Genomic DNA, 72,089 nt, shown 5'->3' with positions numbered 1-72,089 from the left:
TAGATAGGGTAGACAGTGAAAGTCATTTTCCGAGGATGATGACGTTAGCTTGTACGAGGGGGCATAACTACAAATTGAGGGGTGATAGATTTAAGACAGACATCAAAGGCATGTTCTTTATACAGAGAGTGGTAAGGGCGTGGAATGCCCTACCTGCTAATGAAGTCAACTCAGCCACATTAGGGAGATTTAAACAATCCTTGGATAAGCACATGGATGATGATGGGATAGTGTAGGGGACGAGCTAAGAATAGTTAACAGGTTGGCGCAATATCGAAGGCCGAAGGACCTGTTCTGCGCTGTATTGTTCTATGTTCTGCATGGATAATGACAGACCTACTTCCAGCACTTATAGTATTTATTTAAATTGCATTTTGTAGCACTGACACAAAATCTCTTCCTGTTGCATTTTCTTTTAATTTTTTTTTAAATCTGCTTTTGTTTGTGGTGCTACTATCTGGCAATTTTGTGGTCTATAATGGAAAAATATTCCATCATTTTCCTCTAAGTTAATGTGGCTATGATCGCAAATTGGAAAAAAATAATTCAGTCCCAAATGGTAAGTTTTATTTGGATGGATACCAGCACAAAACCTAATTCTTTATGTCATTGCAGAGAGAATAAAAATGCTAATTTACTGAGAAGTGATAAATGAAGGATCGTGGCCTAGATTTGTCATCCGGCGTTCAATTTACATTCGTTTTCTTGTCAGTGTGTGTGTTTTCTCCACATGTTGGCTGGGGAGAAATCAAGAGAAACTAGCAGTCTGTAAGTTTTGTGATCTGCTTCAAATGCTGTTAAACATTGGGAACATTAAAAATTATCTGTGCAAAAAATATATAGGACTTAACATCATTTTCATATGACATATATGTAGTGATTTAATGGATGCTGCTGTGCATTTGGAATTACAATCATTGACACCAACAACTGAGTCAGGGACTGGATTGCTTCATGTTGTATTGTGTGTGTTTTATATTACACGTAAATAGTTGATGTCTAATAATTCATGTACCATTGAGTCCTCTGCTCCTAACCAGAAAGTCAATGACTTTGACTCCCTCAAAAACCTGCATCCTAAATCTTATGTTCATGAGAAATTTGCATTTAGTAACAAATGTAGCCATTTGCTGTAAGCTGTTTGGAGACACGCTGAGCAGCGAGCACTTGTTCAGTTGTCAATAATCCGCACCCATCTGTAATCAAACACAGTGCCAAAAATACATACCTGACACTTGAAGAGATGAACTAAATGAGAGCATGAGTGATGAGTTTTGAAATTTTGTATTCCAATGTTCTTTTTCTCTCTCTTTCTGCAGATACATGCTGTCTTTGTTAAGACCAGTCCAAGGTTGGGAACAAGGGTTGTCATTACAGTGAACTCACATCGTCCATCATGATGGGAGGTACGTTAGTGGAACATACATTTTACCTCCCTACGTTGCCTGCCCTTTCAGTCTTACACTTCCTTCAAATGATAAACATTTGTGTTCAAAATTGCAATATGTTTAAAATTGTGTCCAAGTATGCGTATTTTTACTGCTGCTCGAGGAGTGAAGTGTCAGTGATGTGTCTCATCCATCTTTCCTTCTTTATGAATTCTCATTCCTCGTCTTGTTATTCATTATTAGCATTCTGAGGAGCAAACTTTCGAAACAAGGATTTAGCTCATTTTGTAAGATACTGCAATTATTCATCAACTGGGCTGGTTAGACCATATGAAGCTCTGTCAGATTTTGCTGTTCTCTGCCAAAGCTGTTCCACAGGAGCTGAAATTACTGCAGAAAGGCTGCTGTTCCATCACCAAGTCACCCTTTATTTATAAGTGTAGAGTACAAGGGTTCTGACCAGCCAGTCTGTAGAATCAGGAAGCTTTCTGAATTTCCATCAGCCAGAGCACCCTGATTGGCCCAAGTTAACAACCCCAACCGAGGATCTCATAGTCAATGAGATCAACCTGGTGCTCATTCCAATCACTATAGGAACTGAGTCTTTCCTCTGCCACTGGGCAGCTAATGAAAGCCTCTACCCTGTCCTTTCCACCCTCAACTCCAACAAATGTGAGGAGCTCATCGACCTGCTTGTCACTGTGTTTGAGATCAAACATTATGCTACCCCTGTTGCATTCTTCCGCTTCTTCAAGCCAAACCTCCAACAAAGTAACCGCTTGCCAAAGTCCTCAACCCATGTCTTTCTCTAGTTTATCTTTCATCTCCTCTTGTGCCCTGTCTGAAATCAACTTATTTTTGACACACGCCTCATGTTCCCTTGATGCTAATTCCAAGAAGCTGCTGACCTGCTAATTTATTTTCTTGACCTCAATGGCATTCGTGGTAAATGTCTTCTCAGGAACTTGGCCCATTTTTTTGTCAAAAATACAGCCATCGACCCTCCCCTCAACACACTTGATGCCCTCTGCCCTTGAAAATTCCATCCCATCTCCAACATACATTTTCTTCTTAAAGTCTATGAAGATGCTGTCACTTCCCAAATTTGTGCCCATCTTCCATGCAATTCCATGTTTAAGTTGCTCCATTCATAGCACTCAAAATAATCTTAATTAGACTTGCAAACTGCATCTTCTGTGAGTGTGATTGCAGTACACCATCTCTCCTTGAAGGTCATTAAATATTGTGAATGAGTTATTTTGATAATTAATTTTAATTTTTAAACTAAGAGAAAATCAATGAATAGACAATTAGAACTTTATCTTTTGTAAATGCCATCTATTTAATTTTCTGTATTCTAAACTATGGTCTGAAATGAGACAAGAATACTTTCAAAAACAAAGATTTGCTGGAGAATTGCTGAATGCTTTTTAAAGCAAATAATCTGTTAAAGGTAAGAACACTATAGTCTTACCAGACCTTGGGCTGCACTCTCATTAGAGACAGAGATAACTGGTGGTGGTTTAATCTAATCTTCACTGTTGCCTTCAAGTGAGGACAGATATTGAGAAGGAGAGTCCTTTGTGGTAACCTCGGTCACTACAGTAATTGAATCCATACTGTCGGCATTACTGTGCATTGCAAAATTGCTATCCAGCCAAGTCAGCAATTTTGCAACATATGCAAGATCAGTTGGTTGTAATATCTGCTTGATGACTTGTAATGTGTTTTATTGATTTAAATAAACCCACCCATGGAGTTAATAATCCATGATGAGCAATTGAGGATTATTATGATTATTTTCATTAATATGACAGTACATTAACTGTCACATTGCTAAAGGGTTACTTAGCTCTTGATTGGCAACTTGAATTTCTACCATAAGTTTCATGGCCATTTAATTTGCAAAAACAGCAAGTTTGTAAAAATAACACTGAGGCCAAGAGTGAGATACAGTGCGAATGGTGAAGTGGCATTCATTGACCACAATTACTTGTGGTTTGCAACTCTCAACATAATTCTTAATAATCCCATGAATTTGTTGGCTAATGTGCATGTTAATGAGAATATGTGTTCTAAACACACCATTGTTTTACTTGTATTGAGTGGCCTATCCTGTGCTAAATCTATGGGACATTTCTATTTTCAATGTGTGAAGCCACATGAGTTTTTCAGGGTAAGGTTTCACATTTAGTGACAAACTGTTGATTGTTTTAGATGTAAACCGATTCAGGGTATTACAGTTTATTCCAGCTTGGTTCCTTACAGTCAACAATGAGAGGTTACTTTTCACTACATGAGGTGCTGGATGAATTCCCTCAGGTCACAACTTTAAGAGACTGTGTTTGGAGCTCACTGCGTTTTTCAGCACATCATGTTATCATTTCTAAATTGTCAATCCTAGGGAACATAATATTGTTTGTTATTTTATTACATTCCTAATCACACTAAAATAATGATGACCTTTCACAGTGATTACAGGTGTCCTTTATAGACAGATGTTCCTTCAATACTGGCACAAGCCATTAATTTATTGTTAAGATGTTCTGAATGTTTTATTATTGTTTTGTGGCCATGATTACCACAAAATGGTGGAGAGGTCCCACAATGATATGAGTCCTGGGACTACTTAATCAGCTATTGATGATTTATTTATAATTCTTGAACTTTCTGAGCATAAATGATCAGATACAGGGGTGTATGTTGTCTGAAACAGAATATTGCAGCAAAGTTACTTCTGACTACAAATGATATAACAGCAAACTGATCCCTATACGTTGATCTTTTGTTACTTTTGATGTACTCAGATACACAATCTTCTAGATTGCAAATGAATGGAAGTGTTCATCTTCTGCTCTTAATTGCATCTTAATTTCACTTTTCCCTTGACAGATCTTAGCAACATCTATGCCGACACAGACCATTCACATGAAAAGCAATGATCTTAAATTAACGGCAAAGTAAGCTGGAAGCCAGGATCCAATTTTTTTAACTGGAAATATGTCTAGCATGTCTGCAAGTGTCATTTCAACTCAATCTCTTCATTAATACCTTATTTTGAGATTCCATTTAATTAAAGGCAGTCAACATAATGAAATAACACTACCTCAAGGCAAGTTTTTGACGGGTCAAACAAAAGACATAATTAAAAAGCATTTGGACTTGGAAACAAGAGGGCTGAAAATGAAGGAGTGGGATCAAGGTGTTGCAAAGCTACCCAAATGTTCACTAATGTTGTTCTTGATGTCCTGCTGTGGGAAAAAAACCTGCAGCAGAAACAGAGATGTTGGGACTAAGGTTGTTTAAGAAGTCAGCATCCAGGGAGAAAAGAACTTACATTTATATGCACTTTACATGACCGTCAGATGTCCCAGCACGTTTCAGCCAATGAACTGAAGTGTAGTCACTGTTATGACATGGGAAGCACAGCAGCCAAGTTGCACACAATCAGCTCCCACAAAGTGACCAGATATTCCATTTCCGTGATTTAGGTTGAGGGATAAACATTAACCACGGCACCTGACATTAGCTACCTGCTCTTCAATTAAATAGTGCCAAGAAACATTTTACATTCACCCAAACAGGCAGATGGGACTTGTTTTAATGTAGCATCCAAACAAAAGGCACCTTAACATTGCAGTAGTCCCCTACACAGCACAGGAGTGTCAACTTCAAGTGGGAATTTAGTCCAGAACCTCATGTTTCAGATAAGGTTGTTAGAAACTGAGGCAAAGGTGATATACAGGAGCCCAGTACCATTTCCCTGGATGCAGTTCAGTGATGTAATCTCACCAGGTCAGGAAAGGTGAGTTGCACATTTAGCCCCATCCTGCCCTACACATCTCCAACAAATCCCTCACTCTCCCACTCTCTGTCTTCTCTTCTTTAAACCCTCTGCGTCTCACCCCCCTCCCCCCACTACCACCTTTAAGATAAAAATCCCCGCTCCTTCAAACTCACCTATCAACCAAGTACTTGGTCATATCTTTTTAATCTCTCGTTTGGTGAGCTATCCGTTTTCTTCAGGTCTCTGTTAAGTACGTTGAGACTTTTTCCCCCCAATGTTTATAAGTTCCTGCAATAGTCATACACCAGCAGATGTTAGTGCTGTGTTTTTCCATGCTTTCTCTGTTTCTCCTCAAGGCAATGGTGTACAGGACCATTGATGCCAGCTACTCTCTTTAATCCATGAGCACTGACGCTAATTTATCAAGGGAACACTGTACTTTGTGTGACTCAAGAGCTCTTTGTTTCCCTGCAGTCTCCTGCAGGGAAGAATAGTCAAAATGTTGACTGTTCCATGATGGCCAGCGAAGCTTAAAAAATGATCGCTCTCTAAATGACATACTTGCACTGGAAGAGACGAAGTACTTCTTTATCCTCTCGCTGTCAATGAAACAGTGGTTAGCAATTTAACAGAGCAGGCATTTACACCAAATAGAATTAATTTCTTAACCACTTCCAAATTATCCCCCCTCCCCCCAACGTGTACTGTAGAACTCCCTGCTGACATCCAGAATATTGTCCGAGTGGCTAATTTCACATCCGGTACTTGGACAGTGAGCATTGTTATGCAATTCAACTGTAGAGACTTCACCAGCAACCTTCTCCTATTCTGTTTCACATTTTGCCCAGCATGTACTGGATAGCAGTTGTCAACAGGAACTTTGCTGTTTTCTTCTGTGTGCTCTCCAGCTAAATTTAGCCCCTGTGCTGCCACCTAGCAGATATCAGGTAACATAGTGAAGGCCAAGCTGAAATCCTGTTGCAGACGACCCAGTGAGGCATGATGGCATTCAAAATAGCACTTTCAATCACTGGGCTGCAAGCGCTGAACCTAAAATCAAGCAACATATCTTCATTTTGGTTTTTGCTCAGTAAATGCTGAGCATGAGCAACTGTATAAATTGATGTGAATCTGTAGCCATTTTGAGGGCAAACCGTCTTTCTGCAGATTTGTGCAGTAACAGAGGAGGTCCCCAGCTCTTCTCTTTCCTACCTGATGTTGTGGAAGGTGGCAAACAGATTGAAAGAATGCAGAGTGGATTAGCAGCTTCTCAGGTTATGCCGTTAATGTTACCTCCTGTAAAATAAAACTTGAGACTTTTCAATATTGGAACTAAATTTGAAGGCAAATTCAAAGGCATTAAGTGAATAAACCATTATCATTTCTATTCTAAAATATCAAAATAATCAATTGGAATGCTAACTTGTAAATGTACGAAGCCATGATGAATTATGTCTGCACGGATCATATTGACTGAAGAGTAACAGGACATTACTGTTGGGTTATTGCAACATAAATTCTCATCACAAGGCCCTGCTGCAGCTGTTTGGACCCTACTACTTGCAATTGGTCAATGTGAACTATTCCAGTTGCTTAATGAGGTGTTCAAGTGATCAGCGACAGAAGCTTAGGTCTCCCTTGCCCTCTAGTGATCAATGCTGCAAACAGCAATGCTTTCACAACATCCACATTCTGCAGCTACACTAACAGCAAACTGGATTTACATAGCGCCTTTGATTTAGTAAAGGGCTCCAAGGTGCTTCACACAGACAAACTGGGAGACACCAGGATATGTGATAGGCTTGGTCAAAAGCTAAGCTTAAAGGCAGGGGAAGTAAATTAAAGATCTTAAAGTGAATTAGAAAGTTATCTCAAAAAAAATTCCAGGACTACAGGATGAAGGTAGGAAAGTGGGTCTTGCTGAAATATTCCTACAGAGAATCAGAATGGGCATGGCAGGCTGAACAGCCTCTTTTGAGCTATAACCATTTTTAAAAAGACAGGTGAAGAGATTAGGAAGGGATTATGAAAACTGAGGGCTCAGGCAGCTTAAGGCACATCCATCGAGGCTGGAACTTTAGATTTGAGTAAATTAGATTTAGGTTAAAAATTGGATGTGTAAAAGGTGAAAATTGTAAGAACATAGAGCATGGAACAGTACAGGACAGGAACAGGTCCTTCAGCCCACGACTGACACCAAATTAACCTAATCCTTAAACTAAGAACAAACAAGCAGTTCTCAGCACACACAAACTAATAAAACTTGGATTTTGATTTTTATTTGTGGCTGCTGCAAGTCTTACTCAGGATCTCCCCAGTTGTAGGCCATATTTTTGGTGTAAGTTAGTGCCCTCACTAACTCTCCATCCCCACCCACTTGCGCCCCTCATGGTGAGTTTGGTAGCTGCAGGTACTTACTTGGACCGGAGGGTGACAGGTGGTGACCCAGCTGCCTCCCCTTTCTGCTGCCAATTACATCCCACTTCATTCACTCAGCTCTGGGTGCGGATTCGGTCTAGGATTTCTTGAGACAGGCACTTTGTTCAAAATCATTCAGTGACTGCATGTGGGATCTAGCATTTTGAAAGGAGTTTGCCTGAGAGCTACCCCCACCTGGCTAACCTCTTCACTTCACTTGGGTCTGAGGCTGGTGCAAACCTGGGCCTCTGGGGATGCAGTACCAGAAGCAGCCACAGCCTTTGCAGTGGCACTGCTGAGCAATGAATGGCTGCCAGCTTCTGAGTGATCGACAGCCCTTAACAGGCAGTGTATCTCTCTCCATTATGGCCACCGCATTCCCTCCCCCCTGCATTATTTTTGTAAGGTGTATGTCACACTACAGTGGACATTAATGGACTTTCCCAAAAGGAGGCAACATCGAGCATTCCCATCACCTCCATCTATAGCACCACCTTTTATATTTCATAACACCAGCTTGAATTTTCCCTTGGCAAACAAAGGTGTATTTATCCAGACTAATTAATAATTTGGAGCTCGCAAAGAAAATTTGCTGCTATCAGTTAGTGTTGCCTCTGATAGTTAAAGATCAGCAGAATACTGAAGTTATCAACATGTACCACATTGATATGGTCTCTTCATTTGATGCTTTGCAATAAAATCTAATGCCACAACATGGCATACCCCCAAAAAACAGGTATTAGTTCCATTCTCAGATCACAAAATAACATCATAGTATATGTAAAAACCAAAACAACTGCGGATGCTATAAATTACAAACAAAAACAGAAAGTGTTCTGTAGAAAGGTCACTCTACCCCAAAACATTAACTCTGATCTCTCTCCACAGATGCTGCGAGACCTGCTGGGGTTCAGCAATTTTTGGACCATATTATCTGTGTTAGATGCTACACAGGATCTATAAATAAGAAAACCAATCGAGGAATCTCTACATATCAAGTTCTTTTTTTTGTCATTTAATCAGTATGGGTGGCACGGTGGCTCAGTGGTTAGCACTGCTGCCTCACAGCGCCAGGGACCTGGGTTCAATTCCCGCGTCGGGCAACTGTCTGTGTGGAGTTTGCACGTTCCCCCTGTGGATTTCCTCCAGGTGCTCCGGTTTCCTCCCATAATCCAAAGATGTGCAGGTTAGGTGAATTGGCCATGCTAAATTGCCCGCAGTGTTAGGTGTAGGGGAATGGGTCTGGGTGGGTTGCTCTTCGGAGAGTCGGTGTGGACTTGTTGGGCCAAAGGGCCTGCTTCCACACTGTAGGGAATCTAATCTAATCGTCCCAACCTGTAGACTTCCTTCCATACCCGACCCTTTTCCTTTATCTATGCTTAAATCTCCTTCATGTTTTTTATGAAAGGTCACTGACCTGAAATATTCGTTTTATTCTTTATCCACAGACACTGCCTGAACTGCTGAGTGCCTGATAGTATTTTCTGCTTTTGATGCAGAATCATTCTACCTTGATCCTGCCTTAAACACCATAATTAATGTTGAATATACATACCATGTTGTACCCTTCTGAGTTTCAGTGCATAGTTATTCCTGAGTTCTGAAGATTTGGTGCATAGTATTTCTCATGATTATTAAGACCAACTGTCTCCAACTCTGTGTCATTGATGACTTCAACTTGACTTAGCACATTGCTGTTGAAATCCTCCTCCAGGACATAGTTACCTATAAACTTGACCATTCCAATGTACTTCTGGCAGCCTACCCACACCATCCTGTGTAAATATCAGGATATACAAACTTTGCTGCACGTATGCTAATTTGTACCAAGCCTCATTCAATTATCATTCCTAAACTCGTTGATCTAAGTTGGTTCCTGGTTAACCAAAGCCTTGAATTTAAAATTCTTATGCATGCTTTCAAATCACCCCATTGCCTGGCACCTCCTGAGCTTTGTAAACTCTTCCATCTTACAACTCCCTGATATCTCTGTGACCCTAGTTCTGGAGCAGACTCGATTTCAATTACTCCACCATTTTTAGCCGTGCCTTTGGAATTACTTCTGTATTCTTCTCTTTTTTTCATCAACTTTTGTCCTAAGGATGCCACTTAAAAATTTATTCCTTTCACCATACTTTTTGCCATCTGCCTTCATATCTCTTTATGTGGTTTGGTGTGACATTTTGATAGCTAATGCTTTTGTGACGTCCCTTGGAATGTTTTCCTCCATTAACAGCACTATATAAATAAAAGGTGTTGTTGAAAGATTGGTCTAACTTGAACCCCAAACTGGTTTGTGCTCACAAAGTGCATGTGTGTATTGAGCTATAATAAACTTCTTGCACTTGTGTCCTTCCATTTTTCTAATTTAACTTGCTTCCTGATCACTCTAATCATCTGGTCATTGGGATCCTCTTTCAGTGTGGTATCATGGGGCTCTGTGATTCCAGCTATTCAAATATAAGCCATACAGCTAATCCTTGTGAACATTAATGTGTAAAATTTTAGTAGTTGGTTTTCTCTACTTGGTGCAGAGATGCCTCACTTTTGATGAGAATAACAGACCCACGCAAACTCACAAAAGCACATACCTTATTCCATCCAGTCAATTTGAAGAATTGTTTTGACAGAAGATATGAGTAATTCTTATGAAGACATCCACACGTCTGACATTGTAATGTTTTTGTATTCCCAACTGAGCACTTTTAGAACTTCACAACCCACCAAGGTATCTGTGCACTTTTAATTCTGTCCTCTTGATCATCCCCAATTTTAATCGCTTCACAATCAGTGGTTGTTATATTATGACATAGATCCTGATATGGTGGTTTGTGCCTTTAAGACAGATAAGATTGTAACATGTGACATTCCAGTACAGGGAAATACTAGACCGTATCATATTGGCAGTGGTATTTGACCCAATAAACCACATCAATGATTGTTCCTTCAGTTTCTTAGGCCCAAATCAATGGAATTCCCTTCCTACACCTCTTCATCTCTCTAGTATTCCTCCTTTAAGAACTCTCCATGAAAGCTTTCTCTTTGTCCAAGCCTTTTGTCATCTGACCTAAGATCTCCATACCCCATTTGGTTTCAATTGTTTTTAACAATTGAACTTGTGAAGCACTTTGGGACATTTAATTAAGTTAAATATGCAAACTTGGTTTTGGAATATCATCCACCTTCTTCTAACCCCTCAATTCCATGCATTCCAGTTCAATAATAGGAGATAGTAAACAGGACTTTTTAAAGTGACTATTGTTTGTTAATAAACTCATATTAGCAGCTCTTTAAGAGCAATGATGCATTTGTCTGCTACATTTCAAGGCAGTTTCTATCGGATAAGAGTAAAGCCGCTTCACATTCCAAAACGAGAGATTACGAACATGACTGGTGTAAAATACATTCAGCCATTTGCTTGCAGAATAACTGAGACTCGATCTATACTACTAAACTAAAAGCTTTAACATTTTTATTTTACACTCACACCACTAAAATGTCTATTAGGTTCCAGGCATGAGTAAGGCCATACCTAACTTTGTGGGATTTCTGCCTGTAAATTGTTTACTTTATGCAGATTATAAACAGCTTTTGATGAAAACCACTGCCAGATTAAGAAGAAATCACTTAAGTGAAATGTTGGCTCAGACCAAACGTACTACATCTTGAGCTTAGTATTTTCTCGAGTCTGCCAACAATGAAGATTTTACTAACAGGATAAATTCTTGATCCAGCTTGGTGCAGAATTCAGCTTGGGATCTTAGTGCAGTGCAGTGGAGTGATATATTAATATGGAAAGATGTGTCAAGGATTAGTAGGATTCAGATTCTTGCTGATGAACGAATCTTTACATTTCCAGAGTCATACTGTCTGGAAAGAAGCATTTCCTCTTCAGGTTCAAACAGCTGGTTACTGTAACACTGACTGAGGTTTAAAAGTCATTTGTTGGTCTTCACCAGGGAATCCTTTGAAAATTTAAAATATTGGCACGTAAATAACATCATCTGAATAAATGTGTAATCAGAGATGTATTGTTGGAACTTGGCATCAAACCTATTTGGATAAAAAGTATTCCACCAATTAAAAAAAAAGCAAAATAGATACATCAAGGCTACTACAAGTGTGTTACTCAATGGAAGTGTCACAGATCGCCACAAATGACTGAGTCGAATCAGTGTAAGACCCTCTATAGGTAATGTCACCATCATGCCACTCTCCCATTACAGAGAGACAACTAATGGTGGTTTAACCTGGGAGTCACCACATGAAGGATCTCACTGGTAGTGCCCTTCACACCACCAGCCAAGTGATGTCTTGGTGCCTGTTGGAAAATTCTGGTGATGAGGCATTCTACCAAATGACTTTGACACTCTGCTCAGCGAACCGCATGACAGGATCCACCCTCTCCTTTTCCCGCAGGGGTCTTAAGGATGCTACGTGCTGACCGCTTCCTGATGGACCTGTGGTCAAAGTTGCTTTACTTTGCAAATGTTTCCACAAAGCACAGTGACGTGGAACAGTCCAACCACTAGGGATGTTCCACAGCAACAAGACCAGTTCCATCCTTTGCAACAATGGAGGTAGGAAGAACTTCAGTACATAGTGAAACTTGGTGTTCATGTATCGAAGGTCTACGCACTGCTTGATGCAGCCGCAGCAAAGGTGGCAAACAGGATAAGGGTGGCGTTGGGTATGTTCTCCCCTTCTTATCCAGAGTTTTGTAATGCAATCCTTGCAGGCATGGTCCATCTTAGACCTCCAGATGAAATGGAAGGTAACTCGGGTGACTGCAATGTTGCAGTTTCACGGAATGGTCCAGACCTGCACCACGTACAAAAACAGAGAGAATGCCTCACCCTGATGACCAGGTCTTTTCCCTCCATGGAGAGGGAGAGGTAAAAGGTGCTCTTTGGTCTACCTGACACATGTTGATCTTCTAGAACAAGGTGTTGATCTCGACCGAATGTTGCAGACTGGCACATTCCAAGGTCTAGGACTATCTGCTGAGGGACGCACTAAAGCCCGGGGCAGCTGCCGCCATGGCACAATCTGAGGTCTTTCTGCTGAAGGTAAATGGGGGTCCATTCAGTTTTCAGATCCTCGTGGTACATATGTCTGGTTAAAGGAAGTGATGCGTTTGGTTTTTTTGGATAGAGTCAATCTCGAATGCTTGTTTGTTTCTTTGATATGCCACTGTACAGAACCAAACTATGTTTGTGACAATGTATTTATACACAGTTTTTTTTATGAATATATTTTTGAAATAAAAAAATATCCTGAGGGTCACCACACCTCAGGCGAGGGGAGAGGTTGAGGTGGATCCTTCATGATAACCTTCGCTGGTACAGGAATTGAACACACACTGTTGGCATCATTCACACTGCACATCTGCCATCCAGCCAACTGAGCTGACCAACCTCCAAAAGGAGCCCTCTATAGCACATTGGCAATTGTGCCATCTTTCAATTTATCGGTGAAATTTTGCTCGTGCATATTTATGATGCAGACCCAAACTAGCCATAGTTTGACAATTCCATCCTCAGTGTAATGACGCAGCCATTGAGAGTTAAGTTAAAAATCACACAACACCAGGGTATAGTCCAACAAGTTTATTTGGAAGCACTAGCTTTTGGGGCACTGCTCCTTCATCAAGTGGTTGTGGAGAATAAGACCATAAGACACAGAATTTATACCAAAAGATTGCTATAAATTTGCTATAAATTCTGTGTCTTGTGGTCTTATTCTTCACAACCACCTGATAAAGCAGCAGCGCTCCGAAAGCTAGTGCTTCTAAATAAACCTGTTGGTCTATAGCCTGGTGTTGTGTGATTTTTAACTTTGTCCACTCCAGTCTAACACCAGCTCCACCACATCATCGACGATTAAGGGAGCATAGATGATGAGCTCAAAGTTACCAAACGTTTATGAGAAAGCAAAATGTATCAGATTAGCAGCTGAGGCGCACTTCCCTGAACCTATCCATCTCTGTCCCAAAAATATTTAATAACTCCACCTCCAACACCTTATGAGGCAGAGAGCTCCAAAGCAGCACCCTTGGAGTTAGAAGGCAAGCTGATGCAAAAATGAAATGGAATTGTATGCTACAAAAGGGAACTAATCACACCTGACAAGGTTTGTAATGTTTCTGCACCTATACAATTTAGACATAGGACAAGCTATTCTCCCCGCATACACTGAAATGAAATCTGGTATCATTGCATTTGGAATCACATAGATCTTCGGTTGAAATTGTGTAATTTTTTTGATCATGTGTTTGGCACTTTCCACATGACACTTGCTGCTAGTGAAAGATCTGTTTGAAATGGAACAATACCACTTTACACCTTATGTTGTCATGACCAGATGAGGAGGGGTGGATCAGCTCCCCCCTTATCAAGTTTCCTGTTTGGCTGCAACAATGATTTACATTCTATTTGGCACAAGGTTACAATCGCTCTCCAATTAAAATTAGTTAATTCATTTTTATTTTAAATTAGAAGCTGTCTTTGTATGACAGAGATGAGGGGAATATTTTACTCTCAACTTTGGAACTCCACGCTTCAAAAGGCAATGGATCTGGGATCATTACGTATTTTAAATGTGGAAAGGAGACAGATTCTAGCTGGACAATGTAATCACGGGAACGTAGAAGTAAGAGCACAAACAGAGCAGCCACAATTCAATTGAATGGTGGAGCAGTTTTGTACAGCTCAATGACATACCTCTGCTCCTAATGTATTTGCATGAATATCCGTAAGACGTAGAGTTAAAAGAAATGAGATGAGAGTGTGTTCATGCTCGCCCCAGGAAGGGCTGACTGCCTTCTTTATCTTTGGGTCAAATGTTAATTTCAGCTCAGCTGTCTCTCACTTAATCCATACTGAAACTTGACCACTTCGGATCAGGTGATGTTGTAGCTATTTTAGGCCAGTGCTTTTGATGTCTTTTTAAAAGTCATTTCTGTCCATGACAGTCCTAATTATTTAATTAGATGAAGGCTTTTGAAAAACAATCCTCCAGATTTCATAACAACAAATGAGCTGAGATTGCAGGAGATTTCAATGGCACTTCAGCACTGACAAAAGTGAAGAATTTTGCTCTTCTTATTTTTGGGATTGCCCTCTTAGTTTAATGGACTTAGCTTGATTTGGTTGGCCTCTCTCAGTCAGAAGGCTGGGAGTCCAAGACTCAGTGTGGACTTCAGAACAAATGCTAAACTGATAACTTTGATTTCAGCTTGTCTACGTGGAGTTTGCTCATTGTCCCTGTGTCTGCATGGGTTTCCTCTGGGTGCTCTGGTTTCCTCCCACAGTCCAAAGATGTGCAAGTTAGGTGGATTGGCCATTCTACCTTAACTTGTAGAGTTCAGGGATGTGTAGGCTAAGTGGATTAACAAATGGCAAATCAGGGGTTATAGGGTGGGGGTGGGGAGTGGGCCTGGGTGGGATGCTCTTTGGAGGGTTGATTCTGACACAATGGGCCAAATGACCACTATCTGCGCTGTAGGGATTCAATGATTCTTTAACTTCAGTGCAGTGTAGAAGTTCTGCATTAACTCTTGAGTCAACTATAGCCCCACAAGTAATATAAAACATGCTGGAGATTAGATTATTTAAAGTGTGGAAACAGGCCATTTGGTCCAACAAGTCCACACCAACCTTCTGAAAAGTAACCCACCCAGACTCATTTCTCTCTGACTAATACACCTAACACTATGGGCAAATTAGCATGGCCAATTCACCTAATCTGCACATCTTTGGAGTGTGGGAGGAAACCGGAGCAGCTGCAGGAAACCCATGCAGACAAATCTGAAACAAAAACTGAAAGCACTGGAGAAACTCATCAGGTCTGGCAGCATGTGTAGAGAGAAAAACAGAGTTAACATTTTGCGTCCAATAGCCCTTTGCCAGTTCTAAAGAAGAGTCATTTGACTTGAAATGTTGTTTCTCTACAAATCATCACTCTTGCTGGTTTCAATCTGAATGGTGCTTTTGAAAGTAGAATTTCTTCAGAGAACTGGAAATGTACGATTGTACTGGTCACTGGAACATTACACTAAGTAAAAAGTGGGCAAAAGTATCACAGAAACAGTCTGACGGCTATTGGAATATTTGCAAACAGAAGCTTTTAATGTTTTATCTAACTGTTTGGTAGCTATCATTTGGAAGTGTACTATGTTCAATAACATATTTGCATATGTCTAACATGAGCAAGCTCAACGTGTTCCAGAGTTGTAAACAAAGCTTCATTAATCTTGCCCAACAGTTCCATCTGTCCCAGTCCTCTCTGCAATAGCGGAGAAACCATACCTCACTCCAGGAAGACACAATTCAGATCCATTTGAGTGTACTGCAACAGGATCCAATATTTATTCAAGCTATGAAGATTTGCTCTAAAACTATTTATTGCAGTTTGTGGTGATGTTCCCATTGCAATCTTCCACAATTGCAAATTGTTCTTCAGTTGCAGATGGTTCCCAGTTGTGTTTCTGTGAGACACAACCACACCTGACAGACCTCTGGCCCCAAATTACCTGCCCCTTCTGGATACAGTACTCCATAGATAAAGGCAATTCCCAGGTTGTCAACGAGTTCCATTCTAGAGTCCATTCACAAGTCGATTTGTACGCGAGCCAGAACATAACGGAGGACAGCGAAAGCAGTCATTTGTAATGTTGCAGGAAATGTTCGGGTCTTTAAAATTACACCCCTTTATGGGATTGAGTTCATATGTATGAGCTTTCATAAGTCGGACATTCATAAAATGGGGACCCCCATGTATGTGAACTTAGAATTTAACTAGACCTAGGAAAGCGAGTTTGAATGATTGGAGGCTGAGAGTTTCAAACTTGTGAATAAAGTTCATACCTTGTCCATATGGCATTAATTCTTAAATAGGCTGCCTCAGACAAAGCAGTACATGGCTGATGAACTCAGCTTGTCTGTGCAGTTGATACGCTTTTGTTAAACTCTTTGTCTCTTACAGTTCCTCATCTGCAAGCTCAGACTTGTGAGCAGGTTGCCTCAGGCTACAGTCCAGATTGGTAGATATCAGTGTTACACCGCAAGAGAAGCCACTTGCCATAATTGCTATTAAACGTTACATTGTTTTTAAGAGTTAATTGGTTGCACATTCTGTGCATGTGAGCTTGTTTTGATTAAAATAGATGCATGTTGTCATTTGGAAATAAGCCATTTTTATTTCTGAGAATGTATTAAGCCCACTTCAATTCTACCTTATTAAAACCTGACCACTGAGCTTTCTATTGCTTCCTCACAGGGCTGACAAGGTGTCTTTGGATCCATTTTTCATATCCAACTAAATAATTGAGAAGGCATCCTTTTCATCATCTTTTCTCATACTACCATATTGTTTTAAAAAAAAGTCTGGATTTTTTGAAATTTTGACGAAGGGTTTCCCCGTGAGTTTCATAGCTCTGGATCGTGTTGACTTTTTTTCACACAGTTGCCTGCTCTTGCCCTCATTAATGATGCAGCTGGCCTCTACAGTACCTGGATCCTGGACTCGTACAGAAGGTGTGGCAGAGGTGCTGACCCCCTGCAAGAACTTTGTGTGTGTTCACACTGCTGGTGCCATATTCAAACCTCAGTGTCACAGCACTTCAGATGCTGCAAGTCAGGAACTGCCCCTGCATAGTGTGCTGTTTGTCTGTCATCACCAAGGACATGCTGCAGGAAGGCAGGATAGGCCCTCATTTTGCTGACAGGGCCCTATAGTCAATACTCAACTCTAGCCTGAGAAAATCTGCTCGGCTACATAGGCTGGGACTTTCTTTACTGGAGCGTAGGAGGTTGAGAGGCCACCTGACAGAAGTTTATAAAATAATGGGAGGTACAGATAGAGTTGACGGTGGTTGTCTTTTCCCTGAGATGGGGAATTTCAAGACTAGGGGTCACATTTTTAAGGTGAGAGGAGAGAGACTTGAAAACGAAATGAGGGGCAAATGTTTTACACTGAGGATGGTTTGTGTGTGGAATGAACTTCCTGAGGAAGTGGTGGGTGCAGGTACAATTGCAACATTTAGAAGACATTTGGATGGACTGTCATGAATATAAACAGGACTGTCATGAATAGGAAAGGTTTGGAGTGATATAGGCCAGGAACAGGCAGGTAGGACTATGTTCAGAATGGACTGGTTGGACTGAAGGGTCTGTTTCTATATGACTCAATGATTCTAAGTCTGGACTTGCAGAAGAGGAATGATAGAGACAAAGAGCATCACAAAGGCTTATCAACTGCGCTGTCAGTGGGGTGCTGATGGATGGGACAGTGGAAAGATTGCTCCCAATCTACAGCCTGTGATGAGAGATTTCACTGTATAACAGTCAGATTTCATACTCTGACTGAACCCTTACAAGCCTTTACAGCTTGCAATGCTCCTGCCCTGAAACACTGACTGTTGCCTTCCCTTTAACAAGTGAGACACTTGATGCTGCGATCACCTTTAGTTACTGCACATACAATCATATAAATAAGTAAACAATTGTTCAGCAACAGATGCATTCAAGGAGTGCTGCAATGACCAGGTCCTGTGGACTGATCAGTGGCGGGTTGCCATGTAACCAACAGAAAGTTAAACAATGAAAGGAAGCCCTTTCCGGGGCAGCTCTGAAGCATTGACTTCCATTATCAGTTCTGAAACTTGATGCAGAAATGGCAAATACAGATTCGACTTTTAAGTTTGTGTTTGTATGGATTTGCTTATCTGACATGACATGACAGCAGTTGATACTGTAATAACTCAGGAAGCCCATTTGAAAGGGATGTCACTTATCATTGAACACCAAAACAGAGCTATTACCCGTGGCTTCTGTAGGCTAGTCCCAGCCCAGGATGGACAGTGCTGCAAACCCATCCCTGAGACTGCTTTATCACGTTGCTTACTTTTGTCAAATACCTCAAGTGCAAAATCACAGAAATGTTGCACTGCAGGAAACCATTTATCCCATTGTGTTTGCACAAGCTTTGGGAATGTGTATTTCACTTGGTGCCATTTCTCCAGTATTCTCCCTATTATAGATATTTTTAATCAATTTTTTCAGACAAATAAAAACACACTTCTGGAGCTGTAGTGATTGTAACCAAGTCAACCAGGTAGACCTCATAGAATACAAATTCCCTGATTGGGCTGCTAACCTGGTCCAATCAGGGAGCCTTGGCTGACAGATACAAACAGAACTGTCAGGTGTTCCATTCACTCTGAGAGATAGCTCTGAGGAAGCTGGATCAGTGTAAGTAGACAGTGACTTAGTGACAGGATTCCGGCTGCTATGGAGTTATTTCAGGAGCAAGCGGGGCTTGAACCTGGGCATTCTGGCTCAGAGGTAGAGGCACTACCACGCTACCAAAAGAGCTTATTGGGATCTGCTTTATAAAGGGCTCAGGTAATGAGTTCCAGCTCCCAGGGCCATTGCCTGTTACCATGTGAATTCCTATTTAATGAGTTCCATTGGGAGGTTAATTAATGATTTCCTGTAAACCTTAAAGGGGTTATCACAGATACCAAGTACTGTTTTTAATTGTCTTGCTTGCATGGAGCCATAATTTGTAATGTTTATTCTTGCAAAAAGAATCATCTGCCAAAGAATTATAATTTGTTTCCAGTTGAGTGGCATTACACAATCAAGCGATGCCTGATTAATGCAACTGCCCCTAGGACTGCCTCACATATAAGGAGTTATAGCCCATCCCCGAAAAGAGAAAGAATCATGTATTCTGCATGCCATAATTTTCTCTTATTATTGTGCACTTAAATTGGTGAAAGGATGGCAAAGTTTTAATTTTGTGTCCTTTTGACTGACTTGTAGGTTCTGCCTGAAATGAACAATGATTCCCCATTTCCACAATTGACCTTTAGCTCTCCCACTGCCCTTTCCGTTTAGACCTTTCATTAAACTTTTCACATTCCTCATTTACCCTAAGTACATAGCCCTTGTTGGCCATACACTCTCCACTTGTTGAGACCAAATAGATGTGATTTGTGAAAAAATCCTTTCTGGAGTAGTTGATAATGGTGTAGTTGGATATAGGGCTGGAGAAGCAAACAGTGAGCTGCCACCACCAGGCATCTGCTGTGATCCTCATGCTGGTAATTGGTGCTGTCTAGTTCTTGGGGAAGGCAGGGAGAATAGGGACTGCATAGAAATGAGGTGATGTTACCTAATAATGAGATGCAATTGCATGTAAATCCAAGATGGCAATGGCATAGTAGGCAGTATCCAGGCTCCTGTGCCCGGGCTTGTCCTCTTTATCTTTTCTTTTCCTCTTTTTCCCTTCTTCTTTTCTTAGTTTTCTTTTAGTTTTTGCTTAAACTTATCTTCTGCAGAGAGTTATTTGGTAGTAAGGCGGCTTGAAGGGGGTCCAGAGTGGAACTGCCTTCAGAGGCAGTGTGGCCAAAGAATCGGTTGCCCTTTGAAGCTTGGAGCGGCACTCTGGGATTGGCATAGAGTGGGCTGCAGAAGCTCAGAGTGGCACTCTATGGGTGGTATGGCATGCGCTGGAGAAGCTCAGAGTAGCACTCTATGGGTGGTATGGCATGGGCTGGTGAAGCCTGAAGCAGCTCTCTGGAGATGGCATGGTGGGGGCTGAGAAGCTCAGAGCAGCACCCTGGGGCTGGCATGGCATGGACTGAAGACCACAGCAGCACCCTGGGGCTATGGTTTGGGCTGGTGAAGACCAGAGCGGGATTGTTGCAATGGAGAAGGAAAGGTTGGACTCTCTTTAAGTTATCTTTCTTTTAGCTTTTATTTTATTTTAAGTTAATTAGAATGGTGCCAATTCATGGCAACTGGATAAAACTTTTCACTGTATTTTATATTGAATACCCGTGATAATAAATGATTCAATCAATCAATAAATAAGGAAGTCCCTGCTCATTAGCTAACTTCAGAACTCACCATTTAAACCCAAGGATGGGACGTTGACTCAGTGGTCAGCACTGCTCCCTCGCAGTGCCAGAGACATGGGTTCAATTCCACTCTCGGGCGACTGCATGTGGAGTCTGCATGTTCTCTCTGTGTCTGCGGGGGTTTCCACTGGGTGCTCCAGTTTCCTCCACAGTCCAAAGGTTAGGGTGGATTGGCAATGCTACATTAGTGTGCAGACTAGGTGGCTAGCCATGGGAAAAACAGGGTTATGGGGTTGGTGGTTGGGTCTGGGTGGGATGCTTTCTGGAGGATCGGTGTGAACTGGAGGGGCCGAATGGCCTGCTTCCACGCTGTAGGGATTCTATGACAAATCCGGAAAAAGTTTTGCAATATTGGCAAATCTAATGTTTTATTCTCCCACATTTCTCACCATTGTCCATGCCGCTCAAAACAGTGGAAATTTCCACCCACACATGATGTAAGCGAGCTACATCTGCGGTGGTTGTGCTCTTGCTGTTGTTTAACATAATTCCTTAACATAGTTGATTTGTAAACTTCGGTCTGTTCCCTCTCCGGTGCATATGCGCACAATTGTTCCAATATTCTGTGCATGGCAATCAGCATCAGAACACCAATAGTAGCGCTGAATTCCATTTCCTGATGTTGCAGCCCCTGCACAGCTTAGAAGAAATTTAGAGGGAATGCTGGCCATGTCTAACTGTTTATCATTATTTAAAGAAAGCTGATGCTCAGTGGACTCCAGATTATAGTAAAAATAGCTGACCACGTATCTAATGGCTCACTATCCCAAATGTTTTGTGTTTTGGTTCAGAGAGAATGAGAAGGTGTATTGGGCACGTGGATCAATGTTAATTGTAACAAATGATGATTCATGTCTAGAGTCGCCATTTGGAAATGTAGTCCCTTGGCTGGATGTGAAGCTGGCTTTCCGATCTATGGAACAGGGTAGCTCATTTCAGCTCTGCAAAATACATGTACCCAATTAATCCCCTTACTAATGAGAGCATTTCTTTGTTGGAGAGGCTATTGCAAATGGATTCATTTGATTTGCACCTTGAACAATCCAATTAGTAGGTGCAGTTATTCATATAATAGCAGAACAATTCATGTTATCTGTTCCTCATTATTTTTATTTCAGATCCCTCATTAAGGTTCGTAAAAGACCAGTTGATTGGAATTAAAAGCAATGTTTGATTTTGCTACAGAATGGCTTTGTCTTGTTTCTCATAGTCATGTTTATCCTTAGCTCTGTACAACCAGATGCATGAGAATGGTAAGAAGATACACAATAAAAACTGCTAATATATTATTTAAAATTTGTGAGCCTTCATTAAAATCATTTTGTATGTTCATATGAATAATAAAAGCTACTCCTCACTTCTAAGAAGCGATATTAAATGATGTAGCACTAAATTTAAGATTGCTGAAACTAGGTTGAATTTGGCCTAAGGACATGTTTATTCTTCTGGAAACACTGGTGATGCAATGGTTAAATACAAATTGTGGGGTTTAAAGCTTACTTTGTAAAAGATGAAAATTTCATAAACGTTAAAGTGACTAATATTTTAGCATGTATTCTGACCAGGATCAAGTAACTGATTAAAATCTCCTGCAAAACCAAATGTTCCCTTCGCCAAGATACACTGGAACTACCTGTTACACTTTGATGTGGTTTCTTATCTCCATCATTGAAGGAGGGCCAAGATAATAGTTTTCCCCTGATGTGCTAGTCTCTTTGTAAATAATATATCTCAGAAATGAATGGGTAGATTTCAATGCAACATGGCACAAAGGGTATGGTCCGTAAAGAGCTGATTAGGTGTTGGCAAACATCCAGATCCTGGATTTTTAAAATAAAGAATCTGTTAACATTTGGGGACAGGACAGATTGATTTTCTTATAATGTTGTTGATTAGAATTAAGGTTGTCCCAACAAGTGCAGTAGGAATTTACCACGGCTGGCAAAATATGAGCACAGCGTTCAGAACTTATTTTTGGATCTAAAGTTTGGAGCCGGAAACTTCCTCAGTGATACAGAAATTCTAAGCAAAAATAGTATTTTTTTCAACCTTTTAGATGCAGAACATCAACCAGGCAGAGAAACGCTTCAAGGAAGAGCTGTTTAATTGGAATAACATTATTGAGATTATACACTATGGTGGAGTTGCGCACTCTACTGTATGTCCTCTTCACTCATTTATAAATTATTAGACATTTCTCACTCAGTTTGTTTTAATGACATTTTAAACTTGTACTTTAATTTAGACAGACAAGTGTCACATCAATAACTTCAAATTAGTGAGCCAACTAAAGCTAATTTAATAAAGAAACCTATTAAATTTTCAGTGACTTGACCTGTTTTGCAGTGGATTTGAACAATGTGGTTCAATGCCATCCCCTAACTTCAGCATAGTTTATTGATGGTACACCTAAGGTATTGAGTAACAAGTTAGTTCTTAAGCTGTGAAAGCCTGATGAATATGTTCCTGAGGCTTCAACAATAAAAGATTTTTGTTTCTTTCCTATGTATACAAGGCAACCTTAATCAATGAATGATTACACAACTTGACCACTTAAAGCACAAAAAAAAACCCCTTCCACAATAAGATCGATGAACAAGAAAGGAACAAACTGTCCTCTCTTATAATGTGAAGTACATTGTTAAAAGCACAATGAAATCCTTCAAATGGACAACCATGTTAGAATCTGGTGTTCAGCCAAACCTGAGATGCAACGGCACTGGTCCCCTACTTGAGTTAAAAATGAAATTTGTTCTGACGTTCCTTAAAAAATAAGAAAGGTGCTTTGATGTTATATATGTGGATGTGTGAGCTGAAAAGTGTACCTTATAGAATGTTTAAACATTTATTCTTTTATGGGATTTAATTGCCTATCCCTAACAGCCATGGAGAAGCTAGTGATAAGCTGCCTCTTTGATCTACCGCAGGTGGAATAGGTACATCCACAATGCTGTGAGGAGCGATTTTCAGGATTTTGACACCCCTACTGAGACACAAATTAGAGTGTGAGAACTTGGGAGTGGAGTCTTCTCATCCCCTGAATGACATGGACATTGGCAAGAAAGTTGGGAGAATAAGGTGAGATCGGGAGGAAGGAAATTTTCCATGCCGAGACAAAACCATCAGATTCTCCAACTTAGAATGAAACAGTGAGGTGAGAATCTCACTATTGAGCAGCCTATGAGCATCCATTTGCAATCATTGTCATCTCATTATTCATTAATCTCATCTCATTTAAATGCAGTTCTCAGCGAGGGTCAAGGAGAATCCAAAGAAATTCTACCAACATATTAACAGCAAAAGAGTAACTAGGGAGAGAATAGAACCCCTTAATGATCAACATGGCCATCAATGTGCGGAACCGCAGGAGATAGCTGAGATCCTAAATGAATATTTCGTATTAGTATTTACCAAGCAAAAAGACACGGAAACTAGAGAACTCTGGAAATAAATAAAGACGTCTTGAAAAGAGTTCACATTACAGAAGAGGAGGTGCTGAACATCCTGAAAAACAGAAAGGTAGATAAATCCCCAGGACCTGATCAAGTGTAACCCATGACACTGTGGAAAGTTAAGAAAGAAATTGCATGGCGCCTAGCAGAGATATTTGCTTCATTAACAACTATGGGTGAGGTGCCAGAACACTGCAGGGTGGCTAATGTTGTGCTGTAATTTAAGAAAAGCTGCAGGGATCAGTGCTGGGTCCATTGTTGTTTATCATTTATATAAATGATTTGGATGTGAATATTGGAGGCACGGTTAATAAGTTTGCACATGCCACCAAAATTGATGGTATAGCAGAGAGTGTAGAAGGTTATCTAAGAGCACAGAGGGATGTTGATCAACTGGGCCACTAGGCTGAGGAATGGCAGATGGAGTTTAATTCCGATAAATGTGACGTGTTGCATTTTGTTAAGACAAAAGGGCAGGACTTAAACAGTCAATGGTAGGACCCCGGGGTACCGTAGGTGCATGGCAGATTACCTCGCGATGCACGTACATAATTCCTTGAAAGTGGTGTCACAGGTAGACATGGTGGTTAAGAAGGCACTCTTATCTTCATCAGTACAGGAGTTGGGATGTCATGTTATGGCTGCACTAGACAAGCCACATTTGGAGTACTGAGTACAATTCTGGTCACGCTGCTACAAGAAGGATGTTATTAACCTGAAAAGGATGCAGAAAAGATTCACAAGCATGTTACTGAGACTTGAAGGTTTGCGTTATAAGCAGAGGCTGGAAAGGCTGGGACTTTTATATGGAGTGGAGGAGGTTGAGAGCTGACCTTATACAGGTTAATAAAATCATGATGGGCATGGATAGAGTGAATAGCCAACGTCTTTTCTCCAGGGTAAATGAGTCCAAAACCAGAGGGTATAAGTTTAAGGTAAGAGAGGCAAGATTTAAAAGGGACTGGAAGGACAACTTTTTCACAGGGAGGTGGGAGTACCAATGAGCTGCCAGAGGAAGTGGAAGTGGCAGATACATTACAATATTTAAAAGACATTTCAACAGCTACATGAATAGGAAAGGGTTAGGGGGATATAGGCTAAACACAGGCAAATGGGATTAGTTGAGTGTGGAAAAATTGGTCGGCATGGATGAGTTGGACCGAAGGGTCTGTTTCCATGCTACGACTCCATGACTCTATCTACAAAGTGCGGCCCCAATATCCCCTTAATGGTCAAGCCCCAACAGATATCGCGAACCGTGCAGGGCAGCTCAGGACTGACTGTGCTTGACCAGGTGTAAAACAGCATTTAGGCAGAAGTGGCTATGACAGATGCTGGAGATTAGAGTCAAGATTAGAGTGGTGCTGAAAAAGCACAGTAGGTCAGGCAGCATCTGAGGAGCAGGAAAACTGACATTGCAGGCAAAAGCCCTTCATCGGGAACAACATTTTACAAATGGGCTCTGCCATTAGGAAACCTGGGATATCCTGGCAATAGTTAGTTTCTATCCATGGTGAGCAGGGGAATCAGGCTTGCATCATACAAGTAGGGTACCATAGGTGCATGGAACATAACCAATGATACATCTTCCGGATGAAAGCGCAACAGAACTTGCTAGGCCTTGTGGAGAGAAATCCTCCAATGAAACTTGACAGAATTGACACTTAGCTGGGTTCCAACAAGAATCAGCCTGAGGTGTTTTTAAGCTGACACAATACAACAGTCCCAATCATTAACTTTAAAAGATCAATTTTTCTCATCCAGTTCTTAACGATGTTGTTAAATACAAGTCCTGGCAGAAACAAAACCATGGATACATGTTGGAGTGAAAATTCTCTGTACGGTCAGCATCTTGAATCAAGTCAAAGGTCACTTAGATGGGTATACAAATAGGAAGGGTTTAGAGGGATATGATCCAAATGCTGGCAAATGGGAGAAGGTCAGATTAAGATGTCTGGTCTGCACGGAGGAGTCTGGCCGAAGGGTGTGCTTCCGTGCTGTATGACTCTATGACTTGACACAAGTTGCTGACTATACAGAGAGTTGTCACTCAAATATGCTGACTGCTACTCCCTTCACTAAGAGTGGCTTCAAGCTTGATTGCTACTTCTAATACAAAAGGATTTTAGTTCTACACTCTAAGGAGAAACAATCATATCTGCTCACAATCTTTAACCTTAACTATTTCCCAACAGTTGCACAACACCATGAACAAAGAACAATCCCTCCCAGACCTTATGAGGTGGAGGAACTGGTGTTGGACTGGGGTGAACAAAGTTAAAAATCACACAACACCAGGGTATAGTCCAACAGGTTCATGTGAAAGCACTAGCTTTTGGAGCACTGCTCCTTCATCAGGTAGCTGTGGAACAGGCCCATAAGAAACTGAATATATAGTAAAAGACTCCAGTTTCATGCAACTTAAACAATATATTGAACAAACCTCGATTGCTGATAAGTCTTTCATCTTTTAGAATGGGTTGCAGCTTTCGGCTCATTAATATGTAAATCCCAGAACTTCTTTTAAGTCACATTCTCGTTATAACTTAAGGCTGAGATGTCACTTTCTTTTACAAAACCTTAAGTTATCTCGAGGATGTGACTTAAAATAAATTCTGGGGTTTATATATTAATGAACCGAAACCTGTAACCCATTCTAAAAGATGAAAGGCTTAACAGCAATTGAGGTTTGTTCAATGTATCATTTCAGTTGCAGGACACTGTAATCTTTTGCTATAAATTCTGTGTTTGCTTCACAACCATCTTGTGAAGGAGCAGCGCTCCGAAAGCAAGTACTTCCAAATAAACCTGTTGATCTATAACCTGATGTTGGATGATTTTTAACTTTTACCAGATCTTACACAGTGCTATTTCCTTATAAGAATTTTCTGTCCCTGCCCTCATTTTAACTTAAAACCTAACCCTTTGCTGAAGCTTTTGGGCACTTGATCTAAGATTGCCTTGTTGTCAGATTTTGCTTTGAGATGTTTTCCCCATATTAAATGTGCTACATCATTGCAAGTTGTTGTTGTAGCTTCATTTCTAACAGTTGCAGTGTTAATATTGACAGGAAAATTTACAGCTTCCTTTCCTCAGGGCGACTGCTGGCAGAGTAGTAAATGGCAGAAATGCTCAGTGGCATTTACTTTAAAAATGTTTGCCCACTTTCATTGTAAATTAGTAAAGAACTCACATAACAAACCCAAGTTCCCAAACAAGTGTTTTTCTGGAATATTTTGGAGGAAGGTGAATAACTGTATTTGTAGCCCTCAGCTTACAGACGAGTCCATATTCATATGTTGTGACTACCCAGCTCATTCAAGATTAATATTTAGACAGTGTCGTAAAAAAATCTATTTTTCATGCTCGCTGCAAAACCACCCTGGGATATTGTCATTCAGCAAATTCAAAACCCACCTGAAGATCTGTATTTAGCAAATTCTACACTAAAATTCACTTCCTCTAACCTCCTTACCCACTTTCTCAGGCATTGTTTAGGTGTTTTTCTTAATTCCAACATGTAATCTTCAACTTTCATGGACTTATCATAGGATCCCTACAGTGTGGAAGCAGGCCATTCAGCCCATGCCACCGTTCCAAAGAGTATCTCATCTAGACCCACCCTATCCCAATAACCCTGCATTTCCCATCACTAATCCACCTATCCTGCACACTGTGTGCAATTTAGTATGGCCAATCCAGCTAACCTGCACAAATTTGGACTGTGGGAGGAAACCAGAACACCCAGAGGAAACCCACACAGACCCAGGGAGAACAGGCAAACTTCACACTGACAGCTGCGCAAGGGTGGAATCGAACCCAGGTCCCTGGTGTTGCGAGGCAGCAGTGCTAACCACTGAGGCATCATGCCACCCCTTGAAGTCTGTCACCTTTTTTCAATCTATTTGAGATGAACTTTTACTTTTAAAGACACTGTTTACCTGATGTTCCAAAGAAGAATCATGGGGCTTGAAACATTGACTCTCTTTTTCTCTCCCTGTACATGTTGTGAGAGCTGCTGAGGTTCTCTAGCACCTGTTTTATTAGATAGTACTTGGCTTGAAGGTAGGAGACAGATGGTGGTGATGGACTGGAGCGCTGTGACCAGTTGTTTTTTGGACTAGAGCCATGCGACTAGCAGTGTGCCACAAGGATCAGTGCTGGATCCATTGCTTTTTGTCATTTATGTAAATGATTTAGATGTGAATACTAGGGGAATGGTTAGTAAGTTTACAAATGACACCAAAATTGGTGGTGCAGTGGACAGTGAAGAAGGTTATCTGAGAGTACAATGAGACCTTGATCAGATGAGCCAAGGAGTGGCAGATGGCATTTAATTTAGATAAATGTGAGGCGCTGCATTTTGGAAAGGCAAATCAGGGCAGACTTATACACTTAATGGTAAGGTCCAGGGGAGTGTTGCCGAACAAAGTGACCTTGGCGTGCAGGTTCATATTTCCTTGAAGGTGGAGTCACAGGTAGACAGGGTAGTGAAGAAAGCATTTGGTATACTTGACCTTTATTGGTCAGTGCATTGAGTACAGTATTTGGAATGTCATGTTGTAGCTGTTCAGTACATTGGTTAGGCCACTTTTAAAACACTGCTTTTGATTCTGGTCTTCCTGCTTTAGGAAAGATGTTGTTAAAATTGAAAGGGTGCAGAAAAGATTCATAACGATGTTGCTGGGGTTGGAGGGTTTGACCAATATGGAGAAGCTGTCTTCCATGAAGCTTTGGAGGCTGAGGGGTGACCTTCCAAAGGTTTATAAAATCATCAGGGCATGGATAGGGTGAGTCCTGTCCCAAGGTCTTGTTCCCAGGGAAGGGGAGTACACGACTCGAGGGCATAGGTTTAAGATGAGAGGGGAAAGACATAAAAGGGACTTAAGGGACAATTCTTTCACACGGAGGGTGGTTTGTGTATGGAATGAGCTGCCAGAGGAAGTGGTGGAGGCTGGCACAATTACAACATTTAAAAGGCATTTGGATAGGATGTGGTTAGAGAGATATGGGCCAAATACTAGCAAATGGGACTAGATTAACTTAGGATATCTGGTCAGCATGGAAGAGTTGGACTGAAGGGTCTGTTTCTGTTCTGTGCAACTCTATGACTCCATATTTTCTGTTGGGATGTTGAACTTTTGACATTATAAAATGAATTTGAATTTTTATTTTATATTTACTGGAGTTACAGATTTGTTTTTTCAACAAAGGAATAGTATTTGAGATTTGTTCTATTCAATGTTTGCAGCTTCTTTTAAGAACAAATGTGATAAAGTGAAATTAGGGAGTGAGGGATTCCCCTGTTATACAGTATTATGGTCGGTTCCTGCTTTTCTCTGTTGGTGTGATTCTTATTCCCAGGTGACGGTAATACTGGACAAGTCAAATCTCAGAGTCAAACCTAGCTTTTTTTTTTGACTATTTCATTACTGTAGTAGTCAGTGACTGAATATCTTCACAAGAAATTACCATAGTTCCTTCAATAAACTCTTTTTACTCACAATGCTCTTTACAGAAAATCCATCCCAATGAAGTATCTCTCCTTCATTCTAAAATTTCTTAGTCAACTCCCAAGTTTGCAAACTGTGTTCCTTTGAGTAAATTTCTGCACATTCACCAGATGTGATTCTGTCTGACCCTGAGACACACTTATAGATACTTACTTAGCAAGACAGTCAAAGGTTTTCAAGAGGTAGAACAGGAGAGTTGAGGCCACAACCAGGTCAACCACAATCCTGTCATCAGGCCCAAGGGAAAATGGCCGACTCCTGTTACAGATTTGACTGCTGTCTGGAGAGAAATTCTGTGTGGAAGTCATTCCTTGCTCTATGACTAATTGTTGTGTCTCCAATTTTCAGTGTCCTATCTTTAGCAGTCAGGCCTTCAGCTGTCTAATGTCTAAGCTCTGGAGTTCCCTCCTGAAGTGTCTCTGTATCCTTCTTCTTTTAAGATGCCCCCTTAAAAAAACCTCAGCTTTTGATCATCTGTCCAATCACTTTCTGCATCTTGGTATCTGAAATGAATAGGATTCCTGTGCTATTTTGCTATTTTAAATGCAACTGATCAAATAACCTTCTTGGTAGAATTATTTTATGCAGAAGAGACAATTTGGCTCAATGGTCATGGTTGTTATGCTCTATTTCAGCTCCCTCTCACATTTCTTCATCTGTCCATAGAGATGCTAAGGAAGTGATTGCTGGGCCCCTTGCTGAGATATCTGTATCATCGATAGCCACAGGTGAGGTGCTGGAAGACCTGAGGATGGCTGATGTGGTGCCAGTATTTAAGAAAGGCTATGAGGAAAAGCCAAGGAACTACAGACTGGTGATCACTGGTGGGTAAGTTGTTGGAGAGGATTCTGAGGGACTTTTTTCACTGGAGGATAGGAGGTTGACAGGTAATGTTAGAGAGGTTTGTAAAGTAACAGGTTTCGATAAGGTGAATCTGACAGATGTCTTTTCCCTCGGGTGGGGAATTTTAAAACAAGGGCAATTTTTTTTAAGGTGATAGGAGAAAGATTTTAAAAAGACAGGGGGGTAATTTTTTTTACATAGAGAATTATTTGGAATGGACTTCCAGAAGAAATGGTGAATGCAGGTACAGTTACAACGTTTAAAAGACATTTGGATAAATACATGAACAATAAATGTTTAGAGGGATATGGATCAAGCACAGGCAGGTGGGCCTAGTTTAGTTTGGGATTTCAGTCAGCACAGACTGGTTGGACCGAATGGTTTGTTTCCATGGTTTATAAATTTATGACAGGATTTACTTGCCTTTGGCTCAAAGGTTGAAGACAGAGGGTGGTGGACGGTTGGTTTTCAGACTGGAGGCCTGTGACCAGTGGAGTGCCACAAGGATCGATGCTGGGTCTTCTACTTTTGTCATTTACATAAATGATTTGGATGCGAGCATAAGAGGTACAGTTAGTAAGTTTGCAGATGAAACCAAATTTGGATAAATACATGAATAATAAATGTTTAGAGGGATATGGATCAAGCACAGGCAGGTGGGCCTAGTTTAGTTTGGGATTTCAGTCAGCACAGACTGGTTGGACCAAATGGTCTGTTTCCATGGTTTATAAATTTACCAATTCTGGTCTCCTTCCTATCGGAAAGATGTTGTGAAACTTGAAAGGGCTCAGAAAAGACTTTTAAGGATGTCGCCAGGGTTGGAGGATTTGAACTATTGGGACAGGTTGAATAGGCCAGGGCTGCTTTCCCTGGTGCGTCAGAGGCTGAGGGGTGACCTTATAGAGGTTTACAAAATTATGAGGAGCATGGGTTAGGATAAATAGACAAAGTCTTTTCCCTGGGGTCTGGGAGTCCAGAACTAGAGGGCATATTTTAGGGTGAGAGGTGAAAGATATAAAAGAGAGCTAAGGGGCAATTTTTTCACACAGAGAGTGGTACGTGTATGGAATGGGCTGCCAGAGGAAGTGGTGGAGGCTGGTACAATTGCAACATTTAAGAGGCATTTGGATGGGTATATGAATAGGAAGGGTTTGGAGGGATATGGGCCGGGTGCTGGCAGGTGGGACTGAACTGGGTTGGGATATCTGGTCGGCCTGGACGGGTTGGACCTAAGGGTCTGTTTCCATGCTGTACATCTCTATGACTCTATGACTTTGCTGGGAGGGAAATTGTTGAAATCTACTTCAAAGGAGGTGTTGGGTACAATTCCAACATTTAAAAGGCATCTGAATGGATACATGAGTAGGAATGGGTTAGCTGAAGACTAATCCAGATAGCTGAAGACTATCTCCCGTGTTCTGAAGCCATTCCAGGGAACAACAAAGGGATCATCTTAAAGTCTTCAGCTGTCTGGATTCTGGCCAGCCAGTGCAGGCCAGTGTCGGAGCTTTCCTGCTGGGCCAGTCTGAACTCTCTACAGTCTCTCAAGGTTAACAACATCCTTCCTATAGAGGAATAAACAGAATTGCACACAGTATTCTAAAAGTGGCCTCAATGATGTTCTGTACAGCATCAACAGAATGTCCCTACTCCGATACTCATTGTTCTGACCAATGAAGACAAGTGCCTTCTTCACCATCCTGTCTACCTGCGACGACTCCACTTCCAAGGAACTAGCGTTTTTTCAGTGGGTCTATTGTTTGATCCAGAGACTGCACCCTGAAACTCTCCTTGAAATGTGGTGCCATTGACCTTATTGACTGAGAGGAGCATGATCCCAAATATTCAGAATCGTGACAACTTCTGCATCGAGCTGCTTTGAGTCTCACCATTTTAATAACGAGGAACAGCAGGAACGAAAAGGAAAGAAATCCTGTTTTCTGAATATCACTGCCTTGGGAGACACCCTGTCCCATGTACCCAGAGATGGGGAATCTGTCTGCTGTCATATCTAAAGACTCAAGGCAAAATCTCGTGAACCGAAGTCAAAGGACAGCTGACAAGACTGAGACTTTCACAACTTCTTCTTATAATAGCCCTGAGACATTCTTGTACCTCATTATAGCTGGATCAAAAGTAATTTTGTGAAACTTTTATTACAAACTGACTCATTGTCACTAAAACTGCCTGTTCCATCCATTAGTTTCACTGCTCAGAAGAGTTACTTCCAAACAAGCTCTGCAAATGTTCAATTGCCAGGAAAAAGAAATAGTTATCAGAGTATTTTCCATTTTAGTCCTGAGGTTTATTGAAAGTAACGTTTTAATAGAAAATTGTTTGGACAACATCAAGGGAATGAGAGAGAACAAAATCAGAGAAAACATTGTGAAAGATTAATGCATTTTTCCACAGGATGATGAGTTAAGGAAAGTGAAGAACATCATATCCAACGGCAAAAGGCTCTGTTTAAAAAATAAATCCTCTACCTTAAAGAACTCTAAAGCCTTCTGACCTTGCCTGCCACTGTAGGAGGAAATAAGCCTCAACCTGTAGTTTGGAAGGTATGAATTTATACCAAGTGAGCTGAGGACCTGGCCAACAGAAGATTTAAAAGTTTTGATTTTGATTTTAGAGACACACCAAAACAATAAGGCTTCAAGCATCACTGCACTCATAGAAATCACATTTATGAACTACATGTTTGCATTTTTTTTCCATCTATATCTACCTTCCCCTAATTAGTGTTTCAGCTAGAAAATGCATTTGAAGTTCCGTTATAAACAATGCTTCAAACTGCAGCCTTCATAATTTTCCAACCCTTCTTGTTTCTCAGTGTCCGCCATTCATAGATTAATTTACCACCAATGCTCTGATTCCAGACTTGATAAATCTGCGACATGTTCAGCATTAAGTTCAAAGCATTTCAAAGCTTAGCATTGCAGAAGTAGATGAACTGAATCAATGCCCTCTGACAAGTCCAACAGTGCTTGCTCAGCACATTTCCATTGGTTTATACTCTATTTGATTTGTTCGGAACATGCAATATAGTGGGATTTAACCCATCTGGACTTCCCTGCTCTATTCCCCTGTCATTACCTTTCCACTACATGATATGTCACCAGAGACAAAAAAACTGCAGATGCTAGAATCCAAAATAGACAGGCAGGAGGCTGGAAGAACACAGCAAGCCAGGCAGCATCAGGAGGTGGAGAAGTTGATGTTTCCGGTGTAACCCTTCCTCAGGGCTGGGGATGGGTAACACCCGAAACACCGACTTCTCCACCTCCTGACGCTGCCTGGCTTGCTGCATTCCAAACATTGTGCAGAGCTCCACTTTGGTCTCATTGAAAAAAGGTGCTTTCTACCGCCAACACTTCCACGGGGCTCTGCCATCACTGACTGTCTACTGCTTGGCATTTTGTACACGTTTGGTAAAGTTTCCTTCTCCTGAGATTGACTTCCTCCTCTCACAGACTCAGACCCCTGACAGCCCTATCAGCTAACACCAGGTTAACAACTCAGAGCAGAAATCAAACTTTGGACTCTTCCTGCTTTCTTCAACTCTGCTCCACACTTCAGTCTCCAGTGATGCTGTTCACATTAGTATTTCACAAAATGCATGTTTCCACATGCTATAAAATATCCATGTAAAACTACTACGTGCAACAATGGCAGCATGTAATTTTACTGAAATTACCAATCTTCACTCACTTTATCTAATAACTTCTGAAGGATAATCCAGAATCCTTTACATTCGAAAAAAAATTATCCAAGACAGTTTTATGGGACATTGTTTATATAATTTGCTCTTTAGCCACAAATGTGAAACAAAATAAAAGTTGCACTTGATATATTGGTGAGGTGACATCATTACAAATTGAGAAAAACCTTCGGGAAAGGATTACTGCTGTAACCTTATCCCAAAGTGTCGGAGTTCTGGCTCCACTATTAATAACTGATCCACTCCAGTGGAGTGGAGGCTACGAAACGATCAGCCAGGATCTTGTTGAATGGCAGAGCAGGCTCTAAGGGCCAAACGGCCTACTCTGCTCCTGGTTTTTATGTTCCTTTGAGATGTTGCAGTGAGGTCAATGGGCTCATAAATTTTAAATCCAAGGCTTCACAACACCCTGTTACCCGAGCACTGTAAACAAGGCTTCTTTGCAACACTAACTGGGTGAAAATTCACTGTAATGACTTCAGTTATGTGTGGTATGCCTCTCCACCTTCTGATGAGTAGAGCAAGGCGCTCAAACTCCACTTCAACTGACCAGAAAGTGCCCAAGGAAATTCAGGTGAGGGTAGGGCAGGACTGAAGACAATGTTATTGTGTCTCTGCCAGGTTAGCAGTTAATTTTCCATTTACCATTCCACCCTGACGTATTCTTCATTTAACTACATTTATTTATGGCTTTTGTGTGAAATGGGATAATGTTAGTCACTTTCCTCAAAGTGTAAATGGCGTAGAAAGTATGCCATTTCAGTAATATCTGATTCCTTTTTTAAAGAAAATATTAATGATCCCAGTTCTTTATATTTGAGCTCTGCAAAGTCTCCAGACGTCTGGCAGCCTTTAACGTGTGACATTTTTGTTGTGTTGGCAGACTTATTTCCAGGGTTAAAAAAAACCTTTTGCGGTGTCGCTCAGCAGCAGTCCTGATGCACCAATAACAAAAAGAAATGTACTCAAGAGTCAATCTTCAACCACATGGCAATTGTAGTTTACAAAGCACAACACTCTACTAATGATAGCACATTTTACATCAACAGCCATCTTTGTATCATCTAAAACAAGTCGTGTTTCAAGAAAAAAATGCTGCATTTATATAGCACCTTCTTTGACCTTTGGATGCTCCAAAGTGAGCTTCATCCAATGGTGTACTTTTCGATTATAGTCGCAAGCTGAAATAGATGGGAACCACTTCACTATTCTGCGCCCACAATAATTTACATTCACACTGCTTCTCCCTTTTAATTTGGTACTCGGTGTGGATATTAATTAGAAATGAGCCGACATTTTGTTCAACACAAAGTGCTCTCCTGCTCATTCGTGACTGCTGACCTCAAAATGTTCTGGCGTTTCACTAAAATAAGGATGGGCAAGTGCCTCATGGGTGGATACCCTTTGATCCGGATTGAAGTGAAGGCATTTCTGAAAGATAAGAGAATTGATATGTCCCATGTGCGAAAGTAAAGCAAAAAAAATGGTGAAAATCAGCAGAACAGTGACAAAGGCTAAACATTAAAAAACACTTTTCTCCTGTAAGTGATGTAGAAAATATTTCAGTAACAGAAGCAATGCAACTTTACAGAAACAAAACACAGCAGATACTGGTGATCGGAAATAAAAACAGGAAGTGTTGGGCAAACACAGCATGTCTGGCACCACCTGTGGAGAAACACATTTCAAATCTAAAATGATTTTCCAGAGTGTCAAAGTTCGAAAGGAAACAAATATCAAGCCTGAAATGGGAACTCTGCTTCTCTCTCCACAGAGGCTGACGGTCCTGAGTTTATTCAGCACTTCTTGTTTTCATTTCAATAAAACATAATACTGTTTGGAATCAGTGGAGCTGAATGATAGGGAAGGTTTACCAATTGTCTGTAATGACTGCAAAGGAAATTACTCTTGAATAGTAACCACTGTTGCAGAGACAATCACAGTCACTAATTTCTGCGCAGCAAACACACACAAACTGAGATAAATGATAAGCTAATTTGTTCTGGTGCTGGTGAGTGGGGGCTAAGTATTGGTCAGGACACCAGCCTTGCTTCAATTAGTGCCTTGGGACCGAAAGGCAAGTTTAGCAAAGACACCCTCCCTCACTAGCTGGTGTGGGAACTGAACTCATGCTACACATAAGAACCAGGAGCAGGAGTAGGCCGTCTGGCCCTTCGAACATGCTCCGCCATGGACTGATCTTTCATGGACTCACCTCCACTTACTCACCCTCTCACCATCACCCTTAATTCCTTTACTATTCAAAACATTATCTTGCTTAGCTTTAAAAACAGTCAACGAGGTAGCATCAACTACTTCATTGGACAGTAGTGAAGTACAGATCCACAACCCTTTGGGTGAAGACGTTCCTCCTCAATTCAGTCTAAATCTGCACTCTCTAATTTTGAGGCTGTGCCCTCTTGTTCTAGTTTCACCTGCCAGTGGAAACAACCTCCCTGCTTCTATCTTATTTATTCCCTTCATAACTTTATATGCTTTTATAAGATTCCCCTCATTCTTCTAAATTCCAATGAATATAATCTCAGTCTACTCAGCCTCCCCTCATAAGGCAACACTCTCAATTCCAGAGTCAACCTAATGAACCTCCTCTGCATCCCCCTCTGGTGTCAATATGTTCTTTCTCAATTAAGGAGACTAAAACTACACGCAGTACTCCAGGTGTGGCCGCACCAGCACCCTGTACAGCTGCAAAATAATCTCCCTGCTTTTAAACTCAATCTCTTTAGCAATGAAGGACAAAATTCCATTTGCCTTTCTCATTATCTGTCGCACCTACAGACCAACCTTCTGTGATTCATGTACAAGGACACCCAAGTCCCCCTGCACAGCAGCATGCTGCAATTTTTACCGTTAAAATAAGAGTCCTTTTTACTGTTATTCCTATAGAAATGGATGACTTCACATTTACTCACATCGTATTCCATCTGCCAGACCATTGTCCACTCACGTAAACTATCTATATCCCTCTGCAAACTTTCAGAGTCTCCTGCGCACTTTGCTCTACCACTCAGTGTCATCAGCAAACTTTGACACACTACACGTGGTCCCCAACTCCAAATCATCTATGTAAATTGTGAATGATTGCGGTTCCAATACTGATCCCTGAGGCACACCACTAGTCACTGACTGCCAACCAGAATAGCACTCATTTATCCCCACTCTTTGATTGCTGTTAGTTAAACAATCCTCTATCCATACTAATACAACGCTGTGCATCTTTAACTTACGCAGCAACCTTTTGTGCAGCACCTTTTCGAAGGCCTTTTGGAAATCCAGATAAACCACATCTGCTGGGTCCCCATTGTTCACCACATATAGGCATGATTCTACATTACAGACCATTGACCAGTCTACTGAGCACAAAGACCCCCCCACAACCTCCACCCCCCCTCCCCCCAGTGACCTATAATGACAACTTATGATGCTGCCTCACCTTTCGGGTCTCAACCTGCACAGGTCACCTCGAAAAAAAGCAGGCCACAAAGTTAGCTTATATCCTTATGGTTTAACCCAACCAGAATTCTGTGTTTTTCCCCTCCATAAGATACTTTACAATCAATCTGTAGAGAGAGATGTTATTGGAAATTCAACCCAAGTCCTCCGGGTTCAGAGGCAGAGAAACTACCACTGCACCATAAGAGACCAAGGAAATTTGGGGCTTTTTGCTTTGCAGACATATGAAACAACTGGGTTTGAAATAACTTGACCTCTGATTACACTCCTTTGTGTGATTAAAATTTAAATTTCTTCCTGGCATTTGCAACATTCCTAAGCACTTTTTGTTGCTTCAGAACAACTTTTGGGAACATAATTATGATATAACTATGAAATTATACATTCATTATATTTGCCTCCAACGCGATGCATTCACCAAAGTTTGAGAGCTAAAATGTCGGCAAAAGGATCAGCAGAGGTACTAAACATTTGACTTCTGGCAGAAAATTCTGGAATCGCGGTGGGTGCTGAGGAGTTGATGAGTTGCTTCCCTTTCGGATTTGTTTTGCCTGGCTTCCTGGGTAGCTATACTTGGGAGCCAGAGGGAAATCTGCCCCAATTGTGTTTTGAAGTACTGGATTCGCATTTTCTAACATTTTTTGGGGGGGTAATTTAGTTTTAATGGCTTTTGCTTAGGGAGTTAAAATGAAAACTAAAATGTTACAGTGCATTGTTCCCTCTGCACAAGAGCTCTGTTCAGACTGTAGCTCAGAACGGCCCTCCAGTGGTTAAACTGGATACTGCAATATCCCACCACCCTGACAAAAGCCTGGTGACTCGACCATTTTATGCTGTTTTATTCTGGACTAGTACTGCCTCAAAAAAAAAATCTTCTTCCTCTTCTCCACCACAATTTGACCCTATTATACTCTGGAATTCAGACAGATGCTGAGAGAAGCTGAACATTAATCTCCTAAACATTATGTTGTCTCTACTTCCGTTAAAATCTCTTCAATAAGCTGAATACAGGAAAGGTTGGGGGGGGAAGGCGGGGAGGGGTGTGGCAAGAGAATGTTCAAAGTGTGACTGATCTGAAAATTGCTATGTGACATATATAACGCAAAAACATTTCATAGCACTCCAAAGAGAGGGGAGGAGAAAGTGAAATAGATCGAAGAAATGGAGACAGTTCAGGAGTTAAATAATCAACAGAACAGAGAAAGTCAATAAAAAAGGTTTCACATGAAAATAAATGTATTGGTCATACTGGAGCCCTATTATCAATTACACAAGGCAATCACCACGTGCATCACTGTGAGGATCACTGTGTGTATGTGAGTGAATGTTTATATGTGTGTAAATGAATATTTAAGTGTGAATGTGTACGTGAGTATGCATATGTGTGCATATGAATGTGTGAGTATGTATGCACGTAAGTGTGTATGACTGTGTGTCTGTGCATATGTGATTATGCGTGCATGAGTGTGTCTGACTTTGTGTGCGTATATGATTGAGGAGGGGTCAGTGAATAGAAATGAGGCATACACAGTAAAACTAGAAAGAAATTTACATCCAACTATTTGTTGAAGCCCAGCTGCTCTCCTACATTATGCCCCCAATAAAGTTAAGGTCATCCAAAACTCTGTTGCTCATTTCCAAATTCCCCTATTCGCCCTGTGCTCAGTGGACTAGACCAGGACCCAATCAAGCAACATCTCAGTTTTAAAATTCTCCTCCTTATTTTGAAACTCCCCTGTGACATCATTCTTATCTCTGATATCTGTTACAAGTTCACACCCCTCAGAAATATCTGCACTCATACAGTCATAGAGTCATAGAGATGTACAGCATGGAAACAGACCCTTCGGTCCAACCCGTCCATGCCGACCAGATATCCCAACCCAATCTAGTCCCACCTGCCAGCTCCCAACGCATATCCCTCCAAACCCTTCCTATTCATATACCCATCCAAATGCCTCTTAAATGTTGTAATTGTACCAGCCTCCACCCTCTGACAGCTCATTCTATACCCATACCACCCGCTGTGTGAAAAGGTTGCCCCGTAGGTCTCTTTTATATCTTTCCCCTCTCACCCTAAATCTATGCCCTCTAGTTCCGGACTCCCCAACCCCAGGGAAAAAACTTTACCTATTTACCCTATCCATGCCCCTCATAATTTTGTAAATCTCTATAAGGTCACCCCTCAGCCTCTGACTGTGCCATCAGTTGTCTAGGTCTCAGCTTCTAGAATTTCCATCTCTGGATACTCATTTATAGTTAGCTCTTTGACTAAGCCTTTAGTCACCTGAGCTAAGATCTCCACAAGACTTAGCCTTTATTTTTTATATCATTGTTTTATATCATTCCTGCAGAACACCTATTTTATCTGGAAGGGTCAAATGACCTACTCCTGGTCTGATGTCAATGTCTAATAGGCAGCCAGGTAAGTACAGTTACTGTTGTTCAAACAGAACACAAAGATATCAGATAGGCAAACTCACAAGTAGTAAGTCTTTCCCCAATGAGTCAATCTGAGGCAGTAAATCTTCAATTGGCTTTCGAGGCTTGGCCGTAAAGGAGCTGTAGGGCAATGGAGCATCTGTAGGCCACTCCTCTTCATCAGGAAGACCGAGGGTACTGTAAAGATAAGGTTATTCCAAATGCAGTAGCTCATTAAACACTGAAGACATTTTAATGTGGTTAGTGAACGATCACTTTCAACTCAAATAATCCTGCATAGTTTTCCCTGTGAGCTCACCATCTGATTCTATTTTGACTGCTTTGATTGCCTCTCATGCAGTGTATTTCACACCTTAATTCCTGCTGCATGAATATAGTTTTCTTGGTGTCCATTTTGCCTCTTATGTCAATTGATTTGTACCCATGCTCCTTTGTCCTGATGCTTTCACAAGTTGGAACAGGTTCTCCCTACCTACTTTGTTCAGATCTCTCATGATGTGGAAGAGCCAGTGCTGGACGGGGGTGGAAAAAGTTAAAAATCACACAACACCAGGTTATAGTCCAACAGGATTATCTGGAAGCACTAGCTTTCGGACCATACGACACAGAATTTATAGCAAAAGATTACAGTGTCATGCAGCAGAAACTTCAGAGTGAACAAACAATTTGGACGATAGCCTGGCATTGTGTGATTTTTAAATCAGACTTCTCACGCTCTTCAATATCTCTATTATATCTTCTCTGAACATCGTTCTCCAAGGAAAGCAGTCCAAACTTTATTTAAATTACATCTTTACTGTCAGTTGATATAAGCATCAGTGGATTCACCTGTTTCATATTTGGTCTCAACGGAATTTCTTGTCATTTGTGGTGCAGGGTTACTATTTGGGGACTGGAGTGGTTAAAGTACCCATTCCTGGCTCAGGCTTTTCTTATATTTGCTTATGGAATGAGTACCACCAATAAGGGGACTATTGATTTTGCATTTCTAATTGCCCCAGAGAAGGTGGTGGTTGATGGGATGTGGTTGCTGTTGATTAGCACTTATTATCCATCTCTAATTGCCCTTGAGAAGGAGGTAGTGAACTGCCTTCTTGTATCACTGCAGCCCTTGAGGTGGGCAGTTACTCACCGGATTTTGACTCAGCAACAAGTGAAGGCATGGCAATATGTTTCCAAGTCAGGTTTGGAGGGATCATGGGGGTGGTGGCGTTCCAGTATATCTGCTGCCCTTGCCCTTCTAGGTGACAGAGGTCATGGCTTTGGCAAATGCTGTCGAAGGGGCTGTGGAGAGTTACTGCTGTAGATGTGTGTTGGTTAACTTTTCACGTAATAGATGAGGCCATACACCAAGTTGCTTCATTCTAAACTGGGTCAAGTTCCAGACAGTTGGGGAGTGTTCCACTAAACCGCTGACAGAGGTATAGTTAGTAAGTTTGCAAATGAAACCAAAATTGGAGGTGTAGTGGACAGCGAAGGTAGTGGACAGCGAAGGTTACCTCAGATTGCAACAGGATTTTGACCAGATGGGGCAATGAGCTGAGAAGTGGCAGATGGAGTTTAATTCAGATAAATGCGAGGCGCTGCATTTGGGAAAGTAAATCTTAGCAGGACTTATACACTTAATGGTAAGGTCGTTGGGAGTGTTGCTGAACAAAGAGACCTTGGAGTGCAGTTCATAGTTCCTTGAAAGTAGAGTCGCAGGTAGATAAGATAGTGAAGAAGGCGTTTGGTATGCTTTCCTTTATTGGTCAGAGTATTGAGTACAGGAGTTGGGAGGTTATGTTGCGGCTGTGCAGGACATTGGTTAGGCCACTGTTGGAATATTGCGTGCAATTCTGGTCTCCTTCCTATCGGAAAGATGTTGTGAAACTTGAAAGGGCTCAGAAAAGATTTTTAAGGATGTCGCCAGGGTTGGAGGATTTGAACTATTGGGAGAGGTTGAATAGGCCAGGGCGGCTTTCCCTGGAGCATTGGAGGCTGAGGGGTGACCTTATAGAGGTTTATAAAGTCATGCGCGGCACGGCCAGGATAAACAGACAAAGTCTTTTCCCTGGGGTGGGTGAGTCTGGAACTAGCATCATTTTAGGGTGAGAGGGGAAAGATATAAAAGAGACCTAAGGGGTAACTTTTTCACACAGAGGGTGGTACATTTATGGAATGAGCTGCTAAAGGAAGTGGTGGAGGCTGGTACAATTGCAACATTTAAAAGGCATTGGATGGGTGTATGAAGAGTTTAGAGGGATATGGATCGGGTTCTGGCAGGTGGGACTAGCCTGGGTTGGGCTGAAGGGTCTGTTTACGTGCTGTACATCTCTAAGACTCTATAACTGACTTTAGGAAACCAAGAGATGTGTAGTTTAACACAGAACTCTCAGCCTCTGAGCTCCTCACGAGGACACTGCATTTACGTAGCTGGTAGTTGAGATTCTAGTATGTAAACATACAATTTAGAAAGGTTGTAAGAAGAAACTGTGAGTCTGACCTCAGTTGTTAGTAAATTGTTGGAGGTGATTATAAAAGATAGGATGTATGGATGTTTATAGAGGCAAAAATTGATTAGGCATAGTTTTAAGTGAGGAAAATCATATCTCACAAACTTGTTTGATTTCTTTGAGGAAGTTACCAAAAAGATTGATGATGGTACCGCAGTAGAGATTGTTTATTTGAATTTTAGTAAAGCCTTTGACAATGATCTGCATGTTAGTCTAATTAGTAAAGTTAGGTCACATGGGATTCAGTGTGAACTTGCCAACTGATTATAAAATTGGCTTAACGGAAAGAGACAGAGGGTGGTGGTGAGGGTTGCTTTTCAGACTGGAGGCCTGTGACCAGCGGTGTTCCATGGGGACTGGTTCTGGGTCCTCTTTTGTTTGTCATTTATATAAATGATTTGGATGGGAATATAGAAGACATGGTTAGTAAGTTTGTGGATGACACCAAATTTGCTGGATATGGAAGAATTAAGTAAGAAAGAAAGGCTGGAATAGGCTGGGACTTTTTTCACTGGACCATAGGAGATTGAGAGGTGATCTGATAGAAGGTTATAAAATAATGCAAGGTACAGATAGAGCTGACTGTAATTGCTTTTTCCCTAAAATGGGGGATTTCAAGACTAGGGGGCACATTTTTAAGGTGAGAGGAGAGAAATTTTAAAAAGACATGAGGGGTAAGAGTTTTACACAGAGAGTGGTTCACGTGTGGAATGAACTTCCTGAAGAAGTGGTGGATGTGAGTACAAGACATTTGGATAGGTACATGAACAGGAAAGGTTTGGAAGGATATGGGCCAAGTACAAGCAGGAGGGACTAGTTTAGTTTGGGATTGTAGTTGGCATGGACTGATTGGGCTGAAGGGTGTTTCTGTGCTGTATGACTCTATGACTGACTTAAGTTTTATCTCAAATTCCACATTCACTCCAGTGCCCAGTGACCCTTGATTTCCTCATCTAACAAGAGTCTGTTTACCTGCACCCTAAAAATATTTTATAAGATGACCTATTAATTCCAGACACCATTCTAGTAAACCTCCTTTGAACTGCCTCCAAGTTCTGTATGAGAGTTGAAACATTAATTCTGTCTCTCTCTTCACGGATGCTGACGGGCCTGCTGTGTTTCTTCAGCATTCTGTGTTTGATCCTTATTTTTCTGTTCAATTCCTCTTGTAATAAAGGAGGGAATTCCATTAACCTTCTTAATCACTTGCTGGACCTGCACACTAACTTTTTGTGATATGCATCAGAACACAAGGATTCCCCTGTACCTTGGAATCTGTTGAAGTAATGTTCTGCTTTTATTCTTCTAGTCAAAGTGAACTTTTTAACATTTTGCCACATTACATTCCTTCTGCCAGATGTTTGCCCACTCACTTTATCTATCATCGGTCTGCGACCTGTGCCCTCCATAGAAGGTACTTTCCTACCAACCTTTGTGTCATCTGCTAATTTAGCCTTCACTCCCCTTGTCTAAGTAGCTGAAATACATTGCAACATGCTGATGCCCCAGCACCAACCCTAAAAGACCTACTTCTGCATGCTCTCTGTTTTCTGCCAGCCAGCCAATCTTCTATCCTTGCTAATCTATTATCCCTGCACTATGAGCTTGTACTGTGTGCAATAACTGTTTATGTGACACCTTGTTAAATGCGTTCTGGAAATCCAAGTACAGTATGCGTACAGGCTCCCCTTTAACCACAGCACATGCTACTCCTTCAAAGAACATAATACATTAGTTAAACGTGATTTCCCTTGACGAAACTATGCCAACTCTTCCTGATCACCTCCAGATTTTCTACATTGCAGGCATAACCTCCTTAATGATCAATTCTAAAACCTTCCACACAACAGACATCTTGATAACTGGCTTATAGTTACATTTGATACTTTCAGGTCTGACAGAACCTTTCCAGAACCTAGCAAATCTTGAAAAATTAACAACACATCATGCCTCATTAGCCATTTCTTTCAAAGCACAGGATGAAGCCTGGTATCTGTCAGCCCCCAGCCCCATCAGTTTACTCATTATTGCTTTCCTGGTGACTGCAATTTTTATCAAGCTCCTTTCTCCCCTTCATCCTCATTATTAATAGCTATTACTCTGAAGTGGAGGTAGAAGCAAATGCCTATTCATTTCATCCACCATTTCCTTATTTTCTACTCTCATCTCCCCATCTCTCTCTCTCTCTAGAGGACCTACACTCACATTACTTTCCTTTTTATTTACCTGTAGAAGCACTTTATTTTCGGTTTTTATGCTCCTAACCAGCTTCTACTGATACTCCAATTTTTTTCCTCATTCACCTTTTAGTCATTCTCTGCCGTTCTTTATATTCTGATCAATCTTCTGACCTGCTGTTTGTGCAATTATATGTACGGCAGCATATCACATGTAAAAGGTTAAATCTCATTAACAGCAATAGATAGTGCTCTTGGGATAACAAGGGTAGACTGTAGGGGGTCAGAAATATGGAGAGGGTCTGACAGCATTTCAGTAAAGATAAGTTAAATTCTAGGCTTAGAATCTTTGTCAGACTATAAAAATGAAATCCTTTATCAAACAAGACTGACTGACTGTAATGCAATGACAGAGTAAGAGCACAAGAAGAAGCCATTCTGTTTAAGCTGGATCTTTCAAAGAGGCCCCCAATTAAGTCTCCATCCCTAGCCTTCTCCTCCAGCTTCGTAAATTAGTTATGAGGGTTCGTGTTGGTTAACTGCAACCAATGCTCTCAAAATGTATAAACCACTGAACTGGCAGGGACATGTTAGAACTGCACAGGCAATTTATTATCAGCACTCTTCAAGTTTGAGCCCTGGGTTCTAACAAAATACATCACTCTCCATCTGTGGATCAGTGTGATACTTACTCAAATATTTTTTGCAGTTGATTAATATCTGAAATCCCACAAAGAAAGGGTCTAAAATAAAAAAAAGTCAAATAATGAGATCCTTTAACTGTTAGATGTGCAACATTTCTTATTTCTACTTCAATCCCTGAAGATATTAAAGTACGTATTTCTTTGAATCTCAACATCATCGAATTCCTGAACAGTGGTCAAGTTTTCACTGCTCTGCGTGATGTCATGTCACTCAGTGCACTCCATGTAATGTAATTTCCTCTAGCTATGCTTTAACTTTCAGAGTCACTCACCCTTTTTACCCTTTCGACAGTTAATCTTTTGTTTAAGTATTGAATGCACTTAATTGTATAGATTTCAATTCTATTCGTTGACATTGTGTTAACCTCATGTTAAGAGCAGGTGCTACATTTTTCTGTGAAGCGATGGTCAGAAATTCACATTCTTTAAATTGGTTACTTTGCTTCTTTGGATTAAGTTGCCCGTGGCTCCTGCCAAGATTAAAATAGTGCAGCCTCTTCGCAACAGCAGGGTGAGCTCCAATCTTAGCTTGACATTAATTAATAATTTATCACTCAAATTTTATTTTCACAAAATCCTTCCAATCAAAGCTATTGAAGTTTTGGCCTGCAGTACATTTTCTCCTTTGTAATGTTTCCTACAGCATGAGGTTACATGGGATTATGATGGAGTATAGAATGGCGTTACATTGTGGCACAAACTAGGTTATATGGTAGACAGCCAGGTTCCGTGGTGTTTGTGGTGTTTTAAATAATGGGATTATGGTACAGTAGAGACAAGAGTTAACTGGCTTTATTGTATGACAATATAATCAGTTTACACAGCGTCACATGAATCTAGATACAATAGAGAACAAGGCTACATGAGATTATATTATTCAAAACAGCAGAATGTTAACCAACGTTAGGTATGACAAACATGGGTTATACAGGGTGACAAGACAAAAGAGATAGAGCAGTGAGGGGGGCACTTACAATAAAGACTGGGATTATGCTAAACCCAGAAAATGGGTCCAATCTCTCATAATGAGATTACAATGGATCATAATATGACAGAAAATGGGATTACAGCTGGTTACAGTATGCCAGACAATGGGACACAATACAGCAAAGGATAAAACTATAAAATGTATGGTCGCCATAGTCCTACCAGATCACAGGTGTGCCCTCTCATTAGAGAGCCACTGCTGGTGGGCTAACCTGGGGGTCTTCAGGCCTCAGGCGGGGGGAGGGGTTTGAGAAACACAGTACTCCATAGTAACCTCAGGTGGTGCTGGAATTGAACCTGCACACCGTTCAGCACAAACCAGCACACCCATGATGAAAATATGATATGGTGGAGAAGGAGGTTATATTTAAGGAAGAAAATAAACTGCTATCTTTACATGGATTAGAATGTTATAAGAATCAATAACTCCCCAAGTTAATTTTAATGGCATCAAAGTCTTAAAAGGCAATATTCATGGGCATGAATCTTTGAATAAATTGATAACTGATACTTTACCTGAGTTGAAGCATTTCAGCAAATATGCAGCCAACACTCCAAATGTCAACAGCTGCTGTGTATCTTGAATTTAAAAGCACTTCCGGTGCTCGGTACCACAGAGTAACAACCTGAACAAGAGAGAGATTAGTTCAAACGACTCATCTTCAAAACAGATTTTAGGGTGGGGAGGAATGGGGTGCTGGCAGAGGGAGAACACGCACTTATCGATAATATATTCTCATTCCTACTTTTCAGAAATGGAGGGAACTGCTTTGAAGACAAGAGAGGGCTCCACATATATTATAATGAAAATTATAAAATGCAAATTTAATCTATATGGATTAAATCAAATAGTTTCACATCTGATAAGAGAAGTAGTGTGTTTCTTTAGAGAAGGTGCTAATTTTAAGAACACACAAATGCAGCAGTAAAGCCTCAAATGTGGTTTTAAAGTCAGGAAGAATTTTTTTTGTTGGCTGTATTCTGTTTTTGCATTAAACTTTAATAAACAGAGGAAATGTATTTTCTGGTTATTTTTACCTTTCCCATCATTGTTAAGTCCATTACATCCTTTCACTACATCCCTAAAGACCCATTTAAGTCTATGAACTCAGCATGACATGAATCCCTGCTGTACGCCAGCTTATTGTGAATCTGTTATACACCTCTGTGTGTACTGTGCAAAAACATATGGCAGGAAGTATCAGGAAGTAAAATCTCCTGGACTTAATGCAGAATGCTGATTTATTCTAATAGAAGCACATTATTTTGGACATTTTGGAAATTTCTTCTCATCAACTGACATCTACAAGTCCTGAAGTGACGAGTACTGGGTAGAACAGGTAAAATACACAAACGTTCCAGTGTCTGGTTTACCCTTTCATGACCTCCTATTTCACCAGTTATCTATAATGTATTGAATCTCTGATATTGCTATGCATTTACCTTGTTAAGAAAGGGTGAATTATCAAAAGGAGCACTTCTGCAACAGTCCTTCACTAGCCTAGTCTAGAGTGCAACTCTAGAGACAGCTTCCCATTCCCCAAGCCACACACACTCTTCACCTGGAATTTTTTTACAAATTCATAAATGGAAAGTGGGCCAGCATTTACTGCCCATCTCTTGTTGCCCATGACAAGGTGATAGTGACCACTGCAGTCCATGTACTGTAGGTAGATCCTCAATGCCCTTAGGGAGGGAGTTCCACGATTTTTACCCAGCAAGCGAAGGGACAGTGATATATTTCCACGTCAGGACATGGGTGGCTTGGAGGAGAACATGGTGTTCCAGTGTATCTGCTGCCCATGTCCTTTTACAGGGAAGTGATCATGGGTTTGGGATGTGCTAAGGAGCCCTGGTGAATTTCTGTATTGCACCTTGTAGATGGTATACACAGCTGCTATTAAACATTGGTAGTACAGAGATGAATTTTGTGGTGGTGTCAATCAAGCAGGGCTGCTTTGTCCTGGATGGTGTCAAGTTTCTTGAGTGTTTTTGGAGCTGCACTCATCCAGGCAAGTGGGGAGTATTCCATCACATTTGTGCCTTGTAGACAGTGGACAGTCTCTGGGAATTCTGGAGATGAGTTATTCATGCAGTATTCCTAGCCACTGACCTGCTCTTGTAACAACTGGATATTGACCTGTGGGTTCTTCTCCCCATCTCACCCATCGATTTCAAATGACTCTAGTTCTACTCAGGCTCCTTGATGCCACTGTCAGAAGGAGCCTGCTATCAAAAGCTGTCACTCTCATCTCATCTCTAATACCCACCTCTTTTATCCATGCTTGAACCTGGGCTGTAATGAGGTCAGGAGCTGAGTGGCCCTGGCAGAATCCTAACTGAGCGTCTGTGAGCAGGTTATTGCTGAGCAAGTTCTGCTTCAGAGCTTTGTTGATGACACCTTCTGTTTACTGAAGATGGACTAATGGAGCGATAATTGGATGGGTTGGATTTGCTCTGCTTTTTGAGTGCATGGTGTATCTGGGCAAGTTCTAACTGTACTGGAACAGCTGGCAAGGAGAGTGGCAAGTTCTGGAGCACACGCCCTCAGTACTATTGCCGCAATGTCATCAGCCTTTGCTGTATCCAGTGTCTCCGGCCATTTCTTGATTTCATGTGAAGTGAAATGAATTGGCTATCGGGCCCTTCCATGTTTAACAGGGGAGACCTGCTAACAATGGGAGACTGAGACGGGGTTATTCTGTGATTAAGTAGTTCTAGTCAGTTTGGTTCTCACTATGATGGCCTGCATTAAATCCAGCCACAGTGTGACCCATTTCATGGATTAAAGATTGACACCAATCTTGAATCGTTTTTCTTGAAAAGCCACTGTTTACATGAAATCATTACCGCCTCAATACACCAAGGCACCACAAAATTGTCCAGAGGAACAGGGGTCAGAATATTTCAGACAGAACTCACCACAGGAGTCAGTGCCATGTTGAAGCTGTACACTCGAGCCAGACCAAAGTCTGCTAACTTCACCTGGCCACTGTTTGAAACCAGGACATTCTGTGGCTTCAAATCTCGATGTACCACACGGTTTGCATGGAGGAAATCTAGGCCTCTACACAGTTGCAGCATTATATTCTAAATGCAGAATGATAAAACTGTTAAAAGTAGTGTGTTCGAAAGAAATTTGCAATGTAGTTCCATGATACATACAGGAGTATAAAAGTATAAATGCTTGTTTATGGCTGCAGTTGAGAAATACTGGTAATTATGCATGGTCTGGATGACCAATCCTAAGGAGCCCTGTTCATCTGTGGAGATGAATGTATGGTTTACTGACCCATTTTGACCTCAGAAGGTGGTCTGGATATTCTCATATCTTGTAGCCTAGCAGAAAGGAATCCCAGACTGGCATCTCTCTCACTGGCTATCTATTTTTCCTGACTGGCACCGTTATGATTTCAACTGATATATTACCGGACATTCTAATCTGACTTGACTGATTTTTAAAAATTTTATAAGGTGCTCTTTCACTTAAACCCAAGCACTCAGTGTGACTGATCAGGTTTTAACATTAAAATAAAAGTTTATTACACAAAAGAAAAGCTAAAATAATCAATGAAAGATCAAGTTATTTACATATAACAGAATTTGAAAGACTTTGAAACATGCAGTGAAATACAATACCATCTAACCCAACGCACCCGTCACTTTACAGAATTTAAGCACCAAAACTTTGTCGAACAAAACTGACTTTGCTTTAAATGTTTCTTTCAATTCCTAGTCTTGAGAGTTCAATAGCCACTTCCTATTCACACAACCAAATTTAGACTTTCTCAGTCTCAAATAACCCCTTCAGGATTCTAACCAAACACTTCTGGTCTGGAACTTTGAAACTAAAATCCTTACACTGAGATAAACGATTTTCTACCTGTTCTAAATTATCATCTTTCCTTAGAAAGAACTTTGTTTATAGGTCAAACCCCAACCAGGTCAGCTGTGAACTAAAAACAAAGGCTTTCTAAGTGATGTGTTTTTTTTCTCCTCAGCAACAAAAAAGGCAATTCCTGATCCTTCTGACTGAAACCAAGCTAATACTCTTCAATGTTTATTCAATCCACTGTCTCAATGCAAACGAATCCCCATTATCATCTAAGTACTCTTTCTCTCAGACTGGTTTTAAAAAAATCCAAAAACACTGACAAGTTAAAAGCCCTCATACACAGACAAAAATCCACATGCTCACTGTTCAAAATCCAAACTCGAAAATAAATGATATTGATGTGTATATAAGTGTATATAGACCTTTTATCTTACACATACTTGTCATCAACATCAGTTATGGAAAAGCGTGACTTTTATCATAGTGGGAGAATTTATCATCCTAACAGTGTTAGGATGAATGCATTAGAATGTTCAGAGAACAGAATCACCTCAGACCTGGATATCTCTACAGGTGTTCTTCATACTAGTGTCTTAAACTCAATCAGAGAGTCATAGAGTCACACAGCATGGAAACAGACCAGTCCATGCCGATCAAGTTTCCAAAACTAAACTAATCCCAGTTACCTGTGTTTGATCTGTATCCATCTAAACCTTTCCTCTTCATGTATCTGTTCATATGCCTTCTCAATGATGTAGCTGTACCTGCATCCACTACTTCCTCTGACAGTCCATTCCATATGTGAACCAACCTCTGAGTTACAATGTTGCCTCTCAGGTCCCCTTTAAATCTTTCCCCTCTAGCCTTAAAGATGTGCCTCCTAGTTTTGAAGTCCTCTAACCCAGGGATAAGACATTTGCTAGTTAATTTATCTATGCCCTTCCTAATTTTATAAACCTCTATGAGGTCACCCTCAACCTCCTATGCTCCAGTGAAAGAAATTCCCAGCCTATCCAGCATCTCCTTGTAACTCAAACCCTCCAGTCCTGGTAACATCCTTGGAAATCATTTCTGCACCCTCGCTAGTTTAATAATACCCTTTTGAAAGCAAATCTTCACCAACGTCCAGTACAACCTCAACAGTCACCCCCAATTCCTATAACCAATAGGCTGAGCAATGAAGGCAAGCGTGCTAAATGCCTTATTAAACTCCCTGTCTACCTGTGACACAACTTCCAAAGAACTGTATATCTGAACTCCAAGATTTCTCTGGTTGACAACACTATTCAGCGTCCTCCCATTAACAATGTAAGTCTTGTCCTGGTTTGTTTTACCTAAATGCAATACCTCACATTTATCCAAAATAAAGTCCATCTGCCAATCTTCACACCATTGGCCTTAATGATCATGGTCCCTTTGTAATTTTAGATAACCTTGTTCACCGTCCACTATACCACCAATTTTGATGTCACTCACAAGCTTACCATGCCTCCTAAATTCTCATCCAAATCATTTATATAAAGAACAAACAAAAGTAGAGCTAGCACTGATCCCGGCTGTACATCGCTGGTCACAGGCCTCCAGTCCAACAAACAACCCTCTGTCTCCTCATGTCAAGCCAATTTTGTATCCAACTAGCAAGATCGCCCTGAATCCCATGTGACGTAACTTTACTACTTAGTCTATCACGCGGAACCTTGTCAAAGGCTTTACTAAAGTCCATGAAGACAAAATCTATCACTCTGCCCTCATCAATCATGCTGGTTACATCCTCAAAAACCTCAATCAAGTTTGTGAGACTGAATTCCCAAGCAGAAAGCCATGCTGACTATCCTTAATCAGTTCTTATGTTTCCAAATGCACGCAATTCCTATCTCATCAGAATCCTATCCAACAACTTACCCATCATTGATGTCAGACTCAGAGGCCCAAGTTCCCAGGCTTCTCCTACAGCCTTTCTTAAACAAAGGCACATTAGCCACTCTGCAGTCATCCTTCGCTGTAAATAATAAAATATCTCTGCTAGGGGTCCCGCAACTTCTTCCCTAGCTTCCTGTAATATCCTGGGATACACTGGATTAGGTCCTGGAGATTGATCCATCTTTATGTTTTGTAAGACTTCCAGCATTTCCTCTTCCGTAATGCTGACTGTTTTCAAGACATGAATATTTATTTTCCTGAGTTCCCTAGCATCCATTTCCTTCTCCACAATAAAAACTGACACAAAATATTCATTTAGCATCTACCCCATCTCCTGTGGTTCACACACTGATCGTTAAGGAGCCCTATTCTCTCCCTAGATGCTCTTAATGCACTTGTAGCTGTGTTAGCAATGATGTTCTCTCCATCATCAGTTTTTAAGTGGGGATGTTTGCTGATGATTGCATGCTAGGAGAAAGTGAGGACTGCAGATGCTGGAGATCAGAGCTTAAAAATGTGTTGCTGAAAAAGCGCAGCAGGTCAGGCAGCATCAAAGGAACAGGAGAATCGACATTTCAGGCATAAGCCCTTCTTCAGGAATGAGGAGGGTGTGCCAAGCAAGCTAAGATAAAAGGTAGGGAGGAGGGACTTGGGGGAGGGGCGTTGGGAATATGATAGGTGGAAGGAGGTTAAGGTGAGGGTGATAGGCCGGAGTGGGGATGGGGGCGGAGAGGTCGGGAAGAAGATTGCAGGTCAGGAAGGAGGTGCTGAGTCTGAGGGTTGGGACTGAGAAAAGTCGGTGGGAGGGGAAATGAGAAAGCTGGAGAAATCTGCATTCATCCCTTGTGGTTGGAGGGTTCCTAGGCGGAAGATGAGGCGCTCTTCCTCTAGGCATCGTGTTACCATGGTCTGGCGATGGAGGAGGCCAAGGACCTGCATGTCCTTGGCGGAGTGGGAGGGGGAGTTAAAGTGTTCAGCCACGGGGCGGTTGGGTGTCCCAGAGGTGTTCTCTGAAACGTTCCACAAGTAGGCCGCCTGTCTCCCCAATGTATAGGAGGCCACATCGGGTGCAGCAGATGCAGTAAATGATGTGTGTGGAGGTGCAGTTGAATTTGCAAAGGATATGGAAGGATCCATTGGGGCCTTGGAGGGAGGTGAGGGGGGAGGTGTGGGCGCAAGTCTTGCACTTCTTGCGGTTGCAGGGGAAGGTGCTGGGAGTGGAGGTTGGGTTTGGTGAGGACCAGTGGGGTTTTGCCCTGGTGGCGATTGGAGGGGTGGGGTTCAACGGCAGAGGAGCAGGAAGTGGAGGAGATGCGGTGGAATAATTACATGCTGTTCAGCACCATTCAGAACTCCTCAGAAACTGAAGCAGTCCTTCTTACTCTGTGGCAAGACAACATTCAGGCTTGGCTTGATAACTAGCAATCTTTGGACAAAAGTGGTTGCCAAGTTATGAGAAGTGCTCAGTTGAGTCTGGAGTCTCTCTTTCAACATATGTGGGAGGTGGAATATTTGACTGACCAGGTCTGGGTTTGGCAACATTTAAGGAGTGTCTAAAAGCATTTAGAGTGCCTAAAAACTTTTGTCAAATCAACTACAATGGACCGGACTCGAGGCGGTTGAAAAGCATTTACCCCAATTAAGTTCTGGGGTTGTCTCAAGTCTCAAAAGACTAGCATTTCACAGAAAGAAAATAAAACACTACAAAGATACTGTGAAGCTTTCCCTGAAGTGAGCCAGCATTGACATTACTGACTAGGAGAGACGAGTTATCTATCGCTCATAATGGGGACAACCTGCCCAACAGGCTGAATCCTATCTGAGTCCAAACGTTTTAATGATGAGAAAAAACTGTGGATGCCGGACATCTGAAACAAAAGCAGAAAGTGCTGCAAATCTCAGCAGGGTCTGGCAGCATCACTGGAGAGAAATCAGAGTTAACGTTTCAGGTCCAGTGACTGTTCTTCAGAACACTTCAGTTCATTGGACTCGAAATTTTATTTCTGCTTTCTCTCCACAGATGCTGCCAGACCTGCTGAGATTTTCCAGCAATTTCTGTTTTGATTTAAAGATGAGGCAGAAGAGGGGCAGAAAAGGCAGGAAACAGAAGCAAATCCTGCCTTCCAGATCCCACTACCTTGTGATATGTCCACTCCAAATGTCCAATGATCTTCAGGTTGAGAAACTGCCTGTTCAGCCACACGAAAACTCAAAGATGAAACATGTAAGTAGACATCATCCTCGAAGCTAGGGACAGTTGACGATATATGGCAGGCAACATTTGGATCAATCAAGTATCAGGCAATGATCACTTCTAGCGAGAGAATCAAATTATCTTCCTTTGACATTCAGTGGCATTTCCATTGCCGAAATCTGCAACTTGGAGATTACCATTGACCAGAAACTGAACTCAATCAGCCATATGAATCTGTGGCTTAAGTCCAGGTCAGGGGCTAGAACTTCTGCAGCAAGTAACTCAACCCCTGACTCTCCAGTACCTACCCACTAACCTGCAAGACACAAGTCAGGAGTGTTGTGATGGAATATTCTCCAATTGCCTGAATGGATACAGCCCCAACAGTACTCAAGAAGCTCGACACCATCCAGGACAAAGCAACCCAGTTGTCTTCACCCCATCCTCCACTACAACATTCATTTCCACCTCCAGCAATAAAACTCTCATGATCCATATGAAGCTGTGATTGTTTCATCCTAGTAGAGCAAACTCCGTTTTAACCGGCACCTTATGAACTGGCATTCTCAATATAGCGGCAAAAATTATATACCTGAAATACCAGAATTATTATTGTGATCTCCACAATGTAGTCAGCTGAGGTGCAACTGAGATGGTTCTCTGCTGGTAAGTTTTACTTAAGGCAAAGTTACATTATTATACAGCAGTGATGTGTAAACCCTGGCATTACATTTCTATTATTTACTGGGTGTTTTTATATTGATTATGTGAATCTCTAGATCGTAGTGGTGCTGGAAAAGCACAACAGGTCAGGCAGCATACGAGGAGCAGGAAAATCGACATTTCGGACAAAAGCCCTTCAGGAATGACATTCTGACCTGCTGTGCTTTTCCAGCACCACTACAATCTAGACTCTGATTTCCAGCACCTGCAGTCCTCACTTTTGCCTATGTGAATCTCTAGTCCAACCAGAATATCTGATCAACTGGTATACTCCTGATCCTGTAGGTCCAGTTACTAAAAGGTTTGCTGTTCCTTTTCATTACAGATCTCAGACACTAGCCTAGAATGTTGAGTGTCTGCTAACTGGGGATATCCAAGCGATTCTGGACTGCTCTCCACCATCAAAGACAGACTCAGAGAGTCCAACATCATGGAGTTTTGGGCCTCAGCTCTTGAGACTTTGGGTCAGACAAGATGCGGTGAACTGCCTATTGGGTTTGGCTGAGGCATTAAAGGGTGCCGCAGGATTCTCACACGGCCATTTCTCCGGCACTCCGTGTTCTGACACACAGATTTCTATGAGATGCCCTGTTGTTCTTCTAAACACCAGTGAATATAGTCCTAATTGGTCCAGTCTCCTTTTATATGTCTGTCCTGCCATCCCAGGAATCAGTCTGGTACATCTTTGTTATACTCCACAGCCTGAACAGCCTTCCCCAAAACCGCACACTATACTCTATATAAGCGCATCCTTGAGATCCAGGAGAATCGGATTAGCTATATGGGCAGCAATCTATGAGAATCCTTGCTACTGTCTCGAGAGGATATTTTCAGAATAATCCAAGCACCTGAAGTGGCTGCTCAACATCCTGCTAGGTCTTCTCAACAAACTGACAGGTGTAAGACCAAAAGACATCGGGCCAGAAGTCTTTCAGCCCATCAAGCCTGCTCCACCATTCAATGGGATCATACTTGATCTGACATTCCTCAAGTCCACTTCCTGCCATTTCCCCCCGCCCAACCCTTGATTCCCTCAACTGATTAGAAACCTGTCTATCCCAGCCTCAAATATACTTAAGGACCCAGCCTAGACAGCCCTCTACAGTGAGGAATTCCGTAGATTCACCAGCTTCTGAGAGAAGAAATTCCTCCTCATCCCTATCTTAAAGACAGAGGAACCTTGATAATCTGAATGACACGGGCGGGGAGTTTGTTTGGATAATCGAATGTTCAGATAATCAAATTCCGGATAACACAGTTTAGCCAAGCATCGGGACCTTGCGATCTTGTTCGGATAATCCGAAATTTGGATAATCGAATGTCGGATAATCGAGGTTCCTCTGCACATGGACTCAACCAACACAAGAAAAAGCATTATAAGCTCGATCAATAGTGAGATAGGCCACTTCACTCAATCTACAATATCCAGTCTGTGAACAAGTGGTACAAATGCATTGAGATCAGCATCACTAAGCTGTTCATTCACAGGCAACTATGAGTCACAATCACCGGATATGAAGAGGTAGCTCATTCCGTGGGGGCTTTGCGGATTCTGAAGGGAAGCCTTTGTAGCCACACGCACTCTGACTTAACCAGGCATTCTGAGAAAACTTGCCATTTTGGACGAGAAGCGTGTCCTCCTCTTTGCTCAAATGCAAACATTCCACATTTGATGAGCTCTCCAGAACAAGCGTCAGGCACTTGTCAAATAGTTCCTTGAGTTCTACAATCGCTGGAAGGAGTCAAATCTTTGAATGCTGAGGACTCCTGTCATCTGCACTTCCACAGATAAGTTTTGGCAGAATCTGGGCTGAGGCTTCAAGCCAGCTTAGTGTGAGTCATGAGTTGGCTGATGGCACTCTGCAAAATATCCATGTGCATATACACACACACACACACTCACACACACACAGTCAGCTCTTTAGACCGACATCTCCTGACAGATATGTCAGTTGAGGCCTGCCCTTGGAACAGGCTGCCTGCAAATAGGCTATATCCTTCTACCCTGTTAATAGACAACAAAATGCTGTGGGTACTGGAAGTCTGAAATAAAACAACAGAGAATGCAGGTCTGGCAAGATCAATGGAAAGTGAAACAGCTAACCTTTTATGTTTGATATGATTATTAAAGTCATATGGTCATAGAGTTGTACAGCATGGAAACAGACCCTTCGGTCCAACCCGTCCATGCCGACCAGATATCCTAAATTAACTTCGTCCATTTATCAGCACCCGGCCCATATCCGTCTAAATCCTTCCTATTCATATACCCATCCAGATGCCTTTTGAATGTTATAATTGTACCAGCCCCCACCACTTCCTTCTGGCAGCTCATTCCATACACACGCACTACCCTCTGTGTGAAAAGAGGGTTAGGTTCCTTTTATATCTTTCCTCTCTCACCTTAAACCTGTGCCCTCCAGTTTTGGACTCCCCCACCCAAGGAAAAGACCTTGGCAATTTACCCTATCCCTGCCCCTCATGATTTTATAAACCTCTGAAAGATCACCCCTCAGCCTCTGACACTCCAGGAAAAACAGATCCAGCCTGTTCAGCCTTTCCCCATAGCTCAAACCCTCCAACTCTGGCAACATCCTTGTAAATTTTTTCTGAGCCCTTTCAAATTTCACAGCATCATTCCTATTGCAGGAACCAGAATTGAACGCAGTATTCTAAAAATGGTCTAAGCAGAGTCCTGTACAGGCACAACATGACAGTCCAACTCCTATCCTCAATGCACTGACAAATAAAGGCAATTTTACCAAACGCCTTCTTCACTACACTGTCTATCTGTGACTCCACATTCAAGGAACTATGACCCTGCATCCCAAGATCTCCTTGCTTGGCTTACCATTCACTGTTTAGGTCCTGCCCTGCTTTGCCTTAGCAAAATATAACATCTCACATTTAGCGAAATCAAACTCCATCTGCCACCTCTCAGCTCACTTGCCCAATCTGATCAAGGTCCCGTTGTACTCTGAGATAACTTTCTTCACTGTCCGCCACACCTCCAATTTTGGTGTCATCTGCAAACCTATTAACTATTCCTCTTATATTTACATCCAAATCATTTATATAATGGTAAGGAGCAGCAAACCCAGCACCAATCCCTGTGGAACAATGCTGGTCACAGGCCTCCAGTCCAAAGTAAAACCTCCTCCACCACCCTCTTTCTTCTGTGTTCAGGCCAATTTAGTATCCAAATAGCTAGCTCTCTCTGGATTTCATGTGAACTAACCTTCCAAATCAGTCTACTAGTCTTCTTCTGAATGACTAATTTACTCGATGTTCAGTCAGTCCCCGGTATTTGTTCAGCAGAACATGAGGATACCTACACCCCTCCCTGAACAAATGTAAACAGGAGAGAAAATGATTGTTGGGATCTAGGTGTGTGGCCAACTTTGCAGACAGAGAGCAGTTCAGCGGGATGGACATGCACAAGGTCAAAGACACTCGGATGTGTTGCATTTGTGTACATAACTCAAAATTCCACAATCTTTCAAGTCATGTCGATAAATTAATTTACTCATTCCTCCTCTGTCAGTAGTTGGCCTGGTCACACAGTTAACAATCAAACATTGAACAAAATTCCACATTCATCTGACTGACACATGCAGAAAGATCTGGTGTCTCACAAACTGGGGTAGGAATGAGTTTGAAGGTTTGAAGTAACCAACGCTTTCGATCATTTTTCACTAACTTCCAACCAATCAGAGCGCTGGGACAAGCAAGCTCTCATGATTTATATGACAGCTGGCCTACCTTTACTTCTTTATGAGGAAGGCCTGGCTTGTGAACCTTTGTCAGAAACATGGATAAATCTTGCTCAACGAGTTCGAACACAAGTGTCAACTTCATCACCTCATCTGTCCGCGAACTAAGCTCCACGTTAAACAACCTGAATATGACAGGGAACAATTTTCATTTCCACAATGCTGAATTTTGTTTGGTAGCACTCTAACAAAGCACCTTGCGATGGTCTAACATCTTAAAGGTGCAATTAAGGACACACTGTAAGGTTTCAATAAGTTATTCTGAGAAACTGCTATAGTCACTATGGAAAATAGACCATTAATGTTATATAAGTACCTAATTTTGGCCATTATTTGTCCACTGATACATGGCTGAATCGCTTATAATGAGACATAACCCAAAGCTGATTGGTATAGAATTCAAGGTAAAATAGAACAGGCAATTTGGCCTAAAGGTTTATGCTGTCGGTTTACAGTCTACACAAGCTTCCTCCAAATTTTATTCTTCTAACCTTATCAACAAGCCCTTTCATCCCTTCCTTCCTTATATGCTTATTTGGTTTCTGCTTAAAGTTCGGTTCAGAGCTTGCGATCACAAGACTTTTGATGAACTGCTAAAGTCAGCATCATGCAGACTGAATTGTAACTGTCGTAACAAACATTTGCTGAGCACACATTGTCCAAATCAAGGAGTACAGCATCAGTCAAGTTTCATACAATGGACTGAGCTGTACTGATTTTGTTTGACTGATGCCTGTTAAATCTAAACCAGTGCTGCTAAAGATAAACAGGAGCTATTCTCAATCTTTAAAATGCACATATGCATATGTGTGACTTTTTTTTCGGATCAGATACCTGAAAAACTTCTGACCATGGACACTTCTTCATAAATTGCAGATCACTGGTGAGAGAAGCAGATCATGTCTCAGAAAAAATCAGAAACTCCATTTCTGTATAGACAGCTAGACTACTTCTCTTGCAACTACACTGAATTTACGACAGCAGAGTAAATGCCTTATGGAAGTTTATAAAATGATGAGGGACATAGATAGAGTTAATGGTAGTTGTCTTTTCCCCAGGATGGGGATTTCAAGACTAAGGGGTAGGTTTTTAAGGTGAGAGGAGAAAGATTTTAAAAAGACATGAGGGGCATTTTTCTTTTACACAGAGGGTGGTTCACTTGTCTACTTGAACAGGAAAGGTTTGGAGGGATATGGGCCAGGAGCAGGCAGGTGGGACTAGTTTTGTTTGGGATTATATTTGGAATGACCTGGTTGGACTCAAGGTCCTGTATCCATTCTGTATGACTCTGTCTTTCCCTGAGAGGCCATGAAAGATGCAGTTTTATATATCTGGTTTGCAACTCTACACAAACTATGTTCACAATAAATGGAACAGTCTGCCCGAATATATACAATGTTTTCTGATGATGTAATCCTCTGGTCTAATTAAAAGTGATATAAGCTGCACGTACAGAATAATTAGCTGTACTCCACAGAACAGCTCAAGGCCAAGTGCATGAGCTTCATCAGAGAATAGTTTGTCTACCTGGCAGTGAGTAGCTACAGCAGAACAGGCATTGTAAGGAAAATGTGCTGGTAGTTAGATAATTATTGTGCAGAAATCTAGCTGTATCCACAGCTTCTGGTAAAGTTCTAATGCTTGCTATTCCATCGGGAGAACAAAGATACTGAAGAACTATTCCCTTAGGACATTGCTGCACTAGCTGTAGCAATGGCCTGGAGATAAAGAGTGGTTCAGACCATGATTAGTTCCTATCCCATGCAGCACATTAAACCAGGGAGCAAGTCTCGTTACCCTTGCTTGGTTGAACCTAGTGTAAAAGATTAATAAAAATGGAAGAGATGTAGTTTAAAAATATTAGTGACTTTTCAGCAAAACGAATAGGTTTCTATATATCAAAGCACTGTGGATGCTGGAAATACTTGAAATGACCCTCTTCAAAACTCTAAAGAAGAAGGGTCACTTGACTTAAAACATTAACTGTTTTCTCTCCACAGATGCTGCCAGACCTGCTGAATTTCTGCAGCAATTTCTCTTTTTGTAATAGGATTCTATACTGAGGCATGAAGCTCATCTTTCAATGAAAAAAAAACTGGGTTTGCAAATCTGGAACGCATTCTAGATAATGAAATTATATGCATATCTGGAACATGTTTACTGCTAAATCACTGTATCTTTTGAAAATAGTCCTCATTCATTCTTTCTCTGATACCATTATTTGAAGTATCAACAATGTCATACTCATCCTTCTTGAAAAGCTCAGTTGTCCCACCCCCTGCAAAATTATGTGCAGGAAACAAGGCGATCTGTCCAATGCCCTCTTCTTCCTCAATGGTAAAATACTTGAGGCTTTAGTCATCATACTGTTGACTAAGAGCCTGATTAGCCAATTTTAGCGAACATAAATGAGTATGCAGTTTAAGGAGATGGGGAAGGAATCCACAGAAATCTGAATGGTTTTCAATGCATGAGTAACCTCACCTGACAACATTTGGATGGTCAAAAACTTCTAACTGTTTTAACCAGGCCACCTCCCGAATTACTATGAAAGGGATACCTTCCTTCGTTCTTGGAATCTCAATCCTTTTCAGTGCCACAAACCTCCCATTGTTTTCCAGGTCTCTTGCTTTGTACACTTTTCCGTAAGCTCCTTCTCCAATCTCAGCCAGCAGCTCATATCGCACACAATGACTGCTTTCCATTCTTATCAGTCCAAAGGCTGAACAGCGCCACCTGGAGTAAACAAACCTTATTATCAGCAATATCCTGAACAATGTACTCCCTTCAAATCACAGAACAGTACATCACAGGAACAGGTCTTTCAGCCCACCATGACTGTGCCAACATGGTGCCATTCTAAACCAATAGCATTTGCCTGCATTTTGTCTGTATCCTCCTATTCTCTCCCTGTTCATGTGTCTATCCAACTGTCTCTAAAGTGTATCCATGTGCCTCTTAAATGTTGGTATCAGTCTCTAAAAAAGTCATGTGAGCACTGAAATATTCACTGAAATCAGATTATCTAGGATAACTGTTTCATATAAACACCATCCTAAGTTCATTTGTCTGTGATAGCTGTGTCTGTCTTCTGTCTTATCAATCTCAGAATGGGGTACATTGGGAGAGGCTGCAGGGAGTTTTTTTACCTCAAGAAAATAAAGAATTTTATGAAAATAAAAGGAGCCATCAGCCAATCTATGCATTATCAATGTGTAGAGGTTTTAAAAAAGCATAATCCCTAAATATAAAGGATCAACTGATAGCAAACTTCCAAGAGTGGGAGTTACTACAAAATTAATTCCCGAAAATGAATATCTTAATATTAATTCAGTGAGAGATGTCTGTCCTTTGAAGTTTTTTCTCTCTTCTACTACCCCGCTCTTGCTATTGAACTCTCTTAGTCTAAGGCGCTGAAATTAGGTACAGAGCTAAAGATGCCCCTCACCTTGCTCAATTGGTTCTTCTGAATTCAAACCCAAACAAAGAGCATGTTCCACTGTAAATACACGATTGTGAATTCACCCATTCGGAAAAGAATAAGCTTCTTCCAAAGGCTGCGTGTGAGCTACAAGTTCACAGAGCAATAGCAATACATGAGGTGCAGCTTGTTGAGGGTCCATGTGACAGAGATTATGAGCATGCTGTCACAGAAACCAATATTCACTTGCATGATATTACTGTTGCTATTTGCACACAAGCTAAATGATTGAGAGTGGGTGCACATTCAGACTTTGATGACCAAGACACATACAACCAAGTAGAAGGAATGCCACATGGTATACCTGCATTTTCCTACTCTACTGACAATGGGTTTGTAAATGGATTAGGTGCTGAAATGATTTGCACTACAGCAGTATGTAAGTGGGTTGATAAACTTGCATTTGTTTGATCGGAGTGACTTGTACAAAAGATGCTGACTATATGGGCCACTGGCAAAATGGGGTACACTGTGAAAGAAAGCTGCAGATCTAAATGTAGCACATTGTATAAACTTTGTGCACTCTTGATAAAGCAAAGCCTCTGAGGTCAATGCTTTGCAGTCAGATGCAACAAGAAGATGTCTGCTTGTATTCAGTAACCTGGATTGAGGTGAATCTTCATTAGGATGAGGGAGAAGTAGTGATGAATGGCAGTCCCTAAGTAAACACAGCAGTGAGGCAGAGTGAAAAGAAGGAGGAAAGCAAACTAAAGGATACATTTACTCACAACAGGAACTGAAGAAGTTAGTCAACTTAAAACTTATTTCACTTTAAAAAACCTGGATGCTATGTTTACTCTGATGCCACTACCAATCAATGAAAATGAAACTGAAAAGGAAGTTCAGACAGAAAGAAGTGGGTGGAATCAGGGATAATTCTCTCAAGATTGAACTTACTGCTCCAAAGCTGCGCAAGAGACTCTGAAATCTCTACCTGGATCCCAGGTGTCTGAAACAAAAGGAATTTTTTGGTACCTCTGTCTCTCAAAATTAGTCATTTGTCTAGTGAGAATCTACACCACGTAATGCAAGTAGGTCACCTATACAACTGACAACAAAATAACTTTGTGAAACAGCACTTAAAATAAGCAGGATCACATGAAAAACTGCAGGACCTTAACATATTACTGGTAGGTACACATGGAGGGGTCAATGAATTGACACGACTGAGGAAGTAATACATCTGTAAACTGCTTCACGTTTAGGAATCAGCAAATATTCACCATGTTTCCAAAGTCACCCTGAAACATCCTTAATGCGACAAGTTTAAAAGCTACCCATTGTGCCCTATTCTGATGGAGTTTAGCTGTAGGGCTGCTTCCAGCATGTGGCCTAGCTCCATGACAACTGTTCTAATGGATTCAAATCTCTGCAGACACTAGGCCTCAGGCAAATGCAAGTTTAAGTCATTCTATGTGTTCCAGTCTGCAGATACTGCTGGGTGAATGTTGGTTGCTTCAGGCACAGTCAGATATTCCTTCGCTATTCCTTGTCTTCTCCAAAAAGCAAGAATATTGACAGGCATTTGCAATGTGAAATGTGGTCAAAACGAAGAAAATTGCAGATTTGAAAATAAGGCAATGATCGCAAACCTCTCAGGAAAAACCTGGGGGAAAGGAGCACTCCTTCGAAGCCTGAAGAGGTTACAATTTCAAATGAGTTGCTTAGAATTGACTTCCATCAGGAACTCAATACTGATGTTCCTGTATCAGTTCAATTCTAATCAAAGGACCACGAAATATCAAAAGTTGCCAAAATAAAAATTCAGCCTGATGCAACTCATCCAGTATATTGACTGGAAATAGGTGAAGAAATGTAAATTTTAACTACGTCATCAAGATCATGCAACTGCTAAAAGGCAGCAGTTGGACAGTTATTCATCAATACTGATTCCTGCACTTTAGACTTCTACTGTAATCCGAGCAGGGTTAACTCTATGCACCTATGGCTTCCAGCACTGGCTCAGTTAGATTGCTCTGGATCTGTTAACACTGCCTGAGAGAATTCACAATGGAGAGGCGCATCTGAATCCTCCCAGCCTCAGGCATTGGCAAGTCAGCTTGGAAAATATGGCGGGATCGAAAATTAGATTTTTGATGTTGAGGCAAGTTAAGTTGATTTTCCATTCAAAGTTTGAACGTTGAGATGCGAATGCTGCTACTGAGTAATGAAAAGCCTATTTGCATACATTTACATCTCATTTATATGCAGTTTTTATTTTCCCTGGAGAAAGAGATGGCAACAATTCCTGACAAAGAAGTCAGAGCAGGTACCTGGGTCACCCATGAAACTCTCAAAACTTGACGCGTTTTGTGGCAATACAGCTGTAGAAATCTGCCACTGATGGATGGCTGCAAAGTTGGTCAGCTGATTGTAACAGCAAAGTTCTGCTCATCACAAGTCCACAGGGTTATCAGGGGCACTGCTGTGGTGGGGAAGTTGAGAAGGTCAATTGTGGGAATTGGAGACAGGATGCTGGGATGCAGAGTGGAGAATAATTGTAAAGAGGGAAACTCAACACATAAGGTGCTGGGGACGATAGTGCATTGGAGAACAGGCGGGTGGGGGGGGAGAATCATTGACAGTCACAATCATCCTACAACAGAGGGGCAGTGCAGCATCCATCACAACAAGCCAGCTACGACTTTAGTGACACCTGATTCCAATAGCTCAGCCCGGTGTGAAGTGAACATTCACTCAATGCGAATCTGTTGCAGTCTCTGGTTGTTCCCAGAAACAATGCAGCATTTTTTGTTTGTTTTGTTTTCCCTTCGCTTTTGATTTCAACAGTTTGAAGACTTTCCAACATGGATCTTGATCAAATGGGGCAATGGGCTGAAAAATGGCAGATGGTGTTTAATCTGGATAAATGCGAGGTATTGCGTTTTGGTACAAGAAACATGAGTAGGGCTTATACAATTAATGGTAGGGCCTTGGGTAGTGTTGTAGTACAGATGAACCCAGGAGTTCAGGTGCATAAATTCTTTGAAGGTCGTGTCACATATTGACAGGGTTGTTAAACAGGCATTTGGCATGCTTGTCTTCATTGCTCAGTCCTTTGACTGCAGGAGTTGGGAAGTTATATTGAGGTTGTACAGGACATTGGTGAAGCCTCTTCTGGATTAGTGTGTCCAGTTCTGGTTGCTCAGTTATAGGAAGGATATTGCTGAGCTGGATAGGGTTCAGAAGAGATTTACCAGGGTATCCCTGCGCATGGAAGGTTTGAATTATAAAGAAAGGCTAGAGAGACTGGGACATTTTTCACTGGAGTATAGGAGGTTGAGAGGCGACCTTATAGAAGGATGAGATGTGTATATAAAATTAATGGTAATTGTCTTTTCCCTTGGATGGGGGATTTCAAGACTAGGGCGCATGCTTTAAAGATGAGAGGAGAGAGATTTAAAGAAGACATGAGAGACAAATTTTCTACATAGAGGATGGTTCACGTGTGAAATAAACTTCCTGAGGAAGTGGTGGATGCAGGTACAATTTCAACATTTAAAAGACATTTTGATAAATACATGAATGGAAAAGATTTGGAGGGATATGGGCCAGGAGCAGGAAAATAGGTCTAGTTTATGTCGAGGATTATGTTTGGCATGGACTAGTTGGACCGAAGGATCAGTTTCCGTGCTGTATGACTCTACATAATGCTCCTACTTTGAATAATGACAAGATGTTATATTGTGTTGGGTGTGAGGGAGAGAGTGGTGCTCTCTAAGACACGCTTCCAGGCACTAAGGATGAGTAGACTGCTCAGTTCCTTTTGTAGCTGCAGTTACTATGGTAGTCGATCAGACAGCAAATGATACAAAATAGCAGTATGTTTATGAACCAGGGCTTTTATTTGCAATGAAATGTCACCTATTCCATCTATATGCCTTCAGTAGCTTTCCTTTCTCAGTTGTGTATGCGTGCATACTGTGTGTGTATACACATGGTGTATGTACACTGTGAAGGGCTAATCCTGGCTGGCAATGGTCCACAACTGAGCTTTAAACATGGCACCAGCTATGGAAATCCCAGCAGGTCATGGTGATTACCTCTGCTGCTGGCGAATACCAGACAGAATAGGAGAAGCAACACAGAGACATGGGGCATACAAGATGTGGGGTGCATGAACTTGGTGAGAGAACTTGCTAGACCTCACAGAAACCCTCTATGAAACTCCTAGAAATAGACTCCTCAGCTGATTATTGGTACCATTACCTGTGGAAATCTGCCCCAGATGGATGGCTGCAAAGCTGATCGGGTGAATGTAACGACAGAATGTTATAAAAGGATGCAAGTATCTGAGAGGGTTAATGCTGAGGAATGCCTTAAGCATTACCACTATGATAACCGCAGACAGACCTGGTTGGAGAATACCTTACCATCTTAAAGGAATGAGACCTAGTATCAGGTCTTCCTCAGTCTCAGTCACAAAGTCTACCATACCAGTGTGACTTGTATCTCGTTGTTATCATGGAATAACCAATCTTTTGGAGACAAAAGCCTCTTCTCATTAGGTTTCGATCTGCTTTTACTCTACCTCAATAAGTTACACAGACTCTACAAATCTGACCCTGGTGGTAGCAGATCCATCTCATGCTGAGCAATGGTTCAAACAGCTCAGAAAACACGATGATCAGCAGTATGGATCACTCATAGATGGTACAAAGTGGTCACCTCCCATAATGCTAGCATCACGGTCAAAGATATCTTCAGACCCAGCATTAAGAAAGCTGCTCATGCAGACACAGTCAGCAACTAGAAGAACTGACTAAAACACTACAGATGAGAAAGGTGTGGCACAGCCAAATGGTCAAGCTCTCCAAACCCAGCAACAACAGAGTGTTCGGAATTTCCCTGAGTTGGAGTATTAGTCAATCCAAAACAGTTACAGGTTGCATCCGGTGCTAATGATCTGTCGGAGTGATTCTAGATTCAGCCAGAGTGTAAACAGGTGTTGAAGACTCCATGAGTAGAACTGAAATCTCTGGGTAAGGAAACACTTTTAAAAGCGGTGTTGTTTTAAAAGCTTGCAAGGTGAAAGTAAATAGAGATAGTTCCAGCCCATATTGAATATCAACAGCATAGTGAACGGGACTTTTTAAAAAATTCACTCATGGGATGTGAGTGTCGCTGGCTGGCCTGCATTTATTGCCTGTCCCTAGTTGCCCTCGAGAAAGTGATGGTGGTGAACTGCACTACAGTCCGTGTTCAGCTACAGTAAGAGAAATCAGGAGCCATAGAAAAAAACATACGTTGCAAACTTGAGAACATCACAAAGTCAGAATTAAAGCTTAGGATGCTGCCTGAATTGCTGTGCTTTTCCAGCACCACTAATCCAGAATCTGGTTTTCAGCATCTGCAGTCATTGTTTTTGCCAACCAGAATTAAAGCAACAAAGGGCAAAGTCAGCAGTCTAGCAGAAGAGTAAAGTTAAGAGACTATTGAGGCTGTAGAAAAGGTGGGAGATCCACTATTTAAATCACTACAAATGTGCAGGTTAGGTGAATTGGCCACGCTAAATTGCCCGTAGTGTTAGGTGAAGGGATAAATGTAGGAGAATGGGTCTGGGTTGGTTACGCTTCGGCGGGTCGGTGTGGGCTTGTTGGGCCGAAGGGCCTGTTTCCATACTGTAAGTAATCTAATCTAATCTAAAGATAGGAAGCATTTACTAAAGACCATAAACAGCCGGATTCATCCAGGGAGAAAGCTATGAAAGCAACAGGAATTATTATATAGAGCTGCAGTCAAGCAGGAACCATCTCAACAACAAAAACCTGAAAAGAAACAGGATTCATCCTATAAATAGCAGGAGTCAGTTACTGAAACACGACTAGTATGGGAATTGTTCTTTTTAAAAACTTCTGGCAGCCAGATTCATTCAGTTTATTTGTTAGATTTATTTAAGCCATTAAGGAAATGGGAGTCATGTAATAAGGCTGTAATGAGCAGAAATCATCCAGAGAAACGCTGGAACCTTCCATTTTGACCACACAATGTGGAACAACAATGAAGTTTGAATTTGTGAAATCATAAATAATTATAAATACAGGTTTTAGAATCCCTACAGTGTGGTAGCAGGCCATTTGACCCATCGAGATCACAGTGACCCTCTGAAGAGCACCTCACCCACGTAATCCTCTACTTCCCATGGCTAATCCCCCCAGCCTGCACATCCTGGACTGTGGGAGGAAACCCACACAGACACGGGGAGAATGTGCAAACTCTACACAGACAGTTGTCTGAGAATGGAATTGAACCCAGGTCCCTGGTGCTGTGAGGCAGCAGTGTTAACCACTGAGTCACCATGTGTATAAGCATTCGTATTCAGAAGGAGACTGGGGTGGGCTAGATGTTGATCAAAGGTTTGAGGGTCTGAGGAGTACCTTAAGTATCACCAATTATGATGATGGCAATAAAGCTTTGGGAGGAAATAGCTTCGGTTTTTGAAGGACTAAGGCCTACCACTTGTGTCTTCCTCATAGCTTTGGTGAAAATGTCTACTGTATGACTAAAACTTGTACCTGGTTGCTCTCATGCAATGAACCACATCTCAGTTAAGACAAAAGTACAGCATTGTCAGAGAACTAAATGGTTTTACACCATCGCATCAGACCAAATAGATGGTGGCAAAGTCTACGCTGCAGAGAGCAAAAGGACCGAGTTCATACCACTCACTGAGCAGCCGCATGGATCACTCATATAACACAGAGGGTGACTATCTGCCTTTAGGGCAGCTGAAAAGCTATTCAAACACTGGGCCAAGTAGAACTGATTTGGAGGGGGGGTGCAGGAGTTGCAGCAGAACATTTAATTCCCACAATCCCACCCTTGCCATCTCTTCCCTGCACAACCCTCTTCAAATCTGGAAATTCAACTGGAACAGAATGCCCCTGGTCCACACTGCTTCCATCACCAGCTGATGAAAATCCTAAAGGGTTGCAGAATGGCAACTTCACCTGGAATGATTCTTTCCCTACCCCCACTGCATGGTCCTCTACTGGGGCAGGCAGTACACAGGAAGATCCAATTTGTGGAGGAAACTAGGATTTTCCTGTCTACCAAAGCTAGTTAAACTATAGCATGGGAGTTGGACGAGTTGGGCCGAAGGGTTTGTTTCCGTGCTGTACGTTTCTATGACTCTATGATTACGTAAAGGCATATGTGGAACAGCCAGAACTTCAGAAGAATGATTGACACATGAACTAGGGTCCTGCATATCTTGGGACATTCAATAAATAGCAGGATGCCACGACAGAAGTGAAAATTGAATGCAAACTTCTTTGTGATAGAGACGTTAACAGAAGCTTTCTCATCCCTATCTATATCTGATTGTCAAATTGCCCGTTTCTGCATCTTATACCCGCTGTGAAGTTTGCAATGATGTCCTCATTACGAAACAATATGCAAGTGCAAGATGTAACACAAATGATGAATTTTAGCCACGCCAAAGAATGGCCATGAAGAACGTCATATCTCCACCTCGTTTTGCAAAGATGTAGTTTAATTCCTAAAATGTTGCAATTTTTATTTTTGCAAAAGTAAATGTGCATGTAGAGATGCGCTGTGTGTTCCCTTTACTGAAGAAAATGTTTCAACTGCAGGATGATTTGAGATACAGATTTCTCTTTTAATGCATGATATTGAATTTTCAAAATATAAATAAGGAGCGGGACGTCACTTCTTGAAAATCAGAGTGCAAATCCCCTAACCCCAGGACCACCCCCATTTGGAAAGGCTTTGTTAACAAATCTCCCAGCTCCATCTTTGTTGCTAAATTTGCAACTGTTAATGCCCACAAAATTATCGTTTCCATCCGACCTCTACAAACATTTCCAAATCATCACTCATTGTTGCATTATGCCATGATTTCAAGGCGAGTTAAAAGTAAACATCAGCATTTTTAATCCTAAAAATGTTTGCCCCAATTCATTGCAAAATGTTCATTCCAGTGCTAGAGGATTGCACTCCCATCGTTTTGCATAATATTTACTATTGAAAGTCATTCATCATAAACATTGTTAAAAAAAAATGTAGCATGAAAGAAAAACATTAACCAAAGCCAAAACCTTTCAGCAATGTAAGGTTTATGGAACTGAAAGGTGATTGTAATGCAGCATTTCGAATTTGCTAAATATAACTATTAAGAAAATGAAACCTGTCTTCAAGAACAAAGTTCAATCAACAGCGAAGTCTCAAGTAAGACATTATAGACTACAACCAACCCCTGTTGATGTCCTTGAGAATCACCAAACCTTCAAAACTGCACCAGCGATGCAAGCTGTCTGTACACAAAGCCCAGTACCGGCCTTTAACAGGACAAACTCAGCTCCTCACCGACCCCTCCCTCCCACTGCACGTGTCTAACATGTCTCAGTCCTGAAATGGTTCAAATAGCTGTTTTTGTGCATGCAACGGTCACTGCGAAGAACCTGGCTCAGCTTTAGTGCAAGACATTTCATGCAACAACTGAAAATTTAAACCACCAAAGTAAAGGTGTGATACTGTGAATGTAGTGTAAAATGTTCATTATGCACGCTGCCCATAGGAATTAAAACTCCTTCTCTCTGGAGGGGAGGGAATTCACAATTGTGAAAGTGGGGAAGAATCCAGTTCTAGTAATGGAGCGCCAATCTCTGACTTTTCCTTAATTCCTTCCAAACAATTTCAATCCAAAAAACCATCTAGTGCCATCTTGAGTGCCTCTATTGAACATGCCTCCGCCACACTTCCAGGTATAGATTCCATATCCTAAAAGTTTAACTCACTGCATGAAAAGCCTTTTTCTGCATCACCCTTGCTTCATTTATGCATCACTTTAAATCTTATTGTTTGTTTCACAAGCAAAAATAGCTTCACTCTATCTACTCTGTCCAACTCATTTATGCTTTGTAAAATCTCAAAGATCACCTTTCAACCTTCTCTCCATGGAGAACAGTCCCAAATTCTCCCAAATCTATCCTCGTAGCTGAAGCTTCTCATCTCTGGAACCATTCCAGTAAATCATTTCTGCACCTCTCTCTGATGTGTTCAATTTTTTCCAATATTATGGCACTCCCAACTGTACATAATACTCCAGCTGGGGTCTAACAAATGCCATATACAAGTTCAACATCACCTCCTTGCTTTTGTATTCCTACTTTTAGATTAGATTAGATATGATTACTTTCAGTGTGGAAACAGGCCCTTCAGCCCAACAAGTCCACACCGACCCACTGAAGCGCAACCCACCTAGACCCATTCCCCTACATTTACCCCTTCGCCTAACAGTATGGGCAATTTAGCATGGCCAATTTGTCTAACCTGCACATTGTTTTGGATTGTGGGAAGAAACCCATGCAGACACGGGGAGAATGTGCAAACTCCACTCAGAGAGTCACCTGAGACGGGAATTGAACCCGGGTCTCTGGTGCTGAGGCAGCAGTGCTAACCACTGTGCCACTGTGCCACCATGCCACCCATAATAAAACTGAAACACTGTGTGCTTTATTTACTGCTCTCGCCACCTGTTTTGCCACCCTCTGTGCCCATATGTAATCAGGTCCATCTACTCCTGCACTCCTTTTAGAATTACACCCTGTTTACGTTGTCTTTCAGTGTTCTTCCAACCAAAGTGTATCATATCACACTTCTCTGCATTGATCCTCATCTGGCACCTATCTGTCCACTCCACCAACTTCTGGAGTTCCACACTATCCTCATCACAGTTTACAATTCTTCCAAATTTAGTGTCACCAGCACAATTTAAAACTATCCCTTGTACGCCAGGTTCCAGATTAGAATCATAGAGTCCCTACAGTGTGGAAACAAACCATTGTTAGTTTATATAAGAAAAACAAGGGT

General features: G+C 41.4%; 1 protein-coding gene across 1 annotated transcript; it reads right to left on the bottom strand.

The window, feature by feature from the left end:
- Positions 1-33,612: 33,612 nt before the first annotated feature.
- On the bottom strand, positions 33,613-61,774 carry LOC122539902 (cyclin-dependent kinase 6-like). The gene is made up of 7 exons (XM_043675058.1): positions 61,259-61,774; positions 58,764-58,899; positions 49,252-49,419; positions 46,846-46,955; positions 45,331-45,381; positions 40,008-40,143; positions 33,613-35,481 (listed from the first exon to the last, which is right to left on the bottom strand). Exons 1-7 carry the CDS (start codon positions 61,477-61,479, stop codon positions 35,374-35,376), a joined length of 930 nt encoding a protein of 309 aa, XP_043530993.1. The 5' UTR covers positions 61,480-61,774; the 3' UTR covers positions 33,613-35,373.
- Positions 61,775-72,089: the final 10,315 nt, after the last annotated feature.

Source organism: Chiloscyllium plagiosum, chromosome 33 (genome assembly GCF_004010195.1).
Source record: "Chiloscyllium plagiosum isolate BGI_BamShark_2017 chromosome 33, ASM401019v2, whole genome shotgun sequence".
Classification (NCBI taxonomy): domain Eukaryota; kingdom Metazoa; phylum Chordata; class Chondrichthyes; order Orectolobiformes; family Hemiscylliidae; genus Chiloscyllium; species Chiloscyllium plagiosum.
This window is presented reverse-complemented; position numbering and strand designations above follow the sequence as displayed.

Bases quoted from the DNA above. Each gene is read 5' to 3' on its own strand.
- LOC122539902 (XM_043675058.1), bottom strand. From the start codon at position 61,479: ATGGAAAGCAGTCATTGTGTGCGATATGAGCTGCTGGCTGAGATTGGA. The intron at 58,900-61,258 runs GTGAGGTTACTC...TGTCATATTCAG, and splicing joins GACCATCCAAATGTTGTCAG to GTTGTTTAACGTGGAGCTTA. The intron at 46,956-49,251 runs GTGAGTTCTGTC...TCTCTTGTTCAG, and splicing joins ACATGGCACTGACTCCTGTG to GTTGTTACTCTGTGGTACCG.